Genomic DNA, 67,503 nt, shown 5'->3' on the forward strand with positions numbered 1-67,503 from the left:
AGAAACGGAATCCGCATTACCACCCGCTCAGTCATCTGACGCACAACCCCGGACCCCAACGGACGACCGTCCAGCGCCGTGATGGATTGGGGCTGTGGCAACGACCGAACCGGCAGTCTGTGGTGTTTTGCCCACTGTCGGTCGATAAAATTGTCAACTGCCCCGGAATCAATAAAGGCGTCTGCCCTAACTCCACCCCCCTTCCACGTCAAGTTGATGGGGAGAAACGTGCGAAAGCTGATACCTCTCACCAGTCCCACTAGTGCCTTTCGCTCCACTAGTGGGACTGCGCTTTTCCCTTCAGGTCGGGGCAGTTTCTAACTAGGTGCCCAGGCCGCCTACAAAAGAAACACAATCCCTCTTTCCAGGGACATTTCTTAGGGTGCACCAGATTAGCGCTGTCCACCTGCATAGGTTCCTCCCCTGTGTGTGTGTCTTGTCCCCCCACCGTACTGACAGCCTTGCCTGGAGAGGACGGAATAGGCCAGTTGAACTGACCTCCCTTGCCCGCTCTCTCCCTCGCCCGTTCACGAACCCGGTTGTCAATGCGGATAGCCGCGGATATTAGCGTGCATAAACTCCCCGGTGGCTCCATGGTGGCCAGGGCATCCCGGACTGGGTCAGATAACGCGCTAGTGAACAAGGTTATGAGCGGGTCGTCCGCCCACCCCGTCTCACCTGCCAGAGCCTGAAACTCAACAGAAAACTCGGCAACACTCCGGGCACCCTGCTTTATCCATGTTAAGCGAGATGCCGCCTCTCTACCCGTGATGTCGTGGTCAAAGACACGCGTCATCTCCTGCATTAGGAGCTGGGAGTCATTCATGAGGGGAGCCTGACCACGAATCAGCGGGTCTGCCCAGGCCAGAGCCGTCCCCGTCAACAGCGATAGAATGAACGCTACCCGAGCATCCTCCGTGGTGAAACGTGAGGGTTGAGATTTAAAAAAAATGAGGCACTGGGAGAGGAACCCCCTACATTTCCCTGCCTCGCCACCATACCGTAAAGGGAGCTGGAGCTTGGGCTCCCTAACCACCGGTGTAATGGGTTGGTAAGTAGGAGTGGTTACTTGGGGGGGAAGGGACGATTGGGAGGTGTCAGAGATGGGTGCGGGTGTTGGAGAAGACCGAAACTCGCTGGCTAATTGCCGGAACGTCTCGGCGAGTCCGAACAATACCTCCTGCTGTTGGTCTAACCTAGTTAATATCTCATCCTGCCGTTGAAATACCCTGGTTTGCTGCTCGGCAGTGGCAGTTTGTTGTGCACGCAACATCAATAATTCCTGCTCCTGCCTAACCAGAGCAGCCTGCTGGGCGGCTACAACCGCCTCCAGAGGAGAATCCCCTCCCACACTAGTCGCTGGCCTCTCCATGCTGGCTTCGGTGTTCTGTGAGGTTGAGGAGGTGCGGAGAGCCAGGTGCGACTAAGGGGGTGACCCCTTGTAAGCGGACCCACAAACGAGCCCGCCACTAAGACCCCGGGGGGGTAGAGGAGACAGCACTGTACACGGAGACAACTCCGCACAAATAAAAGGAAGAGCCCCAAATAACGGCTCAGAAAATAAAAACTACCCTCCAAAACCAGGGCGAAAATCACAAACAAAAAATGAGTGCGTAAAGGCTAGCACTTCTGCCCCGGACCGGGGAAAACCCAAAATAAAAGTACAACCCAGTATAAAAGACTGGGCTAACAAAAATAAAGACTCAGGAGTCGCAGCTCCGAAAAAACACACAAACCAAAATACAAAATACCGGGGACAACGTCCCTCACCCACGGACTCACACGAGCCGAAAACAAAAAGAAACAAAGAACAAAAGAACCTACAGGAAGGCGGCTGCAGTGTACACACACTAACGCGCAGACCCCTTCCTTACCTTTTCTGAACACAGAACCAGCACAATACCTGACTCGAATGCTGAGTCTTACCATGTGCTAATACCGGCTAGGTGGCAGAGCGAACAGTGACACCGAAGCGGAGACTGAGGGGAAATGAGGGCTTTAAATACCTTCAGGAGGTAGACATCAAGTAGGCACTAACGACCACCAGGTGAAAGTAATAAGCCCCCCTGGTGGCCACCATCAGTACTACCTCCAACCCTGACACTAACTAATTGTCTACACCTGTCTACATCTGCATTTATATCCCAGTCGCGCTACTGTTCACTGCGAAATTGTCTGCCTCTAGTTTTACGACGCAACGCTTGAGCAGTAGTTACTGTTTGATTACACGTTACGATCCAAGCCTGTTACCGACCATTGACTATTGATTTCTGTTTTGTTGACCACTGTTTGTTTTTGACCACGTCCTCGCCTACCGTTTTGTACTTTTGCTTCGCTGATTGTTTCATGGTTTCGACTCCCGCTTCACCCACGACTACGCCTCTGCCTGCCGTCCGCCTGTTCATCTGCCCCGCTGACAGCTCTCCTGCTACCGGACCTCCCTGCATGTCTACCAACTACGAGTTTGCCTCTTCCCTCGGCACCGTGCTTTTTGTTTGTTTACTATTTGTTTGGCTGGATCTACGTGTATGGACTTTTCTTGTTTTGACTACGCTCCTGGGATTCCTCCCGAATAAAGCCCTGAGGGGTCTTTATATAACTATTGTTTCTGAGTCGTGCATTTTGGGTCCAACCCCCACGTACCCGTCTCAGATAAAGGGTTTAAAAATAATCACACGTGTTTGTTAGCAAAGCAAACATGCCCATCTGTTTGACCACAGAAGAGGTCAAACAATTACGTCAAATAATAAGACAGATCAATGGAGTAAAACCAGTTTAAGTAGGATTCGTAAATACAAAACTGAACCCTTCCCAGTGACAAAACCCTCTCCCGAGCTGGAGTGAATGTGCTGGGGAATTCTGAAGTGTTCTGGTCCAGGTGAGTTTGGGAAAATTTGGGGACATGGCAGAGGACGTGCTGGAAGTCAACTCACAAGTAGCGGGTGTACCTGATGCGTATAGTTACCAACATGCCCCAAATGACTACCAGAGAGACTGATCCACAGTGGAAAACAGAGTGATGGCCGCCATAAACCTCTCCAACCAGTCATGAGTGTAATTTCTGGCAGTAGTAATGTAGCGATTGCTGGTGTTCTCTCCCCAAGCATGGACAGTTGTTCGCTCGTCTTGTGCAGGAGTTCTCTCTGGGTGGAGGACACAGGGTTGGACAGTTCATGAAGACATACTCGTATTACTTTGAATGGGACTGAGCTCATATAGCATCAAATTTTATTTCCAGTCGCTCTCTTTTGATAACCACACAATTACTTTTACGTATAGCTCCATAGCTTTGCATCTCAAGGGTGGACCTATTGCTCTGTGACTAGGTAACATAAGCATTTATAGATCTGATGCAGAGTAGGTGATCCTCTTTGGTTGTTGGAAGTGATCATTCCCACTCTCTCTCTTGAAAAAAGCATACCCATCCATTAAGTGTGTGCATCCTCTTTTGGCAGGCATGCCATGTTACACAAATACTGACAAAGCAGAGGAAATAAGTCTATTTGAAAAGTGTGTAGATCCAAAATACAATCAATCATTTCTAATAAAAGTATTTCTGTACATGTCAAGATAGAATTGAATTGTGTACCATCTTCAGTTCTACGGTTTTCTATCCCATTTTTTATAACACATGTACATGGATGTATTTATTTGTACTTTCTCTTATGTTTTTATTGTTTTTAAAAGTGAAATAAAATAAATAAATCAACAAACAGAAAATCACTCTCTTATATATGCAACATCCCTCAGTACTTAAAACAAGAAATATATTATGTATAGCATCAACTTGAATGCCTTGATTGATTCCTTGATTATCACAGTTAAGTGCCATCCCTGTATCTGCAATATAAATGCCAACAAGCTTCTGTCCACATAATTTGGTGAGACTTGATTAGACTTGGGTGTGTTAGACACTGCTGATAGTTCCTGATGTAGTAGTAGTTTCTTTGGATCTGCTCCAGCCACATCCTGATGTAATTTGATTCCTGAGTATTCATAGCGATCATCAGCTCCATTCAAAATTGATCCATTCATGGTAAAATCTTTCACATAGCCTGCATAGATGGCAGTGATGTTATATGCAATGTTCTGCACAGCGGAATGGTTGAGGACCATTTATTCTTCCCTTGTCAGTGATGGTTGTTAATGTTATGTGCTCTCCTGCTGTGGCAAGGGGAGAGTTCACTCCTTGTCGCTGATATCTTTTCAACTTTGCTGAACAAAAGAGAGAACAATAATATTTTGGTTATTTGGACACATATTTTGCAGTGTAAAAAAATCTTCCTAATACACACTTTCTCCCACAACATGGCATACAACATAAAAAATTACATATAAACTATTCAGAGGTGTTTTGGAGGTATTAAAATACAGATGGACAGAAATGCATTCCATACAAGAAAGCCCACCTCATAATAACATGCCTCATATTGGAAGCAAGTAAGCACTTACTCTGGGTGTATTTTTAAATTTAGCATTATCTTTAAATATTTAAATATTATATAAATATTTCAGAGAACATTAATACATACAGAATATTTACACTTACCCAGATATTTTCTTCCTGCACCAACTGCATTATGTCAAGCTGCTCATTGCCCAGTGTAGTGTACAAGTTATGTAACAATGTAAAAACATTTTTGCAATCATTGAATGCTAAAGAGGAAGAGGCATTTTAAAGTTGTGAAAGTTGAAACTTTCCCAACTTCAGCAAGAAATGAAATTTGAAGAAAATCTATTTTTGAAATGTATTTATTGTACTGAAAGCAGCAGGTGAGCAAAACACACACAGTTACAAAAAATAAACAATAAATTAATAATTAATCAAATTAATAAAAAGAAACATGTCATATTCCAGTCATAATCACAGCCAATCCTGCACCTCACTGGTTAGATTCTGGGTGAAGAACACTAGCATGCTAACTTTATCTGGCTTAACCCTCCTGTTATGTTCAACTTTAAGGAATAGCAATAATGTTCCCAGGTCAAATTTGCATGTTTCACCATCTGAAAGTAGTGTAAAAATATTTTTTTCTCCATAAACATTATCTTTAGCTCAATTAATATCAATTTAATTAATATTTAGTACAATCAAGTTTTTCACCTCTTACAGATCAAGTTTTACTGATGAGAATTAATTTGTTTTCCATTAAAAAATAATTTTCAAACTCTTTTTTTTTTTTCTTCTGTACACTGGCAAAAATGAGACATTCACCACATTTGTTTCAACACATTTTTATTTAAAAATCTTTATTGATTCATTCAAACCACACATCTCTTCTGTTAGGTGTCAAACTGACCCTTTAAATTCAAATACACATCTTAAAACTACATTCAATTTTTAACAATGTTTACCATGTTTACAACAGGAAACCTGAACAAGAAAGAGAGAACATTTTGTGTGTGTGTGTGTGTGTGTGTGTGTGTGTGTGTGTGTGTGTGTGTGTGTGTGTGTGTGTGTGTGTATCTATGAAGCACATGAGTGGCAGTATGTCACTACTTGTTTCGTGCAAATTAATTTTTTGCACTTGAAGCATATGGTGCAAGTCTTGCTGTTGTCACTGGGCTTGCAGACTTGGCACCTCTTCCTCTTTTTCCCCACAGCAGCTACCAAGAAAGATGAAGATGATGATTACTTTATTAGTTTGAACAGTATAGAAGTGTTGTGCATCCTGATCACCTGACTCACACACACTTACCTTGGGCACTGGTTGGGTAGGTGCGTTTCTATCCTCCTCACCATGGCTACAGCGGCTTGGCTTCTTGGCAGGTGTTGCCTTCTCTCAATGTGGGGTCTCACAAGTGCTCTCCCAAGCTCCTCGAAGAAGAGCCGTCTTTTGAACAGCTTGGAAGCTTTCCAATCTGGGAAAATCTCAATGCAGATGACAAACGCATTGTAGGCTGACACATCCACAATGTTATAAAAGATGACCAAAGGCCAGCACTGTCATGCGTTTGCAGCAGTAGGACCCAGTCACCATGTCAAGATTGTCCACCCCTCACTTGGTGGCATTGTAATCCAGGATCATCTCAGGTTTCTGGTCCTCTCTGGTGCTGATCTTGGCATCCTTGTGTAGCGTGCTCATCAGCACAAATGTTTCCCTCTTTTGGGACAGTAAGAGACCAGGGCGGTGGTGTCTGTAAAGGCAAACTTTGAAGACTGAGCACACCTGTTCTTCATTGACAGCAGTTCAGCAGGGAGTTCTGGTTTATTTTTCCGAACAGTTCCTACCATTGTAAGCTTCCGCTTCAGCAGCTCCTGACTCAGGGGGATGTTAAAAAGTTGTCCCAGGTAATGTTCCCTGAGACCCTGGATCATGTCAAGAACCACCCGCATGCCCTGGTTTCTCTCTGGTACTCCTCCAATAGGCTGACCAGTGTAAACCTGCATGTTCAATGCATAGCCTGAGTTTGCATCACTGACCAGATCTTTATGCCATATTTTGCTGGCTTTGAAGGCATGTATTGCCTAAAGGGGCAGCGACCTCTGAATGCCACCAGGCTTTCATCCACGGTGACATTAGGACCTGGGTTGTAGAGTAGTGGCAGCCACTCTACCCACTTGTCCCACACTGTCCTAAAAACTTGATTACACTAAATATTAATTAGATTGATATTAATTGAGCTAAAGATAATGTTTATGGAGACAAATATTTTTTTAAACTACTTTCAGATGGTAAAACATGCCCAGGAATATTATTGCTGTTCCGGCAAGATCCTACTGGGTTCCCAATGTTGCCAGCTGTACTGAACATTCTCTTTGAAGCAGAGGAGCCAACACAACAGAGGAGCAGGATCGCCATCAGGATTCTCAGGCCCTGGGACGAACTTTGGCGTTGGTGTCCCCCAGGGATAGCATTGGGAGGCGGAATTATAGAACAGTGTGGAAAAACTAAGAGATTGCGTTAGTGAATTAGTTACGTGAATAATTCTAAACTACCCAACAAAAGTGACTGTTAGTTCGTTAGGTAGACAGACAGTAAGTGTATTCATTGGATTAGTACTGTAAAATATCTAGATTAGTAGTAGTTAGTAAGAATAGTGCTTTACAACATTTAACTACCGAGAGAAGCAGAGATTGGAAGGAATGTTGAAATCCCAAAAACTACCGTAAACACCTGAATAGTAGGACACGCAGACAGGGGAGTGTCTCAGCTGGTAAACATTCAGACGCAGACATAACAGGGGATCACAAATGAGAAACTGTAATGGGAAACAATAACCAGGGATGCATGATAGAGAATAAGTAACAAGAATAAACACTAATACAGACAGGACAGATATAGAAACATTACAACAATAGGTAATTTTGGACTCCTAACGGTCAAGAGATGAATTGCAGCAACAAACACCCTCAAACCACAAAACTGTTTATCCTTTAAACTGTTATCCGTTAACTGGTTTAAGAGATGTCAGACACTGAATGGGGTTAAACTGACCACAAACATAATAGGAGAGTTAAGAACTAATATATAAGAACACCGACCAGACTGGTTTAAGGACAGCTACCCATCCAGGCAATCACATGACACTCCCACGAAAATACAGTAACGTTAGCATACAAATATCACGGAACCTAACTTGGCTAGCCTGAGCGATAAGACGGACAGCTCTGACTTTGGCAAGTTAGAGGACAAGCCTTTCGATTTGGACAAAGAATTACAACCTTACAGTTTTTAACTGGAGACAGACAGTGGAGGACGAGGCAGCCGAAGGTAGATGGGTAACTGTCCATAAACCAGTCTCTGCGTTTAAGGGTGGAGTTTGAGCGCCTATTACCTTCTGGGAAACACAGGCTGGAGATTCAAGCCAAACATGTCCAGTTTTGCCCCAAAAGCATGCAAAATCACTTTGTCAACCATCAGCATAGGAAAAGCCAAAGAACTGTAAATTCAGAAGACACAGGGGTCATTCCGTGTCAAATCAGACAGAATCCAGGAAAGTGGTTGCAGCACCGTCTCAGATTTTGACAAAGTTTGTCTTTATAATGTTTGGGTCCCAAAACTAAGGTCTGTAAAATATTTTTGTTAAATTCCAATGTTTTTATATTTTTTTGGCCGTTTATATTTATTTTTTTATATTTATATTATATGGTTTGATGTACTTCGTTGCTATGGGTGCTAGGGGTTACTGGAGATATTGCTCTCTTTAAGCCTCTGGTGCCAAAAAGCTTAATTTCCTCATTGAAGTCCATTCAAAACTATGACTTTAACCTAGTGAATTAATAAAATTTTGGACAGGGCTTTTACTTCATAAAATTTCTTCACACTGAACCAATTACTCTCCTTTCTGAGCCACACAAAAGAAGATATAATATTTTTAAAATTCCTTCCGGTTTTGGTACCCAGTGTGCATGCACTGGCGCTGAAAACAACCCTAGTGCACATGCTTTGGTAACAAAAAGCCCCATAGTCAAACACGGCAGCCTCGATGAATTGGCTTGTCATTGAGCAACTTTCATAAGAAACCATGGAACCGATAAGCGGAAGCTGTCTCCAGTCGTTATATATCTCGATGGTCACACAGCACAGGCGTGAAGGAAATAAGAAGCTGATGCACAGACCACAACATGGGAGCATTATTTCCACAGTGAAAATGTGCCATAGACCCTGGGTGGTAGACAGATGTGTGACCAGTTGAATAAAAATGATTTCATGAGGGAATGTTCATTCAGTCATTATCCTAACCCGCTTATCCTGAACAGGGTCGCAGGGGGGCTAGAGCCTATCCCAGCATACATTGGGCAAAAGGCAGGAATACAACCTGGACAGGTCACCAGTCCATCGCAGGGCACACACACCATTCACTCACACACGGGCAATTTAGACTCTCCAATCAGCCTAACCTGCATGTCTTTGGACTTTGGGAGGAAACCGGAGTACCCGGAGGAAACCCACACGCACACAGGGAGAACACGCAAACTCCACACAGAGAGGCCCCGGCCGACAGGGATTCGAACCCAGGACGTCCTTGCTGTGAGGCAGCAGTGCTACCCACTGCACCATCCATGCCACCACATGAGGGAATGTGACAATTCTTATTTTTTGTGATGTTTTGTATAGGCTAATACTGCTGTCTGTGCATTTAGCACATTTACAACATTAACACAATACAGTGCAAAAGAAAAAAAAACTACAAGAGACTAAGATAAAAAAACAAGAGTTTAAATTAGGTAGAGATCAATGAACGCTTTTGTAGTTCAGCAAGTCACTGCGGATGACAAGGTCTGCAAAATGCCTGTAAAACGTAATTGATTACCGTGTGATTTGCTTTTTGCGCACACACCCAAGCGGCTCTCAACTTGCCTCTCACTAGACCGCAGCCCGGAATGTGAAGCTGCAGTAAAAATAACTGTTCCGGGTTTTACTCAGCGCAGTTATCCAGTTTCACTCAGTAATCCTACTTAAAATACCCCCTCTGAGCTTTTTCTATAGAGTTGCAATGCCTCCTTAAACCACCGAGCGGTGAACTTCAAACTTTCTGCAAACCCTCGACCCTCAAGTAATGCCAATGACTTGCTCTCCCCCTAGCGTATGTCAGGTGTAAGAATGGAAATCACGTGGAAAGTCCCGTCAATTGGAAATCCCCTGTCGGGTTTTTACGCGAGTAAAGTAAAAAGCTTTGCCTTGCAGAAGTTCGGTAAAGAATTTAATAAAAATATATATCCTCCTTTCCTCCCTTCGTCACCTCCCCCCATACTTCCGGATAGGAGACGAAGTGCCAGTGTGAAAAGGTAGAAACATTTTAGAACACTGGGACGCACCCCATGACTTGATCTACTCTACTCTACTCTTACAAGTGAACACTGATGAGATGCTGCCCGGTGTGTTACGGCGAATACTTCATGGCTCTGTGGATTGCTGTTTTTATAGGCTACATACTAAAGAAGTAACCGATTTAATGTAATGTAAAGCATCTGAAAGACTTCTGCAGATTATAATCTGATTTATTATAAAGGTAAGACTGTTTTGGTATTTCCTATGAATGTTTGTCAATTGGAATTAACGATCAGCTTTGTGCAATTTATTGCACTTGTTAGTTTACTTAAAATCTTAAATGTAACCACGTACGTTAACTAACTAGTTTCGTTACACAAAATGGGACTTGATGAATAATTTAATTTAATCACAATCATGATGACAAATACGTGGCCTATATGCGTACATTAATTTAGCAGTGGTTTATGGTGCTAGATTACTACATTATAGCTAAGCTTTAATTTCGACCAGATAAACGTTGCATTGTCATGCGTTGACTTGGATTTTGCATTGTTCGGAAATCAGTCTTTGCAATACTTTGATGGCAAGCACTTTGCAGGCACACTAGTAATTGTTTCAGTTAAATGGCTATTTAGATTAACGAAGTGACAACGTACCTGTTTCACAGGTATACTTGTACTAAGCACAGTTTATGCTGTTTAGTGATGCTCAATAAGACGCAGCAATCGTCAGTCTGGGTCTTTCTCTAGTATTTAGACTTGAAAATGCAATTTGCTGTATAGTGCTCAATGAAGTAAAAGTTAATTTTACTATGAAGCAGCTAAGACACAGGACAGTGACAAGTAAGTTGTAAATTTATCATTTCAAATGTATCTTAAGTCACCCAAAGCGTATTTTTTATTTACTAACTGAGCACTCTTGCACTCGTTTTTCTTATGACTAAGACCCAAATTAATTTGAATTACACGCCTTGGTCTTCATTTATGCACGTTTATTTGAGTTTTGCGCATTCTTTTTTTGGGAAGGTAAAAAGTGCTTCAAGTTCAGGGGAAAAAAGAGGTTTTAGATAACTGTGGACTGCATTTACCAGTTGAAACTAAGAGTTCCTATTTATCTTAGGGTAGATCTGATACAATAATCATCATCATTGATTAAAAAAAAATATATTGCTTAACCTGTCCAGAAAGAAGTAAGATGCATTTCTTGATGATCTTTTGGTTGCAGTGGGCTAAAGATGTAGTGAACTTTTGGCAGCAAGGCCCGATGACTATTATACAACCATAGCCTAATGTCTATTATGAACTGCTGAAGCAGCTTAGGAACTGGATTGGTATGAATGGACTAGGGGATTCTAACTCTCCTTTGGAATTCACCACCATTGTGTAGGGGGTGTCATGTGACCCCACACTGTCAGTTTGGGTGGAAGTTGAGGGGAAATTCTAGCTCGATTAGAGCAAAAAAAACAAAGCACATTTTTCTTGTTTCCCCTGAACTATATCAGTCACCCAGCACAATGGAGACCATGAAACTACTCACTGCTTACCACCAGCAATCCCATGTCAATCTCCTCTCTTCTTCTTTTCCAGGGGCCACATTTTGCACACACCCTAACCCAGACAGCATCATGTCCCAGGGCCAGAGCTTTCTGCCCAAGTTCCTGTTTCTGAGCAACCTGTTGAAAGCGGTGAGGATAAGAGAGCGCATTCCAAATGATGTGGTCAAGCCCTCGATCAGTGGTGTTGTCCATCACCTGCGCAGCATGCACAGACACACGCTGGAGATGATCCAGATCAACCACTTCCCGCAGGGCTTCCGTGAGGTTGTCCAGACAGCCATCCTGGACCGTGCCATGCAGGGCTTCCTAGAGCAGGAAAAGAGGCTCAACTGGTGCCGGGAGGTCAAGAAGCTAGTACCACTGTGCACGAAAGGTACGGATCCAACTTGTTAAAGCATTCCTCCAGACAGTATTCTGGCAAACAGTATTTACAATGTGCTCAGTGTGATTGGTTGTAATCTTGAAGGACATCACAGTAATGTCTCTGCTGGACCACTAAGATGTATGTCTGTAGTATGAGAGACATTGACATAGAACACAGTAAACATTTTCAGTATTAAAATAGCTCTGACAGAGTGCATGTAATACTGAGAATCTTGTTCTGAAGATTCGCAGTGTTGTTCCATCTTGATTTTGTTAGTACCACAAGGGTAAATGTTTGCCTTTAAAGTCAGGGTCATTATAGGACCCCACTTGTGCTTAGTGTGGCTTTTGGTTTTGCGTACACAGACAGTGTTGAAAGGCAGAGGTGAAAACATTGTTCCTTGGACTATTCACAGGGATTGTTCGGCTTGCGTATGTTTGCACTTGCATTGAAGCACTATGCAATGTCTGTGTGGAGTGGGACTTAATGTCAGTCTGCCCTACCACCTTTCTCTTTATGAATGAACTTAAGGGAGAAGAGTACACTTACAGTAGTGTGCAAAATTGGGCACCACTGGTTAAAAAGCCAGGTACAACGTTAAACATGAAACATTTCTTAAAATCTTAAAGAAATTAAAATCATTTTTGGGTTAATATTTTATAGTTTCAAAATAAAAAAAGGAAAAAGGCCCTGTGCAGAAGTTTGGGAACCCTGTCAATTAGTTATTTTTAACTCCTGCTGGGGCAACTATGACAGTCTGTAAACACTTCCTGTAGCCAGCTAATAGTCATTAAATTCTTGCTTTTGGAATTTTTCCCCATTCTTCCTGGCAGAACACCTCTAGTCCGGAAATATTATAATATCCAGCCTCCTTGCATGTACGGCATGTTTGAGATCTTTCTACAGATTTTCAATAATATTCAAGTCTGGGGACAGTGGTGGCCATTTCAAAACCTTTATTTGTCTTTCCTGGAGGTACTTCATGGTTTGATCATTGTGTTGCTGGAATACCCAACCTCTCTTCAACGTTAATGTTTGGACTGACCTTTTAAAATTAGCCTCTAGAATATCTTGATATTTGGTGGAATCCATTCTTCCTTCCACTCGCACAATATTTCCTGTGCCCCCCCAGCTGCCACATAACCCCAAAGCATAATGGATCCACCTCCATGCTTCACAGTTGGCAAAGTGTTCTTCTCTACAAAGCCTTTACCCTTTACATACTTTCTTTGTCTTCCAAAATACATTGTTCCAAAAGGCTTCAGGCTTCTCAATGTTTTCTTTTGCGTACTTCAGACGGTTCATTTTGTGTTGAGGTTGTTCTTTCTGCAACTCTGCCATGTAGGTCTTTGTAATTTAAAGTATGTTGTATTGTTGTTCTGTGAACAGCTAGACCTGTGTTTGCTACTCTTTTTTTGCAGGTATTTTTTTCTGAGCATTCTTCTATGGGTTCTTCTGAGCATTTCTCACCAGGTCTCGGGCCATTCTATCTGAAATCTTTCTTGGTCTTCTATACCTTGCTTTGGCTTCAACTGTTCCATTTATCTTCCATTTTCTAATAATGTTTCTTGAATGTTACCTATCTGTAATGAAATAGGTAGTTAAAACATTGAGAGAGTTTTTGTAGCCTTGTCCTTCTTGGTGGAAATGAACCATCTTCATTCTGAACTGCCAGACAGAACAGCCTCTGGAATTATACTCACCTGACTCATCAAAGCCCTAACAAGTAAATCACCTGGGTCTGGGCCTTAGTAATCCTTTGTTTAAAAAGTAACAAAGAATAAGCCCTTTTCCTTTTTTATAATTTATAAACAGTAAAAAATGAAAATAAAGAGCAATCTTGCTTTAAAATTTGCAGAAAGGTCTCATGTTTAACTCCATTGAGAGTTCAGGTGTGCCTTCGATCACATACAGATTCATTCAAAGAAGCTTGGTCAGATTAGATTTTCAGTATTCTCTTAGCTTGCCTTGCATCGAGAAATCTGCTCTACAGTGTCCATGACATAGTCTGTAAAGGCTTAGTCCATTCGTCAGTTAATTTCCACTGTACTTAAAACGTTAATGTGAAATTTAAATGAAAGTAACTCTGACATGGCTTTCACATCATAAAAATAGTAAAATTATGAAAGAGCTGAGTATATCATGCTTCTTTCATTGATGACAAGCCTGGAAATTCCTCTTTGAAGTAATACAAAAGAACATGTTTGTTTTATGATTGACCATTGCCTGCACGTCACACAGGTTCAACTTTAACCAGCGTGCATTCCAGAATGTGGACATGATGACTAAGTAGAATTGTCACCATCAGATGATTCCGTAATAAAGACAGGAAGCATAGGATAATGTGACCTAGTGTCCACCTAATTAATGATGTTTTGCTTATATAGGCTATTAACACAGGCTTGTCTAACTGGAATGTTTATTTGTGTTAATAAGGAATTGGGAGTTTTTAGATATTAGCCTGTGGGTAATTCCAGTGTGGGATCCCATGTTTGTCATGTGCCTTTCTATTTCTGTAGCATTCCTATTGTCACATGAGTGTGGCAGCTATAGAGTCTGTTGGAGTCTCAGCTCATTTAATGCATTGGCTCATTTAAATACCCAAAATATTGAAGCAGGGAGTTTTTTGTCCACATAAATAATCTTTAAATTAGCATGTTAAATTACAAACACTTATTTCATGTGACGTTGTTAACTTTAACATTATATGGGGATGAGATATTGGGTAGGCCACAGTTTGTCATACACATACTATATTAAGTAAGTGCCTTTTACTGTACAATTGTATGTACTTACAAGCAGGTTGCACTGTCACATTTCAAACTCAATCATGAAAAGTGTCAGCATATTTATTATCATCACTATTTGGTATAAATTAGCCATCCAGGGGGCTCACATATGCATGAGAATCAGCCGCCCATGTAGGCCTACTACTTTTCCATAGGACATGGCCCTCAGTACCATATGTTTTTGGTGCTTTCTATGTTCCTCTTGACACCTGCCACAGATAAATGGTAAGAAATTCCATAGGCTGTAAAAAAAAAAATATATATATATATATACTCTTGACTGGGCTTGTGATGAGGAGCCATTCCAGCTGGGCCAAACCCCACCCCCCGGGAAAGTCCACTGCCAGTTCATGGCTCTGATGTCTCAGGGTAGGGGAAGAAAAAGCTCAGTGGTAGCCACCAAGCTCTTAGTCAGAGAGAACCACAGTCAGGGAAATTCCTCTGTGGCCCACTTCAGCTTGACTGTCTGCTCATCACACTTGTGACTGTTGCTCAATGGGAGAACAGACAAGTCAACCATGAACACTCATTAGGTTCAGTATTCATCAGTTTATGGTTTCTGTAGAACATGGAAAAAGTTAGCTCTTGCTAGTGCTGTAAGAGCAATGTCAATTTCAAAAGCATGGGGGATACTTAGTGAGATGTAAAAAGAGTCTACACAAATTACAGTCAAATTTCTGTTCTAAATTCTTCGAGATGCTTGTTTTGAGAGAAAATAGTAAAATGGTATCCATTTACAGACAGTAAATGGCTGATTGATAATGTGTCAAGGCTAATATAGTCAAGTATAAGTAGTTTCATGATGTGTGCTACTTTTTCACGTATGCTCACTGAGCACTTTATTAGGAACACCTATACACCTACTTATTCATGCAATTATCTAATCAGCCAATCTTGTGGCAGCAGTGCAATGCATAAAATCATGCAGATACAGGTCAGGAGCATCAGTTAATGTTCACATCAACCATCAGAACGGGGACAAAAATTTGACTGTCGAATGATTGTTGATGGTGGCCTCCACATGATTCGTACAAAATCCTAATTTTGGATTGGCTATATCTCAGTTTCATAGACACAAACTAAGCCTCATCCTAAACAAAATTTTGTGAATTGAGATTCTCCATACAAAATTCAATTTAGTCCTGGACCAAGCTTAATTTGTGTCTGTGAAACCGGCCCTATAACAGTTTGTTAGTCTGCAAATAAAGGGTGATTTTGGTAGTTGTTGTGTATTAAGCTTCCAATGTTCCCTTCGTTAAAATACAATTCACAGCGACACAGTCATGTAATTGTAGAGTTACACATGATGTTATTTTACGTAGCTACCTCACTTTAAAACATAAATTCAACCTGCCGACTCTTATCTAGTTGGATTAATCCACATCCTTGTTATTTCCAGATCCTCTGTGAAATAACATTGAAACTATCACAGTTCTTAGTCATAATGTGGAAACTTTCATTTGTTTTCTGGATTTAGCATTGTGGTCTAGTGGTTAAGAAAGTGGGCTTGTAACCAGATAACTGCAAATTATATTCACAGATATAATCAGTTATGTGGCAATGATCCCTTGTGCTAGATACTTTTTCTCAGTTGAATTCTTAGTTATATACTGAGATTTCAATCAATTTCAGTTAGTATGTGGAATGCTAAAAATGTAATGAAAATATTGAACCCTTGGATTCCATTTATTTGTCATTTTGCCTAGCTGAATCTACTGTGTTTGTTATTTAAATTGTGCAAACTGTCAAGCTTATGTGATTTATACATAGTCATAATGTCGTTTTTAGAAAAGCTGTTAATACAGGCAGTATTCAAAATAATGGTGCTTGGCTGATGTAAGTGGTAAAGATAGTTTCACTTAGTTTCATTATCAGATTGAAGGCTTCCTGCAGTTTCTGTTTTACGTACCATAGATAAAAATGATCAGATCGTCATGAAGTCTGTGGGGTGGAAATCCCCACAGGTATTTTCTGTTTCCTACTATGGTGTGATTTTAAAAATAATTATTTAGCTTTAAACTGATATTTTTGTATATTGGGCATGACCATTGCTAGGTTGTTTTTTCAGTGATTGTGGCAAAATCTGGTTTTCTGTTTGCATGTATAATGACGGAAATTTGAAGATGGTGGCCTACCAGTTAATTGTAAAATTATACGGATATATTTTTTGGCTAGATATAAATCTTGCAATTTATCACTTTGTTTTACTGTAGATTACAGGCACATAACCTGATTCATAGATCAATTTACAGAGACATTAACCTGCACTACTCAAGGAAGGTTTAGAGAATGTGTATTGATGTATTACAACACAGCAGTGGTGGTCTACTGTATGTCCTTCATTTGCCTTTAAGCCTAGCTAATGCCTGTCTCTCTGTTGCAGGTGATGGAAACTGCCTGCTCCATGCCACCTCCCAGTACATGTTGGGGGTTGAGGACACTGATCTGGTTCTGCGCAAGGCTCTGTACAGTGTGTTGACGGAGACGGACACCCACAAGTTCCGTATGCGATTTCAGGCAGAGCTGTCGCAATCGCAAGAGTTCATGCAAACAGGGCTGCGCTACAACACACGAGTGAGTGGCCATTCCCCCATATGGACATCACCAGCACAATTGTGTGTCTTTACAGACAGGGTGCTTATGATTCCAAACTATAATTTAAAAGCCTTGATTTTATAGTCCTGTGGACATTCTGAGTGCTGGAGATCTTAATAAGGGGATGCACTACTCATGGGCTGGAACCTTTTATCTGTCTGCTCTCCTTATCTGTGTATTTTGCAATCTAGTGCTTAAAGGAGCGTAGTTACAGTTACTTTGGGGGAGATGCTTAGTGAGTGTGAAAGTGAGTGAGAAACACTGGCATTTATGTGGCCTATCTGTCCCCTCAGAACTGGCAGGAGGAGTGGGAGAAGATCGTAGAGATGGCCTCTCTTGAATCCAACTGCGGTGGCCTCCAGTATGACTCATTGGAGGATATTCACATCTTTATCCTGTCCAACATCCTCCGCAGGCCTATTGTTGTCATTGCAGGTAAAGGAGCTCTTTTACCCCAGAGGGGAGCCAGGAAGGGACAGGGTGTGGTTCTGTTTGCCCACCATGACATTTGATAAATTGGAGGGAAACATTAATGTGTGGGTAACTTACATGCAGAAAACTAATGCAGGAGGTACGATGACAAAACCCAAAAAAACTATTATTTATCTTTTGGATCAACAGATCAGGTGCTGAGGAGCATGAAATCAGGCTCCTCCTTTTCCCCTCTTAATGTGGGTGGTGTTTATCTGCCACTGCACTGGGCCCCGAGAGACTGCTACAGGTATCCTATAGTGCTCGGTTACAACTCCCAGCACTTTGCACCCCTCATCGCCATCAAAGACAGTGGCCCAGGTTTGTAGGCTTTTCAAAGGCTCTTTTTGGAAATCCCAAAGTGTGCAAAGTGTGCCTGGGGCCCATAGTGAGTGAGCCCTTTAAAATAAGGGCAAATATTAATTATTGCCGCTCCACTGTGTGCTTCAGAAATCCGAGCTGTACCACTGGCCTACCCTGGAAAAGGAGTCTTTGAGGACCTCCAAGTTCACTTCCTGATGGAGAAGGAACAGCAGCAGAAGGCCAAGCTGCTAAAGGACTACCTGACAGTGATTGAAATTCCTGTGAATGCTCTCAGCAATGATGCACCACACATTATCAATGCAGCAAGGTTTGTGCATCAGTCAGTAATTGAAACATAAGAAATGTCAAAAATTCTACAGGGCCTGTAAATGTATTGACCATAAACACAATGTTTCAAGTGAAATGTTTGCATTTGCCGAAAGCCTCAAAAGACAGGAAATTAAATTGATCAGCCCTAACACTAACATCAGCTTGCTCTCCATTGAGGTGTACCAGCACAGATCTCTGACTGCTATAGCCATATAGAGTGGGGTGCAAAAATTTGGGCACCCCTGGTTTGAATGTCTGTTACAATGAATCTGTACATGATCAAAGCAAACCCGAACCTGAACTTTGATTAGCCTTTCAAATTATCAAGGTATAATTCAAGGGCAGCACAGATGGTGCAGTGGGTAGCACTGCTGCCTCACAGCAAGGAGGTCCTGGGTCTGAATCCCGGTCGGCCGGGGCCTCTCTGTGTGGAGTTTGCATGTTCTCCCTGTGTTCACGTGGCTTTCCCCTGGGAAATTAGAAAAAGCATGTATGCCTCTGAATTACTAACAGAATGGGAGGTCTTGTGTCCAGATCCTTTGGATTTAAATGTAGTTATCTTTGCACAAAGAAGGTCTTAATTTATGAAAACCTTTTTAGGGGTATCAATAACACAGAATTGATGCAACATAGCTATACCCAAATCAGTAGTTGGCTAGCCCGTTGCCATTGTAGTAGACCTGTGAAAGGGCATTGAGATTGGTTTAATACAGGTGCAATATTGAGGTTCAAACCAAAGCATTTTTCAATCGAAGAGCCAACCACATTAGCATTTAATAGGTCAATAGGCAATTATTTTGTTTTATTTCAGTTTCTGTACCAGTTAAAAAGCCTGACTTTGTGACTTTGATTGAAATCCTCAGACTATCACACAGATGTGCCATGATTGACCATCATTTTGGAAGAATTATGCAGCCCATAGCAATCACATAGTAATGTTTCTGTCTGAGATGGCCTTAAAATGACATCTGGTTATTTCCTACAGACTGGATGAAGGGAACCTTCCAGAAGACATGAATTTAATGGAAGACTACCTGCAGCTGGTCAACCATGAGTTCAAGCTCTGGCAGAAAGAGAAGGAGCCGGCCTCAGAGGTCTTGCACCAGGACCCCCTTTGCTTCTCCCAGCTGTCCCTTATGGAGGTTCGCTGTGCCACCCACAAGTGCCCCTTCTATGCATCGGTGGACACCCAGCCGTACTGCCATGAGTGCTGCGAGAGGCATCGGGAAAGAGGGAGGCCTGTGGTTGAGCCCTCAGGGGACCAGGCAAGGCCTGGTGCTGAGCCAAGGGGAGGTATTGGCTCAGTTGACCAAGTACCTCTGCCCACTTCCCCCAGCTTTGGCCTCTACAGTGAGACCAACGCCATGAAGTGCAAGATGCCTGATTGCCTCTTTACGCTCAACATAGAACACGGTGGACTCTGTGAGCGCTGCTTCCATGCTCGGCAAACCAGCCGACACAGGGAATGGAGTAATACAGGGGAAAGGAGCAGTGCCTTGCGGGAGGCAGGGAGGTGTGACCAGAGGACTGTCAACATAGGTGGAGAACAACAGCAGCAGTCGTCTTGGGGCCTTATTTCCAGGACACAGTTAAATTCAAGCAGCCCTGGAGCCAGCCCGGAACCTGGACCATACAGGCACTTGCAGTTAGGCAGGCTTTGCAAGAGGACAGGCTGCCAATATTTTGGAACAGTGGAAAAAGAAGGCTTTTGCACTGTGTGTTTTACGAACTATAAAACCAATCGCAGTAAGTGACATCTCTTAATACTTGTGGGGCTGTCCTCTTGAGGGGTGCAGAGTCAAAGACAGAATAAGGTTCTTGTCTGATATTACATGACATTTCAATAGATGAATTTAGCATACATTCTTATGTAGTATGACTGGCAAAGCAAAGTGGTGAAGATCATGCTATGTGATCACAAGACCATACAAGTCTAAAAAGCAGTGTTAGAATCATTACTGTCCTATCCTGTCACTACTTGGTGACACATTGTAGACATACTTTTCTCTCTGCTGTTTCAGGGGCGGTGGTTGTCCGAAGAGGGTCTCCCCCGGCAGGGTCAGGGTTCCTGGGCTCCTCGCACAGCACGGTTAGCTTCCGAAATACTTCCCGAAAATATTTGAGATGGCGGCACGGATGGTGCAGTGGGTAGCACTGCCGCCTCACAGCAAGGAGGTCCTGGGTTGGATTCCCTGTCGGCCGGGGCCTCTCTGTGCGGAGTTTGCATGTTCTCCCTGTGTCTGCGTGGGTTTCCTCCGGGTACTCCGGTTTCCTCCCACAGTCCAAAGACATGCAGGTTAGGCCGATTGGAGAGTCTAAATTGCCCGTAGGCATGAGTGTGTGAGTGAATGGTGCGTGTGCCCTGCGATGGACTGGCAACCTGTCCAGGGTGTATTCCTGCCTTTCGCCCAATGTATGCTGGGATAGGCTCCAGCCCCCCTGCGACCCTGATCAGGACAAGCGGGTTCAGATAATGGATGGATGGATGGATGGATGGATGGCTGGATGGAAATATTTTGAGATGGTTCCAGATGTCCCCACATGGTGTCTGCTTATTGAGATGTCACAGAGCTTTCTTCACTACCCATTTTCAGAGAGCCGCTCAACAGGGACAGACACCGAATGGGCCGCAGTACAGCCGAAGCAATGCCTCCACCGGCTGGACAGGGCTTTATTCCGAGTGCCACACTCAGATCCCGGAGGAGACACCTAAGCTTCGCTGCAAAGCCCCAGACTGTGACCACTATGCAAACAAGGAGAAGCAAGGCTACTGTAATTCGTGTGACCACTTCAAGCAAAGATATAGTTAACAAGGGAGGCAAGTTCGGTTGGCCCACACAGTACCTATCATTCACTATGAATTTCATACCGGCACACTTCTAACATCAGTGTTTAAATGGTCAACCTGAAAATAACCATAGAGAAGAATTTGGTGTTTTAGTTTGTTTGTTAGAACGGATTAGAGCAACTACCACAGTTATTAATCTCTTAAAATGTTACATTGGCATTACAGGTGCAACTCAACTCAGAAACACTTTTCTGTTTTGTCTTTTGTCATAATGGGTCAAATGTCATTTTCTTCTGTTCCTTCCTGTCTTTTGATATTTTTGCGAAGTTTTAGAATCTATCAGTTACCAGTTTTCTGAAGTGTGAATTAGCCTTAGCCTTGTGATGCACAGTGTGGATTTATTTAAAGATGCATTTCAGCCAGGTGTTGATTCACAACAAGACTAATGAGTTAACCAGTATCCTATCCAACCATTATTTAACCAGTGCATCCCCAGTTGACACAAGTGCAATAGATGTTTATGGCTTTAATCTCCTTTGGTTCTGCTGGCAACAAGCTGAAGGATTAACCTTTGTGTTCTTTTTTGGTGTTCAGCACTTTGAACTGGAAGTGGTCCATCAACTGCTCTACTTGAAATTAAAGAAAATGTTTCGATCTTACAATAAAAACAAACCCAGTACACATGTTGTTCCTCAGTAACAAACCAAGGGAATTTCTCCGTAGAGCTTTGTAGTCATGGCTACTTAACTTGGGAATATGTTTTTTAAAAGCTACCACTGAGCAAAGTTTTTATGCACGCATTTCATCAGAATGACATCTTCATCTTAAGTGAACTCAACAGAGGGGGAATTCCCTTTCTCAAGAAGGAAACAGAAAAAAAAAAAACAGAAAAAGAAAGAACCCTGTCGTTGAAATGTTTGTAGGCACCCGAGAGCCAAGTGCTATGGTGGTACATGCATAATTGAAACAGCCAGCCCCTTGTGTACAGTTCTGCAAAAACTTTTAGTGCCACTTCCTCAAAAGGTCGAGCCACAAATCTAATTTTGTGTGTTACCTTAGCTTATCAATTTGTCAATTTCATTGACTACACTGAAAGGACCTCACTTTATTTATTACCTGTGCACGCAGTGCATATGCACAACTGACATGTTTGCATTAAGATGTACACCTCTTGTAATGACATTGAAGATAATCTGACATTATTATAACTTGTAGAAACTGAAAAATGTAACCATGTATAACTGTGATGAATGTTGATGTCAATACTGGAAAATGAAATGAATGGAAATGTGATATAAGTTTTTTATATAATAATGAAGTGAATACAAATCAGCAAGTGTTTAACAGCCCATGCCTATGAACTATGCATAATTACACCACAGTTTCATGAGTTTGTTCTGCAGTAAGGCATGGCTTTTCATCCTAATTTAGCTGGGATATACCCAGGTTAGACAAGGTCAGGCAAGATTTAAAAGCTTGACAGCAAGATAAGTTTATCTTTGAATTAATAATAATTTAATTAATTTCTAAAATGGTTTATAAATAGATATTTTGTGATGTGTTGAAGTGTTTAGAAAGCTGATTGTTAAATATGTATTCAACTGAAAAATATAAGTAATATAATCTATACATTTCTGTTCTTATGTACCAAAATAAATTATTTTAATAATACATTTGCCATTGACTTCTTGACTTCTACCGACTTCTACCGAGTATTGTTCATCACCAGCAGGATGTTCCAAGCTGTCAGGGTAAGGACGGAGAAACCAAGCACAACCAGGAATTTGCCAGAAAAGGTGTCTTAATTTAATGGAGTTGTTTAAACAGGCAGAGTTGTTGATCCCCAGGGTGACCCAGCGACAGATGGTCCAGAGCAATGACCTTTAATGGATAGGAGATGAAGATGGGGACCCCTTCCGTCTGGCCCAGGCTTTGAAATGGCACATTGCCTGCACTTGCTCGTCCAACCCCGCACCATTACACTCCATCTAAGCCAATAGAAACTGATGGTAGTGCCACCACACCTCCCTCCCCAACCCAGGTGGCTCCACCACCTGCTACTGTAGTCTTTGACCCGGCATTGAAGAACCGCTCCCAGGCCACTATCTCTTTTCCTCCACCACTGCCAGCCTCCATTCCTCTCCCAGAGTGAGCTCCCCCCGCCCTACCTGCTTAGCCAGGGCCCGCAGCTGGTCATCACCTTGCTGGAGGGCCCAGCTGCTCACCCTTCCCCCGGGCCACCCGCATCTACTGCAACTATGTGCATTCAGGATAGATTATCAACAATAGTTTTCTGGGACCCTGGCCAATACTTAAGCTCAAAATCATGACCGACTCCCAGATTAGCTATACCCATGTGGTTGTGGTCTGTGTAGGTGGTCACCTTGGCACCCAACAGATAGTCTCTAAACTTCTCTGTGACTGCCCACTTCAAGGAAAGAACTCTAGATTGAACACAGTGTAGTTGTGCATCATTATGCAGGTAATGCAGGTATAGGGGTAGCCAGCAAGGGCTTTAGGGCCTTTAAGCCATGGTCCTGGTGCCTGGCAAACACCTGTTCAAGGTGAAGCACACAGGACTCAATGTCTGGGAAAAACACAACAACATCATCCAAATAGATCAGTGTCTTGTTCACATATTCTCCCAGACACCTCTGAATTAGCCACTAAAATGTAGCATGTGCATTGCAGAGACCAAATCGCATCCACTGGAACTTGGACAGGCCTACTGGGGTGGTAAATGCAGTACAATGAGGCCACCACCACCTGCCAGTACCCACTTGCCAGATCTGCTGGTGCCTGCACCGTACACACCTGCACCAGTCCTGGTTGGGGGGGTCACAGCTCCACATCCTGGCCACCCTGTACCTGGGCTCAAAACCAGAGATGGTTGCTAGGAATGTGTACTGGGAATGGGTGCACACCAGGGCAGGAATTTCACCAGCAGCCACCCTCTCTTTGGTCTTGATGCCCCTTTAGATATGTCATGCCCTGCAGCCATGGTGGCCTTGCTGCCCTGCTCACACTGCCTTCACTGATTTTGCAGTTTTCTCCCCTATCCCTTTCCTGTCACAAATGCCAACCAAAGAAAAATCTGTTGAGATTTTTTTTCTATTGGTCAGTCAACTGAAGTGCTGTACACGTAACCAATGATCTGCGCCAGTGTTGTTTTGCGCATATACACAAACAAATAACCACAAAACTGGAACTGATCGCGGACCAGACCAGACTCAAGTTAAGAAAGTTTAATAAATTCACAGCAAATGTCTAACATTAACATATGCAAATTAAGATAAGCATTGTATGTTGTAATAACTTCCTTCATCCGATCTGTTGCTGAGTGTAACATGCCAATTGTGTCATGGTAATGTTTTGAAGACAATGTTAACATTACAGGAGAGTGACCAAAGCACTGTCACTTGCTGTTCCAGTTATACTGTATTTCAAGTACATCTAACTAATTCTTCTGTATATAGCAGTAGTAAAATGGGTACAAATACAGTGTTTTTCTACAGTATAAAATGTTATTACTACTCTTGCATTTACTATTCTTTATTTGTACTATTTCTGCCTATTTCTTTTTTATCATTTATTTGTTTTATCTTTAACACTCTCATCTATTGCTCTATTTCACTGTTACCTGCGTTGGCAGCATTGTAGTGAATGCAGTCATGCATCAGTGACATTAGTTAATGTTACTTTCTCTTATTTAATGTTAATGTGCCACAATGTTAAAACCATGATGAATATGTATATGTGTAGAGTTGCAATCTAGCTAGGCAGTTGAATAGAAATTCTTGTGTGAATAATAATTATTCATTGACATTAGTCTATTTTGTAGCTTGCTTATGTTGCTAAAAATTGGGGGGACTATGCATAAAAAGGGCTGTAAGTCCCAATAAGGATGTAAAAACCCTCACATTGAAGCGGGAAGTCCTGCACTGTAACCACATAGTGATTCTTTTATTTCAACAGTTTGTTTGCTGGAGTACAGAGCAAAAACAACAAAAATGTGTCACATCGAATACTTATGGACTGTATTGTATGAAATAACAATACATTTTTCTTTAAAATGAAAAATTCTGTGAAATTAATTGGCCTATTTCCATTCCTTGAAAATTCCATTCCAAGTGGCCTTGCCCCTAAAATGATTAAATTCCAGGCCTGGTGCACACACAAACACACACACACACACACACACACACACACACACACACACACACACACACACACACACACACACACACAGCACCATGCCTTGCTTCAAATTTTGGGGACTTTATTTAACTTTTTCATTTGAAGCAATTTTCTGCTTCAACCCACAATCAACCCACATTCCAAGCTGGAATGCTCACTTTAGACAACCAACACTTTTTTACATCAAGTTGAAATCATGTTTCTGAGATATCAGAAAATATACATTTTTTCTTTTGCGAAGGTGTCATCTGATTAAAAAAACCTTGAAACTTCAGTGGCATGTTGTATTTGTTGAACCTGCAATTAAATGGTTTTTAACAGGCTTATGTGAACCCAGCAGGGATATTTTGTGATAAGTTTATGATTCTGCTGTGCTGTCCCAAACTACACACCAGGCAACCCCCTGAACTCCCTTTGTATGACAAATCTCTGAATCACTTTTTAGGCAGAAACGTCATTCTCAGCCTGTGCTGTTGATGAAGGTGGGGATATTTGCAGCAGGGAAGTAGTTACATTTCTAAAGTGTGGGGGAAGGGCAACAGTTTGTGTGGGCAGTCCTGAGTGGGTTCCTGAAAAAAAAAAAAAAGATTTTAACACAAAATTGAAATGCACAGAGACACAACCTCTTGGATAGATGATTAACCGTGGAATATGAGTGCATAACTGCATGATGTAGGTCACTGCTGTGATGTAGGCCATTATTCTCCAGAATCAGTTTCATGTGTGCCAAATGATTTGTTCTTATTTCTACACAGAAAAGAACACAGTCTAAAGGTCATATTGTGCAATAGGAAGTGGCTCTTCTTGCGTTGATATGAGAAGCCAACAATTGTCAGTACAGAACCACTGACGCACTATTCAGGACTAAAGGACTAAAGGACTAAAGGACTAAAACAGAACTTACCATAATATTGAATGCATGTAAGCATTTATACATGCTCAGTTTAAATTACATTATAGCACAGTATAGTATAAAATACCTGCACTTCTTTTAAAAGTAGGATATGTTCACAAAAAACAAAAATAGATGACTATATTGCTCTCACAATTTAGAACAAAGGAAGTTTGACAAGTTCTAAAGTACTGTATGTAGATATAAAAGATGGAGGAAATGTCTGCTGAAATGGAATAAACACAAAATGCAAGTCAACAACTCTACAGCACGATTGTTGCAAGAAATATCTCAGAAATGATCCAGAGGGAACTTGATATCAGCCATTGCCCTTCCTTATTTCCTCTACTATTCCATTTTTTGTCACATTAATGGTCTAAAATCTTTAGACAAAATGTAATGCAAGACAAAGGGAATCTGAGTAAACACATTTTTCTAATTATTTATTTTATTGAATTAAAAAAGTTATCACTACCCATATTGCCCCTGTGAAAAACTGGTTGCACTAATTCTATCCAAACCCTTCCTATAATTTGACATCAGATTTCCACATTGCTGAAGCTTAGGACTATTACTATTATATTTTAGTTTACAGTTATTTTTTGCACATATGTATCAAGGGTGTTAATAATTTGGAATACCTACGTACTGTATACGTAAGTACATAAATGAATACATTTAAAAAGAGTGAAAGAAAGCCCCATCTGTCACAAAAGAGGAACTTGGTTGCAATGCCATTTCAATAGCAAATTCCTGTTCTTTTTTAGCTTCAAGTTTTTCCAATGACACTGCAGTAAAACATTTTTAAATGGTTAAATAGCCATTGGCTAAAATGGAATGATAAATTGAACTTCTTGTGATAATTAAATATTACACAAATGAAAACAACAATATTCACTCACCGAGCACTTTATTTAGTATTTATCCACATTTCTGCATTTCTGTCTGCAGAACTGCTGCTCACTGAATTATTTTTAGTTTTTTGCACCATCAAACTCTAAAGATCAGCAGTTTCTGAGATACTCAAACCACCCTGTCTGCCGCCAACAATCATTCCACAGTCAAAGTCACTTAGATCACATTCTTCCTCATTCTGATGTGAATATTAACTGAAGCTCCTGACCCATATCTACATGATTGTATGCACTGCACTGCTGCCACACAATTGGCTGATTAGATAATCACATGAATAAGTAGGTGAACTAAAGTAAAAATGTTCCTAATAAAGTGCTCAGTGAGTGTATGTCATTACAGTGTTGAAATATGAAGAACAAAATATGAGGAAGCCCTATTTACATTTTATGCCTTATATTTCCAAACATTTCCATCTTCCATGTTTGTAATCATTTGTTGTAATAATATATCAACACATATTTTCATATTTTTCAAATTCATTGACACATCTCACCTTGTTGCTCAAATTTCATTTTTAAATTGGTGTGTGTATGTCTGTGCGTGTTTTGCAGGGTTCCTGCGCCAGACACATATTAGCTCAGTAGGTATGAAATCTACATTATACTTATATATCCGCATGTGATTTAGCATTAAAAAATATATGTTTTTCTTCTATGATAAATGAAATACATTCAATATTGAAAATATTCCAAACGAGCCTGTTCCACAAAGCAGGATTACTGAATTAGCCGGTTAATTGCACTTTCAATTGCATTGAATAAAACCCAGACCCTGCCCAAATCTGGAACACAGATTGATTAAATAAAATTAGCAATAATAATAATAATAATAATAATAATAATAATAATAATAATAATAATAATAATGAGAAGAAGGAGAAGAAGAAGAAGAAGAAGAAGAAGAAGAAGAAGAATGTGTTGATTCTTTAATCCAAAGTGATTTACAGTTCATCAGACTAAACAGGGGACAATCCCCCCGGGAGCAATGTAGGGTTAAGGGTCTTGCTCAAGGGCCCAACAGCTGCACAGATCTTATTGTGGCTACACCAGGGCTTAATCTGCCATCCTTCCAGGTCCCAGTTATGCACCTTGGCTATAAGAAAAAATAGTTCTTCTGGGTCTTACTTTGTGCAGTTATCTGGGCAACTCAGTAATCCTGCTTTGTGGAACAGGCCTCTATATGCTTAATTATTTGTTAAAATGTATTACACCTTATGTTTAGTAACAAGCATGTGCACACATAGCAGTGTTTGTACAGTATAATTCAAATTGTATCATTTAAGTACTCATACCTTTTACTATTAAATCACACCTTAAACATGACTACAGTACTGTAGTTCTGGTTTAGGTTATGCTGTTGCTTCTGCAGTAAAATCTAATTTAAAAAAATGACCAATGAAAAAGTCACCATATCTTTCATTGAGGTACGTAAAGTACAGTTGTCTCATAAAATGCATGTTGATTAAGAACATATCTTTCCTGAAATGACAATTGGATGTTTCTTTACTGTTTGTATGAGCTGTGGGTCCTCAGAGAATGGGACCATTCCAGTTATGAGCTGTCGGGAGACTTGGGGGAATGTTGGAATATTCCAGAAGAGTTTCAAGAGCAGTGGCACCGGAAACCACTCAGCTCTAGAATTTACTGGACTGCACAGTGGTACCAAAATAAAAACTATAACCTCAAACAAGCATGTTTATACATTTAAAAAATCCCTTCTGAAAATCATTGTTGCCACAGAACTGTGCTTGATGTCAACTCTCAGACGTTTAATAGAAATTAAATTTAGAAATAGAAAATTCTTTAAGAAAGAACATTGTTTCCCCCCCTATTTCTCTCTCACTGATTTTTATCAATCGGCGACCTTTTCTAAGAAAAGCCAATCATGTCTAAATCTCACAAATGTCAAAAATAAAGAGGGCTCAGATGTGATTTGCATGTTGATATTCACTTCTCAGCAATCAAAACCCTGACTCATTCTTAAAAAGTGGGCTGCTGGACATATACCGTAAATCCGAAGCTTTTCTTGCTTAGGTACGCAGTAGATTTTGACTTGAGGGGTTGTCCCTTGTAAATGACAATGAAACAAGCTGTTGGAGGAGATACAATTGAAACCAAGAAGGGCACTCCCCTCTGGCTGTGCATTAACCTGCCTTAAAACTTACAGCCTCAATAATTACTGACTGTTAACTGAGACAGGTGGATAACATGATGTATGGACAACACCCAGCCCATTGCAGTACATCTGTATAAAGCACATGCAAGTCCTACTGTAAATCCCTGAATTCAACATGTGCTCCAATATGGTAATAATCTCATGTCATTTCTCTGAAATGCAAAAGAGAGCTGAACCAATGTGAAAGTGAAAGCCCTGGAGCCATGTCTGAACAGAAGAATGCTCCTCTTTCTATGTCAGTTTTATATACCAGAACAGTATACTGTACTTCTTTGCATAAGAATGAACACCACCAGAATTCCACATTCATGTAAAGCAATGTACCAAGGTACAAGAGCAGTCATGGATAAAGTGCCACTATGACATTTACAGCATGATTGATTTCACACAATAGGGGTTTACTCTGTGGAGTTATTTTTGATCAAACAAGGCAAGGAATACGCCAAAGGTTTCAATGTTTTCCCACTGATTTAAATTTGTTTGCATGTTACAGTATTATATGCTATATAGTCTTTTAGATTTCTTAACACCCATAATACCATTTAGTTACCATTTGTTACCATTTGAACTGAAGAGGGCAGTTGATAAGCGCAAACCCAAGAATGTGAAGGGTCTGCATAGAGGAATGGTCCAAAATCCCCTCAAATTTTTCTAAATTTGTTTGTTTAGTAACTTCAGAATGTTACAAAACATAAACTGCATTTAGCCAAATCTAGTCAAATGCAAAATAAGTGTGTTTCCAATATGATACATCACACCTCAGTAAATTCACACTATAATAACTTTATCTACTGACAAAGGTGAGGCAGTGTTAAATACAGTTGGTGTAAAAGCAGACCATATTGTCTAATTGTGGACTTGAACCCCATTCAGCCAATTGTACAATTAAACCTAATATGAAAGCTATTATATTCTCATTCAGTTAATCTTCTGTTGTAACTAGGATATTAGTACAATGCTGCCACCTATTGCATAGGTGTCATTATCAGAAATATAAAAAAACAAAACAATGTTACTAAAAAATAATGCATTCAGACAAGGATATAAATTTGAGATAGAAAACTCTGATCATGCATTTCAGTCAGCTAATCTGTCCTCAATCCTGCAATGTTGGCATATCATGGCTGTGTTCAGAAAGAAGTTCTGGTTTAAGAACCATCATTTCCTTGTTTTCCTGTTACTCAACTGCATAGTTTCCCTCCATAATTTAAATTTATAAGTGAACATGGTACCCCCTATGAGGTTTTTATAGGCTTCAAAAGGCTTTAAATGGCTTTCTGTTTGTTATAATTGTTTTGCCAACAAACCTGCCAGTGTGTGTCTTTCGTTATTTGTGATACATAGACGGAATAACCGTGAACAACTCAACAATAAACAATGTTTGCTATCCCTACAGCAGGAAGTTACGAACCGGGTTTTTGCATAACTGTCATGAAGTTTGCAAGTAAACAAACAATGGCTTTTATTCCATTATGGCAACTATGTATTAATGTGAAGCTTGCACAGTGTAAACCTGTTTATTAGCAAGATTACAGGTTTGAGAAAGAAAAAAGAAAATAAAAAGAAAAAATGAGGTTAAAATTATGAGGTTAAAGTTTAGACTGTCAGACTTAATTTAAATACATTTACATCCTTATCCAGTGATCCATGCAGGAATCACAGCCATTTTTATACCACCATTGCACTACCATTTCAAGGGACCAAAATAACATAACCAAAACAAATTTGACAAATGAACATAACCTTAAATAAAGTCATCATATTTACTACTTGGGAGTAAATCCTTTGCATTCTATGACTGCCTGAAATCAGGGTGACATTATATCAGGAGATAAGAGCAGTCGTCTGGCAGGCGGAAGGTTGCTGGTTCGATCCCCCGCCCAGGGTGTGTTGAAGTAACGCTGAGCAAGACACTTCAACACACCCCCTAATATGCCTGACAAACTGACTGGTACCTCGCATGGCAGCCTATTGATGTTGGTGTGTGTGTGAATGGGAAGCATCAATTGTAAAGGCTTTGGATAAAAGTGAAATATAAATGCAGTTTACAATTGACCAAATCTGTGACCCATGGACATCACCAGACGCTGGGTATCTTCCCTGTCAGGCCTGTCAGAATGCTTTCAGTCTTGTCTTCAGCAAGTGAAGTGCATGTTCAGTTGGATTTAGGTTGGGTGATTGACTTGGCCAGTCAAGAACATTCCACGTTTTTGCCCTGAAAAATGCATGAGCAGTGTGTTTTGGGTCATGCTGAAAGGTTAACCCATTCAACTTTGCCCCCCTCTAGAGGGCAATTTCCACCTATATTGTACTAGTCCTATGAAAATGTAAATATCTCAAACTGTTTACGGCACACACATGGATGAAGATGCTTGTACCATTCAGAAATTTGTGACAGAACAAATTTATGTCAGAGCATACATTGTACACAAAAGATACACTAAAATACAAACAAATTATATGTTTTTTATCATGTAGCACTGAATAGCTCAATTCCTAAGTCAAGGACCAACCTATAACTACTTTAGAACATGTGCACAAACTTGACCTCAATTTGTGTACAAGTTGTTTTGCCAAAACTGCACCCAGATGTCCTCAAGTGTCACACAATCTCTCCAAATACAAAACATCTGCATATGTTTTTGTCCAGGCACATGAATGATCAGAAAAGCTTATTTTTCTATTTTATGGTACAAAATTACCCTTCACGTGTGTTTTATTCACATATGTACACACGAGCGCTTTATTATTTTAACTTTATTGCACCTACTTACTTATGCGACTTATCTAATCAGCTAATTTCTCACTGAGTGGATGAAATTTCAGGCTGTGATTATAATGTATGTGCTGCCAGAGAGGGCAGCTGCGAACAGTATCTTCAAGAGGTTCTGTGCTGTGAACAAGTGATCCTGATCGCTCATAACTTTTGAGGGAACTAAAGAGACACTTTAGTTACAAATGTGTTTGGGAAACCCACATTATTTTAAGAGGGATCGTAAGATGCATTTAAAGAGGTTCTTAGTGTTAAGAGGCTTTTGGGAAACCCACCCCAGACTGGACGCCTAAATTTGGAGCAAAAACTACTGTCAAAGCAGGAGACAGATCAGGAGCTGGACTATCTTTAAAAGGGGTCAAATTGTTTTTAGCCACATAGGAGCTACTGCTAACTAAGATAATGTATGACTAACAGAAATGATAAGAATGTACTTCCCAGATTTTATTGTTGTGAATGGTTTAAACATTTAAAACAGTTTAATGCAAATTACATATTTCTGATAATTGACATCTTTTCTGTCTTTTGTATTTGCCTTACTCTGAAAACTCTGAGTCACTTGCACAAATGTTTCCAATTCCTGTATAATGGCCTCATTGTCTGTTCATAGTTAATTGGAGATTTAACTTGACTTGCACCAATCACCTGCATACATCTGTGTAATTTCATGTTAGTATTAATGATTCCTACATATGAGGAACATACATGTTAAAATATACATATCATATATGATATGGAACAATGTTTGGGACAAGGACCCATTATGCCTTGATTTGCCTCTGATTTGCCACAATTTTAGATTTGTAATTGTGGTGCCAGGACGGGAATAATAAGTTGCTGATTATTATTATTTTTGTGATTTCTTCTGTTTGGGTTTCCAGCTTTTGCCTTGTTTTGTGTCATTAACTTTTGTTCTATTTTGGATAAATAAAAGGCTTTGCACCAACCCTTCCTTTTGAGTTTTTCTGTCTGTTCACCTTGGGAGCAATGACCACCCCCAGGCCTGCATCACACTGGTGAAGAATGTGGGCATAGCCCCTGGTGAGCAGACAGATTTTTTTAATTTTTTTTAATTTGGAGAATATTTTTATTTTTAGCAATGCCAAGGAAATCCCAGGGGAAGAAAAGGGGGTAAGGACCACACTGAACCAGCATTCATCCCTGCCAGCCCTCCAAGCGCACAGGGCCCTGGACTTGGGAGGATCTTGAGGCCTGTCCCCTGGACTACCTGGGGGACCTCCTGATCATTGTTGCTGAGGCCTATCCCTGGTGCAGGACGGAGATGGGAGGGTGGCCCATGGCGGACCTGGGCCCTTTCCTTGGCCATGTCTGGGATGCTGGCGAGGAGTCGGAGGAGGAAGAGGACTTTAATGACTGGGACAGCTCCGGGTATGGCAAGTGGTGTCAGAAGCTTCTCCACTGGGGATACTGTGCCCTGCCTGGGGGGCTGTCTGAGGCCTCAGCCCCGTCATCCTGCACCAGGGGCCTTCTGAGGGCCCCAAGCCCTCCATAGGCTTCTTTGCCAATAGCCCCAGCAGAGTGCCCTCCAGGTTTCAACTTTCTCTTCGCTCACCAAACCCAACTGCGACTCACAACATCTTACCAAGTCGTGTTGTTTTTGTTCCTCCATTTGTATTCTTCTCATTTCTGTTTTGCTTTTTCCAATTTATATTTCCTTTCTAACGTGTTCTTCCCATTCTTTTTGTTAGTTTACATTCCCTCTAAATGTAATTCTCACTCATGTTGCTGTGCACCCCCTCTTTTCTTTTCCATTTCTATGTTTTTAATTTCAAAGGGTAATTCAGTTTCGTCTGCAGATTTACTATTGGAAGAATTGTCTGACTGAGAAAAAAACCCATTTGCTAGTGCAAGTGCACGTAGACTCTTTTTTATTTTAGAATTTTTTTAGCTGAGGAAGTTCAATATAGACAATGTAATCTGTGAAGATGACTAAAATGAATAACAATTCAACTATTCTTAGTTTATTAAAACTGTCTAATCCAGAAAAATGCCATTCCATACTGACAATTCCCCAATTACCCTAATAATTAAACTCTATTATTCATGTGGGTTGTGGTGGGATATTTAAACAAGGAAGTCCACTGGTACAGGAGAAAGGACTAACCAGTCCCAGGACCATGGACGTGTACCCCACGTATGCTTTAACAGATAAAGACTGATACCCCACACAAAAACAACTAAAAATGATTTTTGCACACAGAACCCAAAAAGGAGAACACTGCTATAGCTTACCAGGGACAACGTTGCTCAACAAACACTTTTTGCAAAGTTTACTCACCTGTCTCGTATTGCCCCCTCTTTAAACAAACCCTTGCAAATCTCCAACCACCAAGGATACAAAAATATATATATCGCCATCCCTCCAATGCCACCATTATGTTATGACCAGACTTTCACTGGCACAAAACACTGGAGACACTCAAAGACTTTTAAGAAAATTCATTAAGAGAAAAAGGCTTACAGCCAGACAGATCAAGCAAGTAAGGAAGCGGGAAACAACCCCCTTTAATACAGCTTGGAGCAAGTGTTTCCAATTGCTGGCCGCGCCTCTTCAGCCACAGCCCAGCCTGCACATCACCTGAGAATTAATCAAAAGGAAGAAACCAAACAGAAAAACAGGGAACCGTGACACGTTACTTGGGTAGCTATTGCATTCTCAGTTAGCTTGGTTAGGCAGTAGGCAAATACATGTCACATCGCTCAGGAGGAGGCTAATGTTAACTACCTCTGCACATAATCTTTTTTTTAAATGCTGTTGTCATACCAATAAATATCACTAACATTAGGTAAGTGTAAGGGTTCACCTGGGTCCTTCCAGGCTCTGTCAGCAGTTTCAGGCTACCCGTGCCCCAATAGCTTTTAGCTTAGTAGTTTCCCTGACTTGTCAAAGTTAACCATTTGTCATTATTAGATTATTGGTTCTCCACCTCAGTCTGCATGCTTAGTTCATTTAGGTGATTGTTTGCATATGTGTTATGGTGTATACATGTTCCCTGCTCCCTTTGTTCTTTACTGAGTCTTTGTTTGAACTTCCTGATTTCATCACTAGTCACCACCCAGGCCATCTGACTCCCAGCACCAGAAAGGCACAGCGGTAACCCGAAGGTGGTCAGGACTTCCTTGCGGAATGCTCTTGCGTTTCAGCTATTGCAATATTCCACCAAGCGCTCTTTAGTAGCGTATGTAATCACCCTTCCCATGGACAAACCGCTTTTCTGGGCCACAGACATAGTTACAGTATAAACTGGCTACCCAGTTACCATGCCTTCCCCAAAAGATACGGTGCCGGGCATTTGATCACCCAACCAGAGGAGGGAGGCATCGCCTCCTCAGGCTCCAGCCCCAGCACCGTCTCGGGCCCCAGCACCGTCTTGGGCCCCAGCAGCATCTCAGGCTCTGGCCACAGCACCACCTCAGCCTCCAGCCTCCAGCCTCCTTCAGGTCCAGCACTTTTAAGCCCCAGTGCCGCCTGGAGCCCTGATCCCTGGGTGCCTGGAGTATATATATAATATTTCTCATATAGACCAATTTTCTCTCTCCCTACATTATGTAAACAAAACCGGAATTGATCGTTTCATTCAGTTTCAGGACTAGTGCCAATGCTCTGAAGTATTTCAGGACCTACTGGTGGGTGCACATAACAAACTGGGGTTCAATGTATTGTCTATATGAGGGCAGGGGAATCTTTCTGGCTTGCAGCAATGAGTAAAAAAAAATCCTGCACCGTTAAGGCTGTATATGTACATTGCTGTGTGCACAATTTAAACTTGATTATTCTGGAAGCAGCATCTTCATGATTGTCAGCCAAGTGTTTTCTAGGCACTTCAGAATCATTTTATTGCTTCGTAACGTCTAGCCTTCCATGTTACAAGATTCTAGAGGAGGAGCACAGGCAATTAGACAGTACAGCCATACAAACTGTAACTCAGAGCATGCCTGTAATAATCTCAGCCATTCGCATTATTGCTGATGGTTATAATTGTCTCCAAAGCCATGTCAGACCCAAAGGCTTGCTTGCCACAATGGAAAACTTTGAATTTGCCATTATGCTGGTGTTCTGGAATAAAGTTCTCCATAAAACCTTTGCTCTGTCTAACTATCTTCAAAAAGAGTTGATAGATGTAGGCACAGCTCTTGAACTTGTTGACAATGGGTTTAAAATATATTTATACATTTATAGCACAGACAAAGGAGAGATTTGCTAATATGAGGGAAATCTGGCATCAAAATATAAAGCCTTTAAACCCAAATATTTACTTGCCTCACAATTAATACAATAAACAAACTAGCGGCTTGTTACGTGCGCCAGATGTGCACGATGAATACTGCTCCTTTCTGGACATATATAAAAGTTTATCTGAGGAGCAAAATGATGAGCTGGCAGCTGGTCAGGTTTTAGCCTTCCTTGTTGCTAATGACAGGAAGAGAGCATTCCCAATCCTTGCAACATTTTATCGCATTTATCTCACAATTCTTGTGAGCATTGCACAAGTAGAGCACTCTTTCAGCAGGCTAAAGCTATTAAAAACATATTGAAAACCTGCATTCAACAATGACAGAGGCGTGTCTGTCACAGCTTGCACTTGTCTTTATCGACAGTGAAGTGACAGAGAATATTGATCTGGAAAAAGAAAAGCTGACAATTTAGAAAAAATTAAATGTAGAATGATGACTTTGTAAGCCTGATGCATGTATGGTAGAGGAATGGTATGGTAGAGGAATCTCACACGGCAAACAGGAATAGACGTAGACAGATATAAACATGTCCGTTGTAATGTGTAACAATTCAATGTAAATGTCCAAGGCACCATGCAAGGCACCAACCAGCTTGTCAGGAGCAATTGGGGGTTCGGTATCTTGCTCAGGGAAGCTTTGACACACCCAGGGCGGGATCGAACCGGCAAACTTCCGACTGCTCTTACCTCCTGAGTCAATGTTTCCCCCTATTAAAGAGTTATCATTACACTGCAAGTGAAATGTTGAATGAACTAAATGTTTTTGACAATGACGATTATTAAATGTTGCATTTATTTGCGTGTGTTATTGTCTATGTAGTCTAAGTAGTTTCTAGAAGAACATTGATCAGCATCGTGTGTAGCATTAAAAAGATGGAGGAATTGCTGTCACGTTTCATGTTTGTCATGTCATGTTTTATGTCTAGTTATTGTCTTGGTTATGTTATCGTCATGTCACGTATTATGTTAGTCTAGTCTCACCACGTTTTTATGTTTCATGTCATGTTATGTTTTATGTTTAGTTGTTGTTACAATTTAATTGTTAGTCTTGCCATGTCATGTTATTTAGTTTATTGTCATATTTCGCAAACTTGTTATGTCACAATTTATGTTTCAGGTTACGTTGTACTGGTCATTGATTAGCATACACTTTTTCATGTCTTTCTGCAAATCTTGCATTCCTGCTTTCTCTCTCTCCCTTTCTGCCACTCACACACTAATTGTTTCAATTTCCCTTGTCTACTTACTAATCTACTAATGCTAGATCAGGATTGGGTAATACTAACATTCTAATCATGTGTTCATGTTACCTTACGTTTCTTGTGCATGTAATTTACTAATTTACTAATGCTAGGGCAAGATTGGTTTATTACTAACGATTACTAATTACCTTGTTAACTTGTCAATCCTCCACACCTGATTTCCATTATCTTGCTGCTCTCAAGCTAATCGTCTACACCTGTCTTCACCTGCATATAAAGCTGCTTCATGACTTGTCTTTGTGAAATTGTTTGCCTCCTGTTTGTCAAGCCAGTTGTCAAGCCAGTTGTCAAGCCAGTTGTCAAGCCAGTTGTCAAGCCAGTTGTCAAGCCAGTTTATTGACCTAAGATTATTGACTTCTGTTTTGTTGACCATTGCCTGCCTGTACCACGTCTTTGCCTGCTGTTTTTGTAGTTTTGCCCCGTGGAGCAGACTTCAGTCTTGACTCTTGCGCTGTCATCGACCCTGAGCCTGCCTATTGCCCGCCTGTACTTCTGCCCTGCTGACAGCATTCCTGGCTACCGAACTTCTTGCATGGTGTACCGATTACAAGACTGCCTTCTCCCTCGGTACTGCGCTGGACATTGCTTGTTTTTTGACCACGCTCTCTGGATATTCCCAGAATAAAGCCCTGACAGGACTTTATTACACCACTGTTTGAGTCATGCATTTTGGGTCCAACCCCCCGACGCATCCGTCTCAATTGCATTGTTGATTCGGCAAAATGGTTTCAGAATTACATCACATTAAAACAACCAATTTAATAGTTTCATTAATAACAGGATATTGCTTTGAATGTCACAAAATTGTTGAATGATCATTGGTGTAGGCCTCAGGCCTAACCCTAAACATAGTAATTAATTCATTCACAAATTTCACCATGCCTTGCACCCACCAGTCTGATAGGCCAGCTCCTCCCCAGTCCTTGATGTACAGTATTGCCTAACAAGAGGTATTGCCAAACAAGAGGTGGACAGATATATCGCTGTTACTACCTATTAGACAATAGTTTTCTCATACAAGCATAAATCAGACAAACTGTCTGTTTATAAAGGTAAGCTTTACCCTGCATTCAGTAACAGACCCCTCATTTTTTTAAATAAAATGGTGTCAAATTGTATCAAATAAATTTTTGTCGAATTAGGTTCAAAAGACTGTGATTGACATGTTCTTTCTATCTGTCCTGTTGGATAACTAGTTTTTATTGCATTTGAGAGACAGAAGAGGGTGTTTGACTGGGCTATATCCGGACCCAGTGCTTCCCGTCCACTGAAGGAGGACCCCCTCACTGCTCATATGACTATGGCATTGAACTGCATCCGGGCACCATTCCCCCTAGAGGTCATCTCTTCTCCTTGTCTGCCCCTGAGACCGTCACCATGGAGAAGTACATCGGTGACTCCTGAGCTGCCGCTCTGATCCGTCCCTCCTCTTCTCCAGCCGGAGCTGAGTTCTTCTTCATGGAGAATACTACTGTAGTTCAACGGTGAAGAATCGCTACCCCATCCCACTCATCTCCTCTGCCTTCTCCCTGGAGAAGTGCCAGTACTTCACCAAGCTCGATCACCGCAGCACCTACCACCTGGTCCACACCCATGAGGGAGATGAGTGCAAGACGGCCTTCAATACCCCTAGTGGCCACTATGAGTACCTCGTAATCTCACTAATGCCCCCGCTGTCTTCCAGAACCTGATCAATGACATCCTTCAGGACATATTCTCCAGGTTTGTCTTTGTTTACCTTGACAACATCCTCATTTTTTCTGCCACCCTGTAAGAACATGTCAACCATGTCCGCAAGTGCTCCACTGCCTCCTGGAGAACCACCTGTTCATCAAAGCCAAGAAGTGGACTAATCCTCCATCCAGTTCCTTGGCTTTGTCATCTCCAGGGGGCAGATTAAAATGGACCTGGAAAAGACCTCTGTAGTAACAAATTGGCTACCCCCCACGAAACATAAGGAGCATCAACGCTTCCTTGGCTTTGTCAATTTCTACCAGAGGTTCATCAGGAATTACAGTACTGTCACTGCTCCTCTGTCTGCCCTGACCTCCAGCAAAGTCACCATCTGCTGGTCCCCTGCTGCCAACACGCTTTCATGGAACTGATTTCTCCTTCATTCCAACCCAGAGAAGCAGTTCACTCTTGAGGTGACACTAGGGTCGGAGTCGTGCTGTCCCAAAGATCCCTGGACATCCCTTTGCTTTCTTTTCTCGCCGCCTCTCGCCCACAGAGAGGAATTACAGCATTGACGACTGGGCACTACTGACAGTAAAGTTGGTGTTTGAGGAATGGCACCATCTTCTGGAGGGGGCTACCACTCAGTTTATTGTCTGGACCGACCACTGCAACCTTGAGTACCTGAGGTCAGCCAAAAGGCCTTGTGGCCCCTGTTCTTCAATCACTTTAATTTCACCCTGACCTACCAGCTTGGCTTGAAGAACATTAAACCTGACACACTCTCCCGTCTGCACTCACCTACCCAAGTAGATGAGGAGCATGCCACCATTCTGCCTCCCTGTACCCTGGTTGCCACCACATGGCTCGACATAGTCAGCAAAGTGGAGGAAGCCCTGAGGGGCTGTTCCTGAAAACCGTTGTTGCTGAAGCACTCTATCCGCTTGTCTTGAAGTGGGTTCACTCATCCTGTATCACCTGTCATCCTTGGGTTACACATGAAGGTTTCTTTACAATCAGTTTTAATAGAAAAATTAGCTTTTCTGATCATTCATGTCTGGACAAAAATATATGCAGATATATGGTATTTGGAGAGATTTGGGGACACTTGAGAACATCTGGGGGTGTTTGGGGAAAACTTGTGGAATTTGAATGCCTGTCAATATCTTTCCCACATTTTGTACACAAGTTGACATCAAGTTTGTACACGCATATAAAATAGTTTTGGGTTGGTCCTTGACTTAGAAATTTAGACAGTACAGTGCTAAACTATAAAAAGGTTTGGTAATTCTTTTGTATTTTAGTGTACTTATGCTCTGACAAATTTGTTGTGTCTCAAATTTCTGAATGGTACATGCCTCTTCTTTAATTTAAGTCTTCATCCATGTAGTTTTTGCAATACTGACACATTTATAGGACTAGTACAAAATAGGTTGAAATTTCCCTCTATGGGGGGGAGGGGGGCAAAGTGGAAAGGGTTAAATATACCACTTGGCACAGTAAGAGGAATAATTAAAAAACCTAAAACATATGCAACCAGTTACACTGGTTGGATGGTAAGAAAGGCCAAAAAGATCAGTTTAAGAATTGAGGCAAAATATGACTGCATACATGGGTCATTGATGGTTTAGGGATATTTTCCTACCAGTTGTCCAGAGGGTCTATGTAATACCAATTATATAAATAATTAAGCACCAGGCAATTTTGTCAGAAAATCTGCTAGGAAGTTCAGACTTGATCATAGGCTGATTGTCCTGCCGGACAATAGCTCCAAACATACATCAAAATCCACACAGAAATGGTTAAATCAAAATAACATATATGCAATGTCCATCTCAGTCTCCAGACGTCAAAAACCTGGGGTCTGAACTGAAGAGAGCAGTCCATAAGCACAAGCCCTAGGGTATCAAGGTACTTGAAAAGTTCTGCATGGAGGGATTGTCAAAGGTCCCATGAAATGCTGTCATTTTGGGTACTTTGTTGTGGAAATAATATTTGATTTGAAAATTTTAATTGGATGAATCCATTGAATCATTAATAACATACAATACTTCACACATTGGAAAATAAAGTTTATGTCTACTACAATATCATTTTTGTTTACAGTACTTTTTGTGCATATTTATCAAGGAAGCCAATCATTCTGTACTGTATATAGGTCTTAACAATAAACACTCATTCTCTACCCATGCTATTTAATTGGTCTGTTGCCTAAAGCCAATAAAAAAACTAAAAAAACTTTTGTTTTATTAGCCATTACTGCCATCGCATGACCATTTGGCTCACCATACTAGGTGGGGCCATACTCATCGACACCTGTGTTTTAAAAAACAGTCAACTTATACTTTGTATGTGGTGTGTCGACCATTTTAAAAACCATATACAGTATTCTATGATGGAGGAGGTAAATCTGGCTAGCATCCTTCTGTTAATCAAGCAATTAGAATTGTGGGATTATGGCACAAGGTATGGACGGCACATTAAGAAACAGTACACTCAATGGAAATACCACATTTTATTTAATAAAACCTGCATCCAATGTCTTAATTTGCCAAGTTGCAAAACAGTAAAAAATAACTAAAATAACCACCCCACACAAATGCAGTAATCTCTTTGCAGTATCATGTAATGATGTACGTCAGTGGTTCCAAAATTGGTCCTGGAGTACCCCTGTGTATGCTGGTTTTTATTCCAACCCCAATTGAAATAAAATAATTTCAAGAATCTGTTAATATTTCTTAATTGGGTGCTTTTGATATAAAAATGTATTATTTACCTTAAAGCATGTTATGCCTGAAGTAGCTTTGCAATGGCATTAAGAAAAAAAAATTGCAAACAGTTACATAAGAGTTCAAATAAGACTAATTAGAGGTTAATTAATAGGCTCATAATTAGGTTGTTGAATAGAGCAGGTTTGCCTTGTTATCATTTGCCTTTAAATTCTTCAAATGGTTAGTCTTGGTGGCAAGTTGCCTGCTGATTCAATTCAGTGTTTTTAATTTGATCGGTTAAAAAGATTTGCAACTTTTTATGCAATTCTTCTGTGAAAAGTATGCATTGTTTGCAATATAGCATAATAAGCACAATATGAACATGAGGATTTAATTATTTATGGTTAGCATAGCTATCTGTCAAAATGTGCTTTAAGAGGGTAAGTCATCCCTCTAAACATGAAAAGCACCTAATTAAGGAAAATTAACAGCTTGTTGAAATTATTGGATTGCAATTGTGGTTGGAACAAAAACCAGCATACACAGGTGTACAGAAAGAACATCTACTGTATGCGTTTTGTTCCTTTAAATGGCTAATCAGGCACAATTATTGGAGATTTTTTATATTGCAAATATCCTGAGTCATAATCAAGAGTCTTCTCTGGCATTTTTTGTGTGTCAGCCTTGCACAACTTACTGTTGTAAGGACTTGTGAAATTACCTCAAAAGGTATTGAACTTATGCCTATTGGTGTTTAAACTACAAAATAACACACACATGAAACAGCTAAACTGTATGGCTAGGCTGCTACCTGATACAATTTCAATCAAACAGTTAACATTATTGTACTATGAATATAACAGTTCATACCAACGAAAGACACAAAAATAAATGGTTATGTCGTCAATTTATCACCCCGCCCCCAAAAAAACAAAAACATGAAATACTTAAAATGGACCAGTGTATTCTTTCAGTAGTACTCTACCAGATAACACCTTGTGCTCATTTTGACATTCTGTGGTGTAAGGATTAAAGCATTAAAAAATTTTATTCGAGCAAAGAACATTGTGATTGTCTTTTTAAGATAAGAGAGGTTAGGTGAAAATTCTAAATGCAACACAATTTAAATGTGTAAATTCAACTTTTTAGTCATGTAACCACATCTTCCAATATTGAATTAAAATACATTTTGCTTTTTGTATTTTAGGCCGTACAGCACTTTGATTGAAGTAATCCCTTTAAATAATTCACTTTGATTCAACTGCATTGCACATGAAAATTAAAAGCAGTGTTAATACTACCACATCTTTTATTAGTATTGTAAAAATATGAAAATATCACAATATCCAGTACACACAGGCTGCACATATTGATGTCCAACTTCGATTTTGCAATATGTTTTAACAGAACCAAAAAATCAGGCAATGTGAGACCTGCAATAGACTGCTTTAATTATGCAGGAACAATAAAACCTAGCTGACTTTGACCTCTCCTGAAAATGGGTAGTAGACCCCTTCCATAATCCACGTATTTTTCAATTGTCTTGAACATGTGTGATATTGAATACTATACAGTAACACTGCATGTATATAAACATGGGTTGATGTAAATAATATGTGTCTAAGTCAGTTTGCCTGTTTACAGGAGGGGGCAATCTGATCTACACAAGAAGAATAAGGAAACAAGGGGAAATGGACACAGGGCAATATATCCAGTAGTGGAAAATCCTGGTTCAGAAAGTAAAAGTCCTCTCCAATATTTTGTTCCAGTCAACATGATTTGGTAATTAGGTTTCAGCTGGGAGGTAATTAGTGAAATCAGCTCAGGAATTCATGGGTGGAAGAAACACATGGCATGACTTTTACTTTCTGACCCCTGGACATTACACCTTTGAATATATCACAAAACTCTCTGGTACCCTGGGACAGATTTAGGCAACCTTGGTTCAGCAAACAGTGATGGGAGAGGAGGGGCTTTGTGAACCACAAAATGGGTGGCACTAAATATCATCAGCTCTTTTTTGGTTTGAACAACAATGTCAAGGTTTTTGATTGGTTCACGAGTCTATTTTTCACAGGATGTGATAGTGCCACTCATCTCTAGGTTCAGGAAACCTCAATCCCCTGCTGTTACAAAGCGGTGGATCCTTAAGCAGCAATGAGTGGGTGTTCTGGATCTGGCCTCTAGGCAGTGCTGTAGATGTACTTGGTCTTGGCCAACCCCGAGACCTCGTCCTCGTACCGGGGCAGGCAACAGAAGAGGATTCCGCAGCCGATCATCAGGAGCGTGGCTCCCCAGCCGAAGCCATAGGCCCAGGTGTAGTAATACTGGCCCTCGTAGATCAACTCATTGAACTTGACAGGGTAGATAATCAGGGCAATGAACTGGAGGATCACTGCAAGTACAGAGGAAATTCAGTCACTGAATTGACAAGGTAACTAAAGTTGGCCAAGTGCAGCAACAGCTGGCTTAACCACTGATCAAAACAATTGACACAACAATACTGGTGTGAAACTTCTGCTTGCGTGGACACAGTTGGTGATTCCCGCAACAGAAGAAAATTTATATTTGCAGCAGCATTTCCAAAAATTGCAATGTGATGACAATACACAGTGAAATTATGTCACACCTCCTGTTTTAGCAGCATTTGACCTAAAGTACATGGCATGGCAACAGTGTGCAAGATATCAATATTTGACATTGTGCTGTCCAAATTTGGTATGAAGTTTCTGCATCCTCTAGGAGGATGAACTCACTGAGCACTTTATTAGGTATTTATTTATTTTTTTAGACTTCTACTTCTACTTCTACTGCTGTAGCCTATCGACTATGAGTTATGATGCGTTGTGTGTTCAGAGATGGTCTTCTGCATACCACTGTTATTGGTTATTTGTGTGTGGTTATTTGCGTTACTGTCACCTTCCTGTCAGCTTTGACCAGTCTGGCCATTCTCCTCTGACATCTCTCATTAACAAGGCATTTCAGTCTGCTCACTGAATTTATATATATATTTTTTTACAATAGTGACACCGTATCACCGTATCAAGCCTGGTATTGAAAACCCCCAGTGTTTCTGCCTCCACTGCATGCACTGGCAAGTTATTCCACACATTACTGTGTGAAAAAATAGATTCCTAATATCTGTACGGAATTTATCCTTTGCCAATTTCCATTTGTGCCCTCTCGTTCTGCAAACCAAACTCAATCTGAAGAATCCCCAATAATTCTAATTTTGTTAATCTCTTTAATTAATTTAAAAGCCTCAATCAAATCCCCACTAAGCCTCCTTTTACTAAGCTTGAGATAAAGTCTATCCTCGTAACTCTTATCTTTTATACATGGAATCAATCTGGTTGCCCTTCTCTGAAACTAATTCAGTGCCTCTACGTCCTTCTTATAGTACGGTCCCCAGAACTGCACACAGTACTCCAAGTGTGGTCTAACAAGAGTATTGTATAAGGGGAGTATAACTACCTTGGACTTATAATCAATACTCAATACTATGTATCCAAGCATCCTATTGGCCTTTTTTACTGCTTCCACACATTGACTAGAACCTGAAAGGCTTTGGTCAACTATGACCCCCAAGTCTTTTTCCACCTGAGCACTCTCCAATTTTGTACCCCCCATAAAGCAATCCTGCCTTATATTTTTACTTCCTACATGTAGAACTTTACATTTAGTAGTAGTGAATGTCATTTCCCACTTGGCTCCTACCATTCCTCCCGTCCTCATTTTGATAATGAGTTTGTCATGTGGTACCTTATCGAATGCTTTTTAGAAATTTAGGTATACAATATCATGAGTCCAGCTATCATCTAAACACTTGGTAGGTTCCTCAAAGAATGCCAAAAGGTTGGTCAGGCATGACCTACCCTTTCAAAAACCATGCTGGCTATCCCTTAGAATGTTATTCTTTTCAAGAAATAATTCCAGTTTGTCCCGCAGTGTCTGCTGGCTTCCGGGGTGTTCTCGGCACCAGTGGTAAATTGGTACAGTAATTGATTTGCTAAAGAATCCACACATCTGGGTGTCTCGGTGGCGCAGCCTGTAGAGCACTGACCGCATGCTCATTGCGAGCCGCGATGTCGGCGGTTCGAATCCGACCGTCCGACATTTGTCGCATGCCTTCCCCTCTCTCTCGCTCCCATTCTTCCTGTCTCTCTATACTATATACTGTCCAATAAAGCTGAAAAAGGCCTAAAAAATATCTTTAAAAAAAGAATCCACACATCTTGTTCTCAAGGCCTAAATTGGCAGCTGATTGAAAGGACACCACAAAAACCCACAGACACCGTGGTCCCTTGGGAATTTAGTTTCACAAACCTGACTTAAGGCGACTGACGCCACCCCATCTTTGGCAAATAAAAAATAAACAAATGGCCATTTGCCATAATAAATTAAATACAGAAATCAGTACAACTAACAGTAAAATAGAGCAACTGCCGTGATTAGTAGTCAACAGTTTCAAACTGTATGTTCCATAATGCATCAGGACAGGTTGGTGGGTCTGCAGCAGCCACAATATCAGGACGAGTGCGCCACTTTTTTGTTGCAGTAGAAATCACTAGCTACACTGTTTGAAGTCATTTTGGAAACAAGTTCCCCGACTGATGCTACTGCTAGCTACCGGGATTATGGCAATGAGGTGAGTGATTACAATGACTGCTCTGTTGCTTCGTATTGCAGAGAAAGGCCCCAGCCAACCCAAACTGATGGATTTCATTCATCATTGAATGCCAGCCAGCTCATCAGAAGCTAAACAGCGGCTCGAATATTCAGACAAATGTGACTGAATGTTTTGCTTTGCATACAGGTTATTTGCATCTAGTAAAAATGCATTTAATGACACTGCTTTCATAGCGTGAAGGGGTACTAATTGAAAAGCTGGGTTGGCAAAAAATAAATAAAACATGCAACAGGGGATCACCATAATCACGCCATATTCACATCTGAACACGTCTGAGATTGTTGAATATCACATTCATTTTTACCATTGTGTTTTCTAGTAGCCTACTGTATGTTAAACAACTGTGGTGCTGTTGGTGTCTGTAGTAGTTTTGCTTCAGGTGCTGTTTGGAATATTGTGAATCGGTGTTTGGAACATCGCGAGCTAACACAGTCTTCTGAAAACAGGGAAGTTGTGTAGTTATTTATCATTTTCTCTATAGCCCGCGAGAGGTTGATTTACAATTCCTGTGCACACTCCTGTGTATTTTAAAATATGTTGTTGAATGTTTGCATGTTTTTTTCCCCAAGAAAATATCACCGGTGACCGTTTAGGAACCTGAGGAATTTTTTTTCCGTCAGGGTGCGTTTGTATTGTGTAATACACTCAACGATTATTAGGAGCCCAGCCTGCCATTACTCATACATAGCCCTATGATAGAATTGGACGGAGTGATAAAGACTGATGATTTTTCTCATGAAGGCTTTGCAAATGTTGGGTTACACCCTTGTGCCATGGCTGGCGGCAAGGGTGCTGTAGAGGGAGGAGGCGGTGGGCGGGCAGTGACAGGTCTGAAAACCATAAGCACTGTCATTACTTATACAGGCAGTCAGGGTTGAGTTTGAAACAATGCCTTCTTCCAATTCCCATGGAAATGGAAATCCACTGCCGTATCTCCTCATAAATACCATGAAACCACCCGTCTTGACAAGGACTAAAACCAGCCTATTAAGGGTGTTCAGCATCTATAACTATTTGTGTCTTTAGAGACAGCAAAATTATTTATATTTGTATTCTGTAGTATTCTGTATTATGTATTATTCTATTATGTGTATAAAACAGAAGTGGGTGTACTCTATAATGCCAAAGTAAACATATTTCTACACAGTGGTCTAAATTACAAATATGAAACAGAATGTAATTGATTAAAATAGTATTCACCCCCTTTGATTCAATACTTAGTAGTCAACTTTGGCAGTGATTACAGCCTTGAGTCTATTTGGACGACATTACAAAAATATGTGATATGCAATAACTGTCACGGTGCAGTACCGGTTTGGACCACTGGAGGGTGGTTTGGTCAGTTGACAGATTTTCAAACCCAACTACTCACAGGTGTAATCATTTCTGTGGAATCAGACCACACCCTTGATAAACCCTCCTCTCACAGCACTCAGGTGCTTCTGTATAATTTGCATTACTCAGAAGCTGGTAAACGGTATCTCTGGGCCCCATAGTGAGAGCTTTAGTTTAATTATAGCAAGAGTAGAATTTGGTGGAGTCTATTTTTCCCATTGTGAGCTTTGTAGTTTATTTTTTCAACACAAGAAGAGTTTGTTTACTCTTCCTTTTTTTTGAGTCTACTCCCCCTGTTCTATTTATTTATTTCTACAAGTTTTCTTTTTCCACCATTTTGGGATCTCTTAAGTTCACCTTCGTTAGATAAAGATAAACAGCCTTTTAACATGTTGCTGCCACCACCACGCTTCATGATGGTTTTCTTATGTTTATGCGCAGTGTTAAGGTTACACCATACATAACCATAGATTAATAGGGAAAAAGTAATTCCTTTCCACCAATCAAAATTACATTTTATATTTGGACACAATATTTAAAATTTTTATATATGGACACAAATGCAAACATTATTTGTATTATGACTTTTTAGCAACATATGCAAATGAAATAGTATTATTTATTATAATATTATATTATTATATATTATATAAAATTAAAATATAAGAACATTTAAAAAACTTTTTCTCCTTCAATGCTGTGAATGACTCAATAACTTGGGAATTAGAGGTTTCTTTTTTATTTAGTTATATTTTTGAATTATTAATAAAAAACAATGTATATGCCAGAATATTTAGTTGCTATTTTTCCAAATTGGACAAATGATATTTGTCAAATTTGGTAGCTATACTATATCTATAAGTTAAGTTAAAATACCCACTGTATTGACGTCAAACTTAACAGAAGGAAGACTGTGTTAAAAAGTGTGACTATTCAAATAGAGCTGTTTACATTTGCAGCATAACTATACAATACAAAAACTAAGCTTCACTTTGTGTCATTGTGTAACAACTGGTGGTAGCATGATACATTTCTAGCCCGCTGTACCTTGCACCCACCCAGTTATGACTCATCCTTGGCTGTGCAGTTGTAGAGCCAACATTCTGGTTGAATTAGATCTTTGTTGATCCACATACAGAAAGGTAGAGGGAAGGTGCTTGGGTCTAAATTTGTTGCTCATTTTAAGTATATTCTAGTACTTCACTCATGGTTACAATGGCAGTGACCCAGCTAGAAATCAAACTAATTTGAATTAACTTTTGAGTTAGCTCAGTTCCTTAAACCTTGTACTACTCTGCCACTCAACACAGCTGTAATTACAGTAAATAAACAATATTAATGAATGAAAATTGTCCCTCCCATGCAACGGGCATAGAATTTGGTACATTACAATTCAAAGACAACAGTGCAGATGATTGTAGGAATATTACCAGCGATGAACAGAAGGATCCCAATGATTGGCAGTAGGGAGAAGTTGAGGCTACAACAGAGGGCCAGACAGGAGAGGATGAAGGCAATGATGAGGATGATGAGGCCCAGGATCATGAGAGCTGCCACTGCTTGTGCCCAGGCTGAAACACACACACACACACACACACACAGATTAGCAGACCAAGTAAGAGCTTATTTGGACTTCAAAAACATTTAATGCTGGAAACAGACAGTGGTATGGAACATAACTAATCATCTGTAAAAACAGAATCAATAAAGACGCATAGCTTCTGCTCTGAGTGGCCATTAGCCCATGGATAGTGCTAAAACATTTAAACTTAAATTTAAACTGTAACAGCCCCCTTAACCTAGGGAGAGCTTACGTCTAATATAAGGGACAAATCTGTCCAACATGAGTAGAACAGCAGAAGGAACGATACCGACCAGAATTATAATCACAAGCCTGAGAAGGTGACACTGTAGCTTTGAATCAATGAAATGCTTAATGTATTCTGCAAATAAATCATCTGACTAATTGTGTCTCATCAGAGAGCAGTCCAGACATGCTTATTGCAAGTTTCCCAGAGAAACCTGATCTCCCTACTTCAGTCTGACACCCTTGTGAAGAGTTAGTGATGATGACACATGCAAGGCTGAACAACATTGATTTGGAGAATAGTTATAAGTTCTTCTGCTACACACTCTATCTTGTAACCCAAGTGTAAGTGTAAGAAAGGCGCAATTGTCAGTTTATGGTTCAGCATGTAGTCTTTGAACATAGAATATAAAACAATAAATAATAATTTGTGACTTACAGTTAATTAGACTAAGCAGCGGACAATCCCCACTGGAGCAATGTGGGGTTAAGGGCACAAAAGCAGGCCAAAAGTCATGGATGTCTGGTACATACTGTGGGGTCCAAAAGTCTCTGACCACTTGTGAAAATGCTTCTATTTTGCATTCTTTTATAATTGAATACAAACTTTTTCATAATCATATTATCAGCCTATCAATGTGAGTGAAAAGTTGAATCTTTGAAAGATTAACTGAATTTCAGAATTTCTTAGTATTTGGTATGTCCCCCTTTTGCTTTAATGGGAACGTGCATTCAAGCTGACTTGGACTCCACAAAGCACATGTTGGGATGTTACTGAAAGCTTGGCTTTTATCAGTCTTGAAGTGTCAAGCACTCCTTGCTCTCCTTTGGTATTCAAATAGTTCTTGCAAAGCTTTGAAGTAACTTTAATTTGTTTTACATTTTTCAAAATCCTAAAACTTTCTGTGGTATTACGACTACCACTGCAAATGACAGCACATTACAGGACATTAGAAGTAAACCTGAAAAAATATTCCAGGATAATAACTATGGCTACCATTTTTCACAAGAAAAACCGGTCACCTCCCTGGCACACCTTAAATAAAACATCACTGCAGATGGAATTCAGCAGTTATCCACACCCTGGCCTAAGGCGTGCTGTCAAGCAGACACCTTATACAGAGACAGACAAGCTCCTACAGGCTTAGTCTGTGTAGGGCAAACTGTGGAACCAGTATGACAGCATAACCAAGCAAATACAAAGCAATACAAAACTGAATTGAACCTATGAATCATTGAAAGAAACATTTCAGAAACAACAACGCGCACAAGACCATAAGATAAGACCCGCAGTCTGATACTCACCATATGTGACACCACTCAGGGAAATTTTGAAATTCCTCTCACTTCCAATAACAGAAACATTTAAATGTTTTTTTTCCCCCATAAGATCATGACCACACTGCAAGATTAGAATGCTGCCTTTAAATTGAATATTTTTTTTATTAAAAATTCCAACACTGAAGACAATATATACTTCATTTAAATCAGTGTCTGGTGGGTTCCAACACAGAAGACAATAGATACTTCATTTAAATCAGTGTCTGGTGGGTTATAAAGCAATAGTTTTGGCATTTCACTAGCAAGCAGAGACTGTGAGCCATGCAGGAGTACAACAAGCACAGCCGGGTCATGTTGGAACACTGCGTTTGATAGCAATTACCGTATATATATAGTAATTATAAATATTAATTAAATCACAATGTATCTGTATGATGTGGAATTTAATAGCCGTATTATGAGATCCATCTGTAGTCAAAAGAGAATCCATGCAAAGTCAAATAAAATAACAGCTGTAGCCTTTAATTGAAGAGAGAGAAAAAAGTGGTCGTTGAGGAGTTGAATGCTGCAGTTTTGCACATTTCTTTAAATTCTTTGTTATAATGCAATATTTTCTGTGATTATTATTTAATGGTTCAATCTACACACTGTGCCTAGTGTGCAATTCATTTTCAGATGCTTTCCAGTTACCTTATTTCAGATTTCCTTGAAATGTTGACAGGAAGATGAGAGTAACTCAACCATGCGTTACAACAGTAGTATGCAGAAGAGCATCTCTGAACACACAACACATCTTGAAGTGGATGGGCAGAAGACCAATAAGTCTCAAAATAAGTCTAATAAGTACCTTATGAAGTAGTTACCGAGTATATACAACTGTTTTTCCTTGGGCTCAGTATAGTTTCACAATGTAATTATGAATTTAAACATGAAAACGAATAACATTCAAACCTCTCACTAATAGTCAGAACAAAGATATGTTGGTGAATTGTAAAATTTAAAATCCAAAATGTTACAAATCCAAGGACAATGGTATGTCTGAACAAAATGCCTCATCCTGTTGTTCTGAACAGTATGACGGTCAAACACAAGTCTGGCTGATTTGGCACAATTTATTCAAGAACTATGAAAAGATGTATCTTAAAACCTTAAAAATTCAAATTTGAATAAAGAAGACCTGATGGTTGCAATTGGATCAAATTACATATTTAAAATGGTTCTAATGTGGAAACTTCAATAAATAAATCCAGATCTTGTATGTTAATACCCTCACGCCAAGTTGAAGTTAAATAGAGGTGTCCAGCACAAGCACCTACACACCATGATTTGGGGTTCAAATAATGTTTACAGTAATGTTGTAGTGGTGCAGTCTGCCTACACTTGGGTTTAATTATACGGTGTGCCATATGTGAATAACATTGTTGTCATGAATCATTTCCGTATCCCTCATGGAAAAACATACATCAGTGCCACTGGACAGTTTCCAGATGCTAACACTTCACTTCCATTTCCCATATAACCAATATTGTTTCTTTAATATTCTTTCTCTCCCGTACATAACACGCCGACTTTGATCAAGTGACAGGAGTTTTAGACTGGGAAGCAAGTTACAAAGCAATATTTGCATGTTATCTTGCAAGTCAAATTAAGAAACAAAGTTTGCAGTACGTTTTGATTCAGTGGGAAACTTCTGATCCACATAAACATGGAACGACAACTGTACAGATACTGTAACTAATTAGGCTGTAAACACAGAAAATAATGAATGCTGTCATACAGACACATAGTTTATCTCAGGTGTTGGTGGTGGGTGAATCCCCATTCAAAATTGAATTAAGACTAGGATTAATCTGTCTGGGAAACTGGCCCTAGATGGTGTTATAACCAGACAGACACTCCACTGAGAAACATTGTCACAATCTCAGTCATTTCTTTGGTTGGGAGATTGCAATGATGACATTTGCTCTATTGTTCTGAAAATCTGAGGCTGCTATTACATTGTACTGTATATAATGAGGTTGATGACACATGTTTTAACCTGAACACAGACACTGCTGCACGTATCAACTTGATAAAAGTTCAAACTTGCCCTCCCCAGCAGTTCATCCAACTGCATTGGAATAGCTGTTTTGATAACAATAGTTCAGACATGGTTTTCATCTTAGCTGCATTTTGAGAATCAAAACAAAAACAAACTGAAATTTTCGACACAGCTTTTTTTCTCAAATTTCTGTAGTTCTGACTTGCTACAGAGCTCTGCAGGGAATCTAATCTTAGCACTGAGCACATTCACACTCGCATGAGGAATCCACACGAGTGGCTTTACACTCTGATACTAAAAGTCTTTCAACCACAGGGAGGGCACAAGGTGCCACAACTCTTGATGTCAGAAAATATAATGATGTCATTGCATGACACACTTAATCCACAGTGTTAAATTAAGCTTCCTTAAAATATACACTTTGCTTGAATACTCGGCATTCACAAACTCAGGTAATAGACCTGGGGGGTGTACTACGAAGGCAGTTTAACACTCCCGGGGTTTCATTGTGTAACCTGGCTTCACAAAACCAATGAACCGCTATTGGGCTTAACCGTTACTACGGAGGTGGTTAGCAACTTGCTAAGTGAAGACGGGCTTTATTAACCAAGAGCTGTGTGCGTTCCCATAAAAGTGGCTGTGTATGCAAAAATGAGCCTATAGCAGTGCAGGACCGTAGGCTACTTGAGCGGCATACTTCAATCCTGAGGAAAAACTGATATGAACAAATATAAATGGATAGATATGAAAAAAATTAATTAGTCATTTGGCTGATGCTTTTATCCAAAGTGACTTCCAATTAATTAGATTAAGCAGGAGAGAAGCCTCCTCTGGAGCAATACAGGGTTAAGGGCCCAACGGCTGAGCGGATCTTATTATGGCTACACCATTCGGGGATCGAACCACCAACCTTGCAGGTCCCAGTCATGTACCTTAACCACTACAATACATAAGATACAATATTATTCTTAAACTCAAGAATCTTATAATGAAGGGAAGTAGATATTGATGTGCAGGACTCAAGAAGCTTGCATTATATCAGCTACTGTATTCTCTCTGTTTAGAATCTCTTACATTCTTTGTATCATGTAACCATGGTGAAAGCCAGCCTATTAATTTTGTCTCTACCCAGCGAAAACACCCCAAGCTCTATGGGAGTGTCCTGGAAGAAAACTTCCAAGAACTCGATTGGCTTTATATGTTTCAAGCTGATAGCCAGAGCATAACCTGCCCAGGACCAGGGCCCGATTTCACATACGTCGCTGGAATAATCTAGAATAATTTGATGCATCTAGTGTCATTTAATCTGATTAATTAAATTTGGCTTCATTTCATAAACGGGAACGACGATTTGATTTGTGAATCTAGCATTGGATTATCTCTGATAACTGCTCACACCTGCTCTGCTATAAAGGGCAGATGAATCACATGCCAAAAGCAGGATCATACTCCTTATATAGACAATAGGAGGCAGTGGAAATTGATGAAAGCAGGCTACAATGAAGCCCACAAAATTCCAATAATTATATTTCTTTTAAAGGTACAATAGTTAAGAATTTTGTGTTGACTGACACTCAGGGTTGTGGTTTGAGGGTGTTTGTTGCTGCAATTTCGAAATTACTTATTGTACCTTTAAAATTTGGGGGCTCGTACAAAGCAATATATTTAGTATTCTGGTAATGTAACCATATGTTTTTTACTTTGAAGTCAAACATAGCCTGAGCACCCAAAAGAGAGGAACTGGCAGGCATTCGCAGATAGATTATAAGACTTTGTAATAACACTTTGAAACAATTTAGGCTACTTGCTTTCTGATAATGGCAGCACAATGAAACATAAAATTATATAATATTTCATGAATTCCTGTGCACTGGGAAGATAAAATAAATAAAAAAATTCAACGTTTCAGTGCGGTGACATTATCGAGAAAGCAAGTAATTCAAAGTCTTCTGATGAATAAAATCATAAATCCATTACCAATGACTTGTACACCGTAATGAACAAGTGGTTAACCTCACAGGACATTTGGGATCGCTATTGAAATATGTATATAAATACAGTATCTGCAGGGTTTACATCGCTTTGCAATGTGCACCTCTATTACTTGCTGGATTCCCTCATGATAAATTGGGGGCGCTCATAAAGATAGTGTTATGGTCTTCACGTTCTGAGAAAACACATTCCCTTCTAAATGGAGCCTGGTGTCACACTAATTCGACGACAGGTGATTGAATGTTCCAAAATCAGAACATCCGCCCTTTGCGGTTGAAGTTAACAGTATGTTTCAATTCCCCAACCAAAACTGAGGCACTCCAACACGTGTAAAAAAAAAGGTCTCTATGCTCCATTTATATTGTTAACGCAATATAACCTCTCTGTTGCTACAATTTTCTTTGGAAGATTGCCCACGGATTATGTGTATCTATTATTTAATATATCTGTTCATACTGAAATCTATTATTTCTTACCATCGCTTTTTTCCATTTACCCACATATTATGTGTAAATACACCTATTCATTAATATATCTGTTCATATTTTATTCTATTATATTTCTCCTTGCAAGTCTTTAGTGTGATTATTTTGGCCTGCAGCTTACAGTAGCTAATATTAGGCCTCCAGAAGTTACTGGTGAGCATATTTAGAGAAAAAGTAATCCTAATAAATATTCGCATTGTGTCGTGTGTCTATTCAATTCAATAGGCTATAATTATAAAAATGTGGCATGAAAAAACACATTTCATAAGCTGCATGAAAATTCTTTGTTTGACAGGATTGAAAGTATACATTGACTAGAAATACAAGAGAACTCCACTCTTATCCCATTGTGGACAGAGTAGGAGCCATACTGTACATGTTTTGGCTATGCCCTCCTTCATTTTGAGTGCTGTAACAACATGACGTATACATGTTCTCAATCTCAATTGTGCTCAACTGCTACAAATATCAGGCAGACCTAAGTGACACATTTTAACCCCGTAATCTACATATCGGTGTCTTTATAATAAGCATTTCATAGGTTATTTTAATCAAGGTTGTTTACATTTACAATAAAATAAATGTGTAAATAATACCAAGACGTCTATATGCATGGTCATTTAGTTTCATTCAAAGATGGACAAAACACCCGCACAACACAAAAAGCGAATGAGGGTAACTCATTTGGACTCATTTCTATTATGATTGTTCTTTACCACCATGAGCTGCATTTTGAAAATGGAGAGAAAAAACAAATGTCCTGTAGCCTATTTGGACTTTGGCCTCTCTTAAAATCCGATCGTTCGCCTATCCGCAATCTTGAAAATATTATTCGTAGTATTTTATTTTTTGCCAAATGCTGTTAATACTATCACTGCCTCACAATTACTACTACCGTAATAATGACTTTATTTATACTTACAATTCTCCATAAGAGATCTGCAGTCCCAGTTCTCATTTCGGCCTCGGCATTGTTTCCACATGTTGGCGTAATGAGTCTTGGCGTCGTCATCTTCCACCCATCCAGAAGTAGCGGCGACAGCAATAATGAGGAATATAATAGCAAAAAGTAGCAGCAGGGGTAAAACCCACCTGCACCTCGGATAGGCAATTCCACAGCGAAACATAATCGATACACAAACTCAAACACGTTATCTGAAACTTCTTCGCTCGGTAGGAGCCGCGAGACCCGTTAAAACCGTCGAAAGTTATAACAACTTAGGTGGACGCCACGCCCGAACTGAAAACGTGAAACATAACAAAACTATTCAGAAACCTGTAGCACAGAGGGTTGGGCTTCGTGGGCTTGGCTACCCTGTGGTTGCCCAACCCATCGGTTCAGGTTACTCACTGCGTAACTCTTTGGCTGCCAATTCTTTTCTCAATAGATGACACGTCCGCGTTTAGTAGTAGGCTATGTACTAAGTATCAAAGCCCCCACCATATTTTTCTTTTAAACAAATGAATACTTGGTTTGATAATATGTAAAATAAAATAAAAATGGGTACTATCACTATCACAGTTTGTTTTTGTTTCAGTTTTCTAAATATTTGTTGCAGCTCACACTAATATAGGGGAACATAAGGGATATTCATGTAATGCTCAATGCCCCACAGATTTACATTTGAAAAACTCTAAAGCAATGTCTCTTAATAAGAATGCTAGTGTCACGTCTCATGTTTGCCATGTCATGTTTTATGTTTAGTTATTGTCTTGGTTATGTTATTGTCATGTCACATATTATGTTAGTCTAGTATCACCATGTTTTTATGTTTCATGTCATGTTATGTTTCATGGTTAGTTGTTGTTACAATTTAATTGTTAGTCTTGCCATGTCATGTTATTTAGTTTATTGTCATATTTCGCAAACTTGTTATGTCACAATTTATGTTTCATGTTACGTTATACTGGTCATTGATTAGCATACACTTTTTCATGTCTTTCTGCAAATCTTGCATTCCTGCTTTCTCTCTCTCCCTTTCTGTCACTCACACCCTAATTGTTTCAATTTCCCTTGTCTACTTACTAATCTACTAATGCTAGATCAGGATTGGGTAATACTAACATTCTAACCATGTGTTCATGTTACCTTACGTTTCTTGTGCATGTCATTTACTAATTTACTAATGCTAGGGCAGGACAGGTTTATTCCTAACGATGACTAATTACCTCGTTAACTTGTCAATCCTCCACACCGGATTTCCATTATCTTGCTGCTCTCAAGCTAATTGTCTACACCTGTCTTCACCTGCATATAAAGCTCAGTTTCATGTCTTGTCTTTGTGAAATTGTTTGCCTCCTGTTAGTCAGTGCAGCTTTTGAGCGGTCAGGCAGGCTCGGGGTCGATGACGGCGCAAGAGTCAAGACCGAACTCCGCTCCGTGGGGCAGAAGCACAAAGACAGCAGGCAAAGTTTAACAAAACAGAAGTCAATAACGATGGTCAATAAACAGGCTTGGATCGTAGCAGGTAGACAATAGCTTCACAAAACTGACAGTGCAAAAAATGCAGTGACAAACAGGTGGCAACAATTTCGCAAAGACATGACATGAAACTGAGCTTATATGCAGATGTAGACAGGTGTAGACAATTAGCTAATCAATGAACAGAACAACATAACATGAAACAACATAAATCGTGACATAAGTTTGCAAAACTATGACATGAATAAACTATATAACGTGACATGACAATACTAACAACTAACAACTAAACATGAAATGTTACATGACAATGAAACATAACAAGAAATAAAACATAAAAACGTGGCTAGACTAGACTAACTAACTAATACTAACTAGACTAGACTAACTAGACTAACTAATAATATGTGACATGACAATAAAATAACAAAGACAATAACTAAACATGAAACATGACATGACAAGCATAAAGCCTGACAGCCATTTTCAGGCAATTTTGTAATTCCTCTTGGTGGGTGAAAGGCAGCGAGAAAAGAAGGCACAGGGATGGACCTTATTGTCCTGAGATCTTAGCGAGAGTACCACTCCGACCCTGGTGTCAGAGGCGTCCACCTCGAGGGTGAACTGCTTCTCTGGGTCGGGCATGGTCAGGACAGGAGCAGAAGAGAAGCACCTCTTGGGCTCAAGGAAGGCAGAGCTGGCTTCAGGGGTCCAGCCAAAGGTACAGGGGAACAGCGACAGAACTATAGTTCTGGATGAAAAACTGGCAGTTTTGCAGGGAGGAGAAGGTAGAGGAGATGAGTGGAATGGTGGTTCTTCACCATGATGTCGTTAAGCCTGCAGAAGTCAATTCACGGGTGCAGGGACTTGTCCTTCTTCTCCATGAAGAAGAAGCCAGCTCTGGCTGCAGAAGAGGAGGGATGGATCAGACCAGCAGCCAGGGAATCGTTGATATTGGGGTGATATTGGCTCAGGCGTCCAATGAGCAAGACATGCATGACAGGCAATCGCCATTGTTGTGTGAGTAAATGGGTGAATGAGAAGCATCAATTGTGCAGCACTTTGGATAAAGGCACTATATAAATGCCAACCATTTACCATATATTTCTCCATGACGTGGGTCTCAGGAGCGGACAATGAGAAGGGACGACCTTCTGGGGGAATAGTGCTGGGTAGCAGGTCAATGGCGCAGTCATAAAAGTGGTGAGAAGGTAGAGAGCAGAGAGCAGAGTAGAGAGCAGGCCCTGTTTGATGTCCTGGTGGACAGACGGGATGGAGGACAGGCCAGGAGGGGTCTCAGGGATGACAGGACAGGAATCAGGCTGGCTGGAGGAAGACCGGAGACAGGACTGGTGACAGTTGGGGGTTACCGGACCCAGTCCACTTGCGGGTTGTGCTGGAGAAGCCAGGGTCTGCCCAAAACCACCGGAACGAGGGGAGGGGCGGGCGACTTAAATGGGGAACAGGAGCAGGTCGTGGGTAGTCAGGTTCATGGACATGTCTAGCAGAACATCGCTCCCTCAGCCGGGAGCCGACACAAATGGCCACGTCGATAAGGGCGTCAAAGGAAGTAGGCAGCTCACATGTGGTCAACTCATTGAGCATCTGTTCAGACAGTCCGTTGTAAAAAGCCCCAGGGTCCGGAATTCAGTGGAGTAGTCCGAGACCGAGTGGTTGCCCTGGCGGATGCAGAAAAGTTTGCGTGTGGCAGCAGGTCCAGAGATCTGTCAAAGACCCTTATCATGGCTGCAGCAAAGAGGGCGAAGTCATTACACTCGGAGGCACCAGAGTCCCAGAAGGCTGTTCCCCAGGCAGGAGGGTGATAACATAGGCCAACCGGGAACGTTCAGTGGAAAACGTGGAAAGCTGTAGCTGGAATACTGAGACAGGAACGAAGTGAAAGTCTTTGGATCCCCACTGTAGCGTTCAGGCAGGGGCAGACGGGGTTCCGGAAGGGACCAGACAGGTTCAGGTGCAGGAACTGACAGGGGCTGTGGAGCTTGTGCGCTGGCCAGAGTGTTAGCCAATGTGGCTATCTGAGACTGGCCACGTCCTGGTTCAGAGAGTTGCATTGTAACGGGTAGACAATGGCTTGACAAAAACGCTCAAAAGTGCATTGACAAACAGGGGGCAACAATTGCAAAGACAAGACATGGAACTGAGCTTATATGCAGGTGTAGACAGGTGCAGACAATTAGCTTGAGAGCAGCATGAGAATGGAAATCAGGTGTGGAGGATTGACAAGTTAACAAGATAATTAGTAATCGTTAGTAATAAACCAATCCTGCCCTAGCGTTAATAAATTAGTAAATGACATGCACAAGAAACGTAAGGTAACATGAACACATGGTTAGAATGTTAGTATTACCCAATCCTGATCTAAAGTTAGTAGATTAGTAAGAAGACAAGGGAAATTGAAACAATTAGGGATGCGTGAGTGACAGAAAGGGAGAGAGAGAAAAAGCATGAATGCAAGGTTTGCAGAAAGACACAAAAAAGTGTATGCTAATCAATGAACAGAACATGAAACAAACATAAATCGTGACAAGTTTGCAAAACAGTGAAATGAATAAACTATATAATGTGACATGATAAGACTAGAAAATACATTATAAGAACTAAACATAAAACATGACGTGACAAGCATGAAACATGACACAGACTCCACGACGGAGACGCAACAAGTAGCTGATGTTACAACAGATGTAACGTTAGTTGAAGAAGCTGAGCTAGCTAATGTTAGCAGCCTTACTGCTGCCTCAGCCTATTGTGCACCCACCGCACATACAACTTCTAGCAATAGTGCCTTGGCTGGTTGCAGTGAACCAGGTACAGTGTGGGAGGAAAGTGTCAGAGACAACACCAACAGACAGTAGTAGCCCACCATAAATCAAACACCTGCTCTGACCGCTCCAACTCAGCATCCAGCAGCAGCAATTGCACCACCATCATCATAGAGCGACTCTCAAATGCTTTATCAAAAAGCATGTACTACACTTTGGTCTTGAAAGAATTAAAGATACTTATAATATTTTTCTTGCCATATTGTATTCTTCTAACTGACTGAAGGTCATTTGAAGTTCTTCACAGTTAGAATTCTCATTTGGGTCTGTCCATTCATTCTGTTACTGCTACTTCCAAATAGTTTTTGTTCACTGGCTATAAAATGGAGAATGGCCTCACATTGGTCTTTGCCTGGGGCCTCTAAATCATAAAATTTGCCCCTGGGACTGCCTACCCGTCATTGGCCTATTTTATGCTTACTCACCTGATGCTCCGGTCATGTCTGTTGGCTGGTATTTGACTCCTGCCTGACTTGATCTGCTTATTACTATTAAAGTCTGCAATTTCTCAGAATTCCTGAGTCTGCACCTAGTTCTTCTGTCCCACAATTCCAGACGATACAGTACTTTGGCATAACCGCTAAAGTACAACCAGTTCATTTCCTTTTTGAATATGCTTACCAATGTCCATCCTTTCCAGGTGAGCAGCTGCGGAATTCACATTTGCCTGTTTTCAAAAAGTAGAATACTTAATAGTAACCACTTAAATTGCAGTCAAAGTAAAATGCAAAAAGTTGTTCAAGATGACTTGCAGAATTAAATGGTTACTGCACTGGATTTAGCTAACAGTAAGTCCTCCTTATAATTAGGGCCTCCTTATAGTTTGTTTACTGCCAGCAGAGGCCAAAATCTTTTTTACCAAGAAATTAAGTCCAAATGCACACCCGATTATGTATTTTTTATGAAGTAATTTCAACTGCACCCCTCCTCTACATTTGATGAAGGAGACTAAGTAGGGTGCCCAAAATGTTCTACAGCACTGTCAGATTGCTCCGTGAAGCCACGGTTTATAGAAGCAGCGTCTCATGCATTAATTTACATTAATGGCATTTGGCAGACGCTCTTATCCAGAGCGACGTACAGTTGATTAGACTAAGCAGGAGACAATCCTCCCCTGGAGCAATGCAGGGTTAAGGGCCTTGCTAAAGGGCCCAACGGCTGTGCGGATCTTATTGTGGCTACACCGGGATTAGAACCACAACCTTGGTGTCCCAGTTAACGCAGTTTTACCTTCCATCGCACTCAACCATCCTTCAGCTACTACAATAATAGTTCATGTCACCTCTAATGACATCTCCCTGGAAAGCTACATGGACTTTGAGACAGACTTCAAAAATCTCATCAACACTCTCTTGGAAACTGCCAAGCAATGTGTCGTTTCTGGTCCCACTTCTTCAATTTGTTTTGGCGATGTTAAATTTAGCTGGATCCGTCAACTGCACATCTGGCTAAAGGGACATTGCAACGCGCTGAGTATTCCTTTCGCTGATAACTTTGCAAGTTATTGGAGGAGGAAATACTTATTCAGACGATATGGCTGACATCTGAGCAGAGTTGGCTCTAGCCTTTTAATAACCAACATTGATTTAACTATGCAATCTCTCGTCACTCAAAATAAGTGATGCCTGGTGAGTCTGATGCTAATTGATTTTAAATACAGCTGTAATCATTTAAACCGGTTGCGTGTAATTCTTTTGTTCCTAGTTATAACACAGCTGTCAGTGAGTTAATGGCACAGGCTTTCACTTTTTAAAATCCCGGTTACTGCCATCCTACCTGTTTTTACTTGTTATTGACTACCTCGACAGAAATATTGATTTCTGTCCCAATGGTTGTTCACTGTTAAACCTCAAACAAATCAATCTTCTGTCCTCGTTAGAAAGTCTCAAGCATCGGTCTCTGAATCTGAAACTGACATTACTGATATGCAAATGCCGCAAGATCTTAAATCTCGGCATGGGCTAGGAGTTCCGAAAATGGACTTCATTAATGTATTGATTAATCAATTCTCTCCTGACATTTTTATGAGTCTCGGCTTTTAAACAAAATATTGGACTTTGCTATTTACATACATGGATACAATGATCATAAAAGCAAAGGAGGTGGAGTATTGATTTACATTAAAGAATGTTTTGTTTCCCTAGAAATCACTTCCTCATCAACTCCCAAAAGCAGTGAGTACATTGTTTTAAATATCAGCACTGGGGGAAATAATCATTTAACAGTTATTGGTTTTTACCATCCCCCATCTGTAAACTGTGATGCCTTAGGGGACTTTGGGAAATTAATAAATTAATTGTCTCTCGCAATTATTGTCCAAGCCAACAAGGCCAAATTTTAAGAACCCTACCAAGTCTACATTGATTGATGTCATATTAACTAACAAGCTTCACAAATACTTAGCATGCAGGATATTTGCTTAGGATATTAGTGACCATTGTACAATTGTACAACCTCAAATCATCTTAAGAAGAAATTTAAAGAATTTAAATGAACAAGCTTTTATTCATGACTTATACCAATTGGATCTATCAAGTGTTGCCCTCATTCCAGATATTGAGTTAGCGTTGGACTGTTTTACTACCGCCTTTTTCTCTGTGGCTGATAAACATGCTCAGTTTAAAAAACTTAGTATTAAAAATAGAACAAATCCATGGTTCTCCTCTGAGCTTTCTCAGTTACTCAGAGACCAAAATACAGCTTGGGCTGAGGCAAGATCCACGGACTTGGATTCCGTGTAGGGTGGCCTGTAGCATAACGGTTACGGTAAATGACTGGGACACCGGTGGTCGGTGGTTCTAATCTTGGTGTAGCCACAATAAGATCTGCACTGCTGTTGGGCCCTTGAGCAAGGCCCTTAACCCTCCATTGCTCCTGCTTAGTTTAATCAACTGTACTTCGCTCTGGGTAAGAGCGTCTGCCAAATGCCAATAATGTAATGTAATGTAATAATTCCAATTGGCTTTATTCCAGGCAGTTTAGAAACAATTGCACTCTTCGGATAAAAAAGCGAAATCTTCTCATTATCTGAATTCTATCAGTGGGGGTAATTCATCCTCTTTCTGGAAAGCATTTAAATCACTAAAAAACACAAAATCCTCTGCCTCTCTACCTCAGAAAATAATCTAAAATTAAATTACTGTTACTGATAGAGAGGAAATTAGTGATGCCTTTAATCAGCACTTCATTTCTGCTGGTTATTTATTTGCTAGAAACTTTGTGGCACACCTCTTTACTTAGCTCTGGTACTCAGATTGTCTGTCAAACAGCCCCTCCTACAGCTTGCTTAAATAAAAATCTTAATCAAAATCAAAATCTTCTCCACATGGAGAATCTGATCCCTCTGCCGATCTGATTGCTGAGCCATTGGCCCAAATTTTCAATATGTCGATTCTTCCTGGTTCAATCCCTAAGACTTGGAAGGCAGCTAAAGTACTCCCGCTTCACAAGGATGGTGACCTTTGCGATATGAATAATTATCAGCCTTTCATGTCTTGCTAAAATTGTAGAAACTCTAATCAATTCTCAGTTACATTCGTTTTTATCCTTACATTGTATTATTATTATTTTTTTTTATTATTAATCCCGCCACCACCACCCCTCTTTGGAGGACATCATTATTTTTTCATTTCAATTGCAAATATATTAAAGCCACTCCGTACCCTACCTCCGTAGATGGACAAACGTGCATGACAAGATATTATAAAACCCAGCAGATGGATGGACAGACAGACATGTAGATAAGCATATAAACATGACAGGACTTGAAAAGACACAAGTATTGTATAAAGATTTAAGAGGTTGTTTATGTTCTGATGTAGGAGGTATGCGATGGGGAAGCAAGATGATGAAAGGAAGAGATTAAGATTTTGGTGAAGGTTTTCTAGTGTGTGTGTGTGTTGGTTGGTGGGATTAGTTAACAGGCAAGTCTAATGAGACCCAGACTGTTTTAAAGACTGAGGCTTGGTGCTGGAGTGTAATTTGTTCCATGGATATGTATTCTTTAAGGAGGTTTAACCATTGTGTGATGTTTAATGCATTTCAAGTTTTCCAGTTTAGCAGGATAGTTTTCTTGGTGACAGTTAAGGCGATGAGTATCGGTTTTGAATTTTGTAGGCAGCAGGAGGGAGATACTGGAATGCTGCAGCTCAAATTAATAACTTCTTGCCAGAAACGTTGAGTTGGTGGGCAGAGCCAGGTGGAGTGGAGGTAATTGTCTGGTGTGTATAGTGTGCAGTGTGAGCATGCATCGGAGTCTGTGTGTCCCATCCTATACATCTTGTGCTGAGTGATATGTGCTCTGTGGATTACCTTGTACTGTATTAGTTGTAAGTTAGTATTGTATGTCATTGTGAATCTGTTCCTGCAGATTTGGGTCCAGAATTTGGTTTCAGCAGTCTTTTTCCCATGCTTTGATTGGGATGGAAATTGTTGAGTCTATGGTGGATATTAGTTTATATAATTTTGAGAGAATTTTCCTTTCCTGGTTGTAGACTATGCTGAGTTCTTATACTGGTGGGGGTGGGAGTAAATTGTTGTTTGATATATTGATTTTAGATTTTAGAACAGACTTTAATTGGCGGTATTGAAGGTATTGTTCTTTCCCAATGTTGAACTTCTGGACCAAGTTCTGAAAATAAATGAATTCATTATTCTGGAAGAGAAAAATGTATATCGAACTCGGCAGGAAAGCCATCAGGTTTTTGAGTGCTGGCGTTCATTGGGTGTTAATGGTGTGTCAAGTTTGTCTGCTTATTCTTTAGTAAATTGGAGTAATTCTATGTAATTGAGGAAGGTGTTCATATCTCTTGAGTCAGGTTCCTTGTCAGGGGTGTATAATTTGCTGTAAAATTAAGAAAATGTATCTTTTTTTTTGGGGTGTTTGCATGGTTTCCCCTACTGAGTTCTTTATGACTGGTATAACTGATTTCTCTTTGTTTTGTTTGAGTGGGTTTGCTAGATATATTCCTGATTTGTTGTTGTGTTCAAAATGATCATGTCTGAGTTTTTGTATCAGGAAATCATTTTTTTATGATATTGTTTGTTGATAACTGTGCTTTAGTTTCTCTTAGTTCTTTCTGGCTTGCTCTGTGGGGTTTTTAGCATGAGTGTCATTCAATATTTTGAAGTACAGTGGATGAGATTTCCGGAGAATCATTTATTTCCATGAATGCAATACAAAAATTTGTATTGCATTCAGGATCTTTAAGCAAAGAGGTGGTGATGGGTTGTTTGGTGTTTAAATTAAATGATACATGAGTATGATCACTAAATATAATGGGATGAATTTTGGAATTTGAAATATCGGTCATGATTGAGTTACTGGTGATAAAAAAGTAAATAGGAGAGAATGATTGATGGGGTGGTGAAAAGTGTGAATGTTCTCTGATTAATGGATTTTTCAGTCGCCAATTGTTGCAAAGACCAAAATCACTTATGTATTGTTTTAATATTTCTGTGGAGTGGCAGTTTCTAGGCTTAACGGTGGTGGATGATCTATCTAGGGTGGGATTAATAACTGTATCGAAGTCACCTCCAATTATAATCGTAGAATCGGATAAGCTGGATAGTGAATTGAAGAATGAATGGAAGAAAGCAGGGTCATCATAATAAGTTGTTGTTAATGGAGGCGTTGATGATAACACATCGCCCTTCAGGATCAGAGATGATAGTGTTATGGATTAATGCAATTTTTTGTTTATTAAAATTGACACACCTCTTTTCTTTGGGTTCTAAGTTGATGAATATACTTGATTAAATTGCGGGGTTTTCAATTTCTGATTTTCGGATTCTGTTCAGTGAGTTATTAGGCATATGTCTGCTTGTAATTTGAGCAGGTGATTAATTATTTTTGTTCTCTTTGCCTGTGAACTAATCCCACGGATGTTCCAGGTCACAAACTTGAGTGAAGACATTGATATGGTTTAGGTCTTGTTTTAGCTCTAGTTTTGTAGCTATATATTGTGTGAAGAAATTTGTGTGTTAGGAATATATAGTGGGTATGAGTGTAAAATTTGGTGATGAATATGTGGTGTGTCAACATTAGTTTGCAGTGTTTGGGTTACATTTTGTGTTGACTTGTAGAAATAAAAAGTAAAAATAATAATAAAAAAGTAGAGATACTAACATCACTATGAAGCAGCTTCACCATAATTATAACATGGTACAAATTCTCCATTACACACATTTTCCAGACTGGTTTTAACAGATAGATATAAACCAGGGTTTAAACTTTCCAGGAAGGCCCGCCTTGTCCACAGCTTTCAGCCAACTCCAACTCAGTGCCAGTTGACTGGATGGATCTTGTGTCCCTCAACGAGCTGTCAAAAACCTTGCCCAAGCTTTTGACTGGCTTCTCTGTGATGGTTGGGATGGCTGTGCCTGCAATACTAAACTGGAACTTGTCCTCCACCTTCCTTTTTCTCAGCACCAGAGATCTTGATTTGACTGGTTTAAAACTAATCCGGGCCCACTCCACCAGCTTTTTGAGCCCCTTTAGAATCCACCGACAGCCTGGGACTGCTTCTGTGGTGACTGTGAGGTCATCCACCCTGATGGGTGGTTGCCGTTGGGCGGATTTAATTCTGGGCCCTCTGCACTCTGGCTCAGCAGACCTGGTGAGCATGTCCATGGCTAGGGAGAACAGCTTCACAGAGATAGTACATCCTTTGATGATACTGATACCGATCTCCACCCTGTTCCAGCTTGATGTAACTGTTTCTGAAGAGACCCTCATCCTGAAATTGCTGTAATAATCAGCAATGAGGTCTCTGATCCTGCTGGGGACATGATGCTTGGCCAGTGTGAGCTGCACCAGCTGACAGGTTGCCCTTGTTCT

At 40.4% G+C, this 67,503-nt stretch overlaps 2 protein-coding genes and 1 long non-coding RNA gene across 5 annotated transcripts; 1 reads left to right on the forward strand and 2 right to left on the reverse strand.

Moving 5' to 3' along the window:
- Window positions 1-3,646: 3,646 nt before the first annotated feature.
- LOC133111823 (uncharacterized) lies at window positions 3,647-4,609 on the reverse strand. Its single transcript, XR_009705021.1, has 2 exons — window positions 4,550-4,609; window positions 3,647-4,215 (listed from the first exon to the last, which is right to left on the reverse strand). It is a non-coding gene; the product is annotated as an uncharacterized LOC133111823 (long non-coding RNA).
- Window positions 4,610-9,645: 5,036 nt separating this feature from the next.
- Window positions 9,646-22,553, forward strand: LOC133121652 (tumor necrosis factor alpha-induced protein 3-like). Of its 3 annotated transcripts, XM_061230999.1 has the most exons (10): window positions 9,649-9,957; window positions 11,306-11,403; window positions 11,527-11,647; window positions 16,811-17,001; window positions 17,316-17,457; window positions 17,644-17,814; window positions 17,944-18,124; window positions 19,112-19,872; window positions 20,148-20,215; window positions 20,721-22,553. In XM_061230999.1, the coding sequence occupies exons 2-10, from the start codon at window positions 11,344-11,346 to the stop codon at window positions 20,934-20,936; spliced, it is 1,911 nt and encodes a 636-aa protein (XP_061086983.1). In that variant the 5' UTR covers window positions 9,649-9,957; window positions 11,306-11,343; the 3' UTR covers window positions 20,937-22,553. The 3 variants fall into 3 exon arrangements, 2 of the variants coding, with proteins under 2 accessions (XP_061086983.1, XP_061086982.1); XR_009708028.1 differs by having other exon boundaries at window positions 9,646-9,957; window positions 11,306-11,647; window positions 20,148-20,422; window positions 20,721-20,827; XM_061230998.1 differs by having other exon boundaries at window positions 9,650-9,957; window positions 11,306-11,647.
- A 19,005-nt stretch (window positions 22,554-41,558) lies between these two features.
- On the reverse strand, window positions 41,559-56,660 carry LOC133122193 (p53 apoptosis effector related to PMP-22-like). Its single transcript, XM_061232016.1, has 3 exons — window positions 56,323-56,660; window positions 49,225-49,365; window positions 41,559-44,164 (listed from the first exon to the last, which is right to left on the reverse strand). Exons 1-3 carry the CDS (start codon window positions 56,525-56,527, stop codon window positions 43,953-43,955), a joined length of 558 nt encoding a protein of 185 aa, XP_061088000.1. The 5' UTR covers window positions 56,528-56,660; the 3' UTR covers window positions 41,559-43,952.
- Between the last annotated feature and the right edge of the window lie 10,843 nt (window positions 56,661-67,503).

This window comes from Conger conger, chromosome 2 (genome assembly GCF_963514075.1).
Source record: "Conger conger chromosome 2, fConCon1.1, whole genome shotgun sequence".
Classification (NCBI taxonomy): domain Eukaryota; kingdom Metazoa; phylum Chordata; class Actinopteri; order Anguilliformes; family Congridae; genus Conger; species Conger conger.

What these genes read in the sequence shown, in the direction of transcription:
- LOC133121652 (XM_061230998.1), top strand. Translation starts at nt 11,344, where the DNA reads ATGTCCCAGGGCCAGAGCTTTCTGCCCAAGTTCCTGTTTCTGAGCAAC. An exon ending in GGCTGCGCTACAACACACGA is followed by an intron (nt 17,002 to 17,315) that starts GTGAGTGGCCAT and finishes CTGTCCCCTCAG; the next exon opens with AACTGGCAGGAGGAGTGGGA. An exon ending in TGGGCTCCTCGCACAGCACG is followed by an intron (nt 20,216 to 20,720) that starts GTTAGCTTCCGA and finishes ACCCATTTTCAG; the next exon opens with AGAGCCGCTCAACAGGGACA.
- LOC133122193 (XM_061232016.1), bottom strand. Translation starts at nt 56,527, where the DNA reads ATGTTTCGCTGTGGAATTGCCTATCCGAGGTGCAGGTGGGTTTTACCC. An exon ending in CAGATCTCTTATGGAGAATT is followed by an intron (nt 49,366 to 56,322) that starts GTAAGTATAAAT and finishes TGTGTGTTTCAG; the next exon opens with CCTGGGCACAAGCAGTGGCA. An exon ending in GATCCTTCTGTTCATCGCTG is followed by an intron (nt 44,165 to 49,224) that starts GTAATATTCCTA and finishes CTGTACTTGCAG; the next exon opens with TGATCCTCCAGTTCATTGCC.